Consider the following 72,089-nt stretch of genomic DNA (forward strand, 5'->3'; position numbering starts at 1 on the left):
CAATTATAGCATGGTATGTAAACATTATCATAAACTCAAAGATATTATAATAACCATTTTATTATTGCCTCTTGGGCATATCTCCAACAGTCTCCCACTTGCACTAGAGTCAATAATCTAGTTTACATTTGTAAAGATATAACACCTTGGCCTTCCCGTGCTTTATCATGTATTGCTCACGGGAGAGGTTTTAGTCAACGGATCTGACACACTCAGAAACGTATGTATTTTGTAATTCATTTGCGTCTCAACGCATCACTCATTTCCAAATGAGTCGGCATTAAATATGTTTGGTCTTCTGGTGGAACCTTAATTCCGCGGTCTGAAATATGTCACTAATATTGTCACACACAATATAGTTTCAAAGTTCTGACTCTGTCGGAACTACACCAAGTTCTCAAAGAACCTCTTGACTTTAACATCCTTTGTCATTGTCAAAACAATGATATACTCTGCCTTCTTTTGTAGAATCTGTCATAATATTTAGAACTCTTCTAAATCTAGCATAGACAACTTCTATCTCATTGTGCTACCTTTTAAACAACACTTAGTCTAATTTAGATTGAAATTTTATTTTCATATGTGACAAAACAAATATCGGTGCAACACTTTACAGCGATTTGTTTGTCATTTCTTCATACAAAAATTATATATATATATATTCTTGGTTCTTCTTAAGTACTCAAGAATATTCTTACTGTTTTTCAATGATCATCACATGAATCATTCTGGTATATGCTCCTAACCTTTTAGAGCACAAGATATCTGATTATGTACATATTATTCATGATCTAAAATCACTCACGTGTTTTTACTCATCGAGTGTCAGATACACTCAAGTCTTGTTAAACCTTCACATGAAAAGAACTTTTCTTAATGTTTCTATATTGAACTATTTCAATATCCATTCTATGTACTTTGACTTAAACTTATTTTGTGTTTCAATCTATCTTCATAGATCTTGACACTAGATATGTTTCAGTCCATATCCTTTCATTGAAATTAATTTCTCAATGAAACCTTTTAATCAAGTATATAATAACATCATTTATAACCAACTATATGTCATCTACATAAGTATTATAAATATGTCTAAGCGCTCCCACTTAATTTCTTGCAAATGCAAGTCTCTTCATCGTCTCTGATGAAATCAAAAACTCTTTGATTATTTCATCTGGTGAAGATTCCAACTCCGCGATACTCACTTCATCTAATTGAAGTTTGTATACCTATCTAGTATTCCATGGACCAGCAAAAACTCTTGGTTGTATCTTGTATACACCTTTAATACATACTTCTGATAAGTAATGTATTTTGCCATCCTACTAACATATCTTATAAAAATATGTAGTGATTACTAGAATAATCCACATAGACTATAAGCATTGCTACGGAAGATCTAACCTTATCGTAGTCAACTCTTTGAACTTTGTCATAAACAACTTTTCGACAAGTCAAGCTTCTTCAATGATATTTCATCCAAGTCCATCAATTTTATAGATCCATTTTACTTTCAGAAAGTATTCATCTATCTTGGATTTCATGGCGTATAACCATTTTAACGGAGTCAGGGCCCATCATAACTTCTTTTGTTTGTAGTTGGTTTATCATTGTTCAAAATCAATCCTTTGTCAACAAATCATTTTATTTGATCACAAAGTAAACCATACCTACAAGGTTCAATATGTACTTCGATCTCCATGGCTAAAACACTTTGTAGTCATGGGAGCCATGATCGTCGTGGCCGCTTCCGAAACCAATTCCGATGCTGCACTACTCTGATCATTATGCTCAGGTTCATAAACCTTATCAAAATATATTGTCCTCCCACTCAAATACTTCACTAGAAACAATTTCTCGGAAATAAGAAACATTGACAAACACTTTTGTCTTTGTCTCGTGGGAAGAATTCCCAATTAAATCTCTGGGATAACCAACAAAGACATTCATCCGATTTTGGTTGTAAACTTATTTACATATGCTTATGCATACCAAAATTTTGAGAAAAGACTATTAAGGTTCATACCCATGCCATAACTCGTATGGTGTCATTTCAACGGATCATGATGATGCTCTATTCAGTGTAAAAGCGGTAGTCACTAAAGCATAATCCACAAAAATATAATGGCGTCGTAATATTTTATCTCATCATTAATCCAACAAGGTTTGGATACATCTCTTGGATACTTCATCATCACCATGATACTCCAAGAAATGTGAGTTTGTAGAACAATTTCATAACTCTCTTAGATGTTCGCTAAAACTAGTAATTCAAATATTTCCACTATGATCCAATCATAGATATTTGACTTTTCTATTACAATGATTTCCACTTCATGCTGAAATTTATTTGAATCCATTGAAATGTTTCAAACTTCTTCCTTATTGAATATATCCACATATATACTCAATTCATTGTTGAAAGTTTCATAAAGTAGAAGAATCTCCCGCACACAACTATGCCCAGTGAACCACATACATCATCATGTATTTTTCCACTAAGTTTGTTGCCCGTTCAACTCTTGGCCTATGAACGGTATTTTAATCATTCTCTTTAGAAAAGATTTGCAAGCGCCAAATGATTCAAAAATCAAATGACTCCAAAAATCCATTTGCATGGAGTTTCTTCATGCGTTCCTTTCCAACATGACCTAAATGGCTGTTCCACAAATAAGTGGAATTCAAATCATTTGCCTTACGGCATTTTAGCGTTAGTGTTATGTATGTGTGTTTCACCATTAAAATTTATAATAACTTATCCATCGTACATGGAGTAATGTCATAATTTGAACAACTCATTGTTTTTATTTGACAAGAGCAAAATAACAATTATTAAGTTCTTTATTATAAATTCTAAGGGCTAGATAGAATGCCAACGATGAACATAATAACACTTTATTTTTGTTCCAGACGTGCATTTCTATCATATTCCTTGTCAGTCACTTAGGCCATTGTATTCTTGTATTGCGTTGTTTTGTATGACACTTCATACCAACCAATATGGTACAAATACCCAAGAATTTCATTGTGTGACTAAACGAGGAATACATCCATAACATGTATATCATTTATATACACCTGTGCTAGACTTTCTAGTCTTTTCTTTTCTTTTTGCCAAAATATCTTTTGCAGTTTCTCTTTTAGCTTTCCTCATTATTCAGAAAAACACTTTAACATTATTAACTTCTAGGTTTGTTGGTCAAATACCAATAACCTTGAGGTTCTTGCTTTAAGTTGATCATCATATGACAAGAGTTTCAGATTTCACTATTAGTAACTTTGTAATATGATGAACAATTTCACTCATAATTTTATCCATTATATCATGACGACTTTCCGAGACCATGTCTGTACATGCTAGGCTCGTAAAGTTTTAACCTTAGTATTCGCATATGCAAATCTGACTTGCACCCGTTGTATGCACACGTAGAATCTATCACACCCGATCATCACGTGATGCTTCGAAACGACGAGTCATAGCAACGGTGCATACTAAGGACGATTATTTCATGGATATGCGAATATTGTTAGTGCCCCAATAGTTGGAGGATTGGGACGCCTTGCGTCTTCATCCTTCGTACATTCCCATAAAACTTATTAGTTTATGTAGTCTCACCAAATTATATTCTATCATCTTGCAATAAGGTCTTAGATATCACATATATCTCATACCTTGATTATTTCTGAAAACTAAATTTTCAGCTCCTTACTTTTCAAACAAATTTGAACTTCAAGTTTCACGGAGACAAGATAACTTTAGGTACTAATTGAAACCATAGCTCTTTGAATCAACAATGTGAGGTTTACTAAAAGTTTGCAATAGGACTTAATCAATACTTGATTCTTTAACAATACGGTACCAGTCCGTAAAGTTTATTTTCAGATTTTAACAGTATTTCTATCTCACTAATAAGACTAGCGCTTGGTAGAAAAACGGATGCCAATACTACAAATTAATTCAAAATACTACTTAGACTATGTTTATGATAATTAGTTCATGTTTTAATCTAATTACTAATGAACTCCGACTTAATACAACATCCCTCATAGTTGTTAAGTGGTACACGATCCACATCCAGTACACCAAAACCGATCATCACGTGAGATGATGTAGCTTCAATGGTGAACATCAACATGTTGATCATATCATCCATATGACTCGTGTTCAACCTTTCGGTTTCCGTTGTCCCGAGGCCATGTCTGTACATGCTAGGCTTGTCAAGCAAACCCAAGTATTCCGTGTGTGCAACATGGCTTACACCCGTTGTATGTAATCGTTGAATCTATCACATCCGATCATCACAAGATGCTTCGAAACGACGAACTGTACAACGGTGCATACGAGGGGAGAACACTTTATTATCTTGATATTAATGTGAGGGATCATCTTATAATGCTACCGTCGCGATCTAAGCAAAATAAGATGCATAAAGGATTAACATCACATGCAGTTCATATGTGATATGATATGGCCCTTTTGTCTTTGCGCCTTTGATCTTCATCTCCAAAGCACGGACATGATCTCCATCATCAACGGGCATGATCTCAAACATCGTCGGCGTAGCGTCAAGGTTCATGGCGCCATCTTCATGGTTGTTCACCTCATGTAGCAACTATTACAACTACTTTGAAATACTACTCCACATGAAATTTAAAGACATCCATAAGGCTCCTGCCGGTTGCCACAATACAATAATGATCATCTCATACATATTCATCATCACATTATGGCCATATCACATCACCAAACCCTGCAAAAACAAGTTAGACGTCTCTAATTTGGTTTGCATATTTTACGTGGTTTAGGGTTTTCGAGAGAGATCTAATCTACCTACGAACATGAACCACAACGGTGATACTAGTGTTGTCTCATGTAAAGTTAGTCCGGGCCGCTTCATCCCACTATGCCACAAAGATGCAATGTACTCAAACTAAAGATAACAAGAGCATCAACGCCCACAAAATCATTGTGTTCTACTCGTGCAACCATCTATGCATAGACACGGCTCTGATACCACTGTTGGATAATGTTGCATAGAAAACAAAAAATTTCCTACCGCGAGAACGCAATCCAAGCCAAGATGCAATCTAGAAGACGGGAGCAACGAGGGGATGATCAAGACTAACCCTTGAAGATTTCCAAAGCCTATAAGAGTAGGCTCTTATTGCTGCGGTAGACGATCACTTGCCGCTTGCAAAAGCGCGTAGAAGATCTTGATCACGGTGCCACGATCGGGCAGCACCTCCGTACTCGGTCACACGTTCGGTGTTGATGAAGACGACATCCTTCTCCCCATTCCAGCGGGCAGCGGAAGTAGTAGCTCCTCCTTGAATCCGGCAGCATGACGGCGTGGTGGCGGTGGCGGTGGAGATCTCCGGCGGAGCTTCGCTAAGTGTGCGGGAGAAGAGGAGGAGAGAGGGGGCGGCTAGGGTTTGGGAGAGGGGGTGGCCGGCCACCTAGGGGTGCGGCCAAGCTATGGGCTTGTGGTGGTCAGCCCCCTCTCCTATGCCCTCATTATATAGGTGGAAGCCCCAAGAGTTGTAGTCCAAGTCTTCGAATAAGACCCCAACACCAAAACTTCCCAAAGGTGGGAAACCTACTCAAGGAGGGAGTCCTACCCAAGGTGGGACTCCCACCTTTTCCTTAGGTGGGGTGGCCGGCCACCTCAGGTGGAGCCCACCTGGGACTCCTCCCTTAGGGTTTGGCCGGCCAAGCTTGTGGAGTCCCTCCGGGACTCCACCTTCCATAGTGCCTTTCTTCCGGACTTTTCTAGAACCTTCTAGAACCTGCCATAAATGCACCGGATCATTTCCAAACTTGGAATATGACTTCCTATATATGAATCTTATTCTCCGGACCATTCCGAAACTCCTCGTGATGTCCGGGATCTCATCCGGGACTTCGAACAAAACTTCGAACTCCATTCCATATTCAAGTTCTACCATTTCAAGATCAAACCTTAAGTGTGTCACCCTACGGTTCGCGAACTATGCGGACATGGTTGAGTACTCTCTCCGACCAATAACCAATAGCGGGATCTGGAGATCCATAATGGCTCCCACATATTCAATGATGACTTCAGTGATCGAATGAACCATTCACATAAGATACCAATTCCCTTTGTCACGCGATATTTTACTTGTCCGAGGTTTGATCATCAGTATCACTCTATACCTTGTTCAACCTCGTCTCCTGACAAGTACTCTTTACTCATACCGTGGTATGTGGTCTCTTATGAACTTATTCATATGCTTGCAAGACATTAGACGATATTCCACTGAGAGGGCCCAGAGTATATCTATCCGTCATCGGGATGGACAAATCCCACTGTTGATCCATATGCCTCAACTCATACTTTCCGGATACTTAATCCCACCTTTATAACCATCCATTTACGCAGTGGCGTTTGATGTAACCAAAGTACCTTTCCAGTATAAGTGATTTACATGATCTCATGGTCATAAGGACTAGGTAACTATGTATCGAAAGCTTATAGCAAATAACTTAATGACGTGATCTTATGCTATACTTAATTGGGTGTGTCCATTACATCATTCATACAATGACATAACATTGTTATTAATAACATCCAATGTTCATGATCACGAAACCATGATCATCTATTAATCAACAAGCTAGTTATACAATAGGCTTACTAGGGACTCTTTGTTGTTCACATAACACACATGTATCAATGTTTCAGTTAATACAATTATAGCATGGTATGTAAACATTATCATAAACTCAAAGATATTATAATAACCATTTTATTATTGCCTCTTGGGCATATCTCCAACAGTTCGGCACCCTGTCAGAACATGGAGCGCTGAGAGGATGTGGGAGGGAATGATATCATGTGTCATCATCATAACATGACAGTTGAGGATAAGCAGGATGATAACATTTATGACGGTGAGTGGGAATTCCAGCGTGAGTTGGTTGAGCCACAAATAGGGTAGCTTCTTGGGAATACTTTTTGCATATGCATAATTTATTCTTGGATCGAAGCACCCATGACCGCCTTCAAGCCGATTTGGTTGAGCACATGTAGACTCGCGCGGAAAACCAACCAAGCTAGTATGTTTCCTTATACAATTTAAGTTACCTTATTTGTAAAACTATGTGATGTGTGATTGTGAACTATTCTTGTTTGAATAATATTTACTTTTCTACAATTTAAATTGCGTTGTTATTATTAGGAAGGCAATGGCCAATTGGTCAGGCCTGGTCAAAGCCAGCGCGGACTGAATGGGTCACGCCGCTACATGTGCTGTTCAGGCGCCTTATCGCGCAACATGTCATGTTCGCCTACCGATCCAAACAGATTGAAACAGACTGTTAGGATCGTCCATTTGGGTCCGCCCTTCCACATGCAAATAAAATTCCATAACCTCATGATTGCGATCTAGAACATAACCGCCGCTCATTTCCCACTCTCCCCTCTAGAGAGTGAACAGTAGTTTGAGGGGTTCCTCTATCTTTCCGGGCCGATCCCGACCCCTCTCCGGTGGCGCTGCCGACCGGAGATGGCGAGGTCACTAGTTCTCCCCCGTCAGATCTGGTTCATCCTACGGTTGGGTGGTGCAGCAGCGTGGCTCCGGTGGCGAGGGCGACGGCTGTTGCGCGACATCAACACAGGCATCTCGGCAAATAAGGCGGGTTGGAGCTCGAGCTTCTTGATGTGGTGGCGCAGCATCAGGAATCAGATCATGGTGGCTCTTCGCTCGCGTCCATGGTGGGCGTCCAGCAGAGCAGCCGTGGCGAGCTCGGTCAATAAGCGCTGGCTCCGGCAGCTACAACTTCTTCTTCTCCTTGGTGTCCTCTTGGCCGGCCGTGGCGGCGAGGGGCAGGGCACCGACGGCGACAAGGAGTTCGTGGCGGCCGGTAAGACTTGTGCTGCTACCTCGAGCTATAACACAATGACCACGTGTTGGTCATCGATCTTGTATGGTCAAGATTCAGGAGCTCTTCAGCGGAGGACCGAAGCCGGCGGCTGCCACCGCCCTGCCTCTGCATCTTATGGTCGAAAGGCGACCCTCCTCAACCTCTACTTCCCAGAGACCAAGAAGTCCAAGGGGAAGATCTTCGGCTCCAGCCACGACGCCGGACTAAGTGGTTCGTCCCTAGCGCCGGTGTCCGTTCTGTGGCGGAGCAACTCGACGGCGGCCTTCAGATGCGGTGCAGAGCTGGAAGGACCTGATTGCTTTTCCCATAATCTTTCTAGGTTTTTTCTGTAAAAATTCAGTCATTAGCCAGAATTCCCCCGTTCTGTAGGGGTTTTTCTGTAATATGTATTCACCGCCTCGTTAATACTAGCAACTTCTAGGGTCTTCGGACCCTATCCCTGTTCAAAAAAAAAATGATTGCGATCTGACCTTTCACAAATAAAATCAGATAGGTAGGTGAGATATCTTTTCACGAACAAAATCAGATAGGTAGGTGATGTCTACGCACGCTTCTATTCCTGTAGACAGTGTTGGGCCTCCAAGAGCAGAGGTTTGTAGAACAGCAGCAAGTTTTCCCTTAAGTGGATCACCCAAGGTTTATCGAACTCAGGGAGGAAGAGGTCAAAGATATCCCTCTCAAGCAACCCTGCGATCACAATGCAAGAAGTCTCTTGTGTCCCCAACACACCTAATACACTTGTCAGATGTATAGGTGCACTAGTTCGGCGAAGAAATAGTGAAATACAAGTCGTATGGATGTATATGAGTTGTAATAGCAATCTGAATAAAATATGGCAGCAAGCAAACATGCAACAGAACAGCAAATAAACGGAGATTCGATATTCGGAAACAAGGCCTAGGGATCCTACTTTCACTAGTGGACACTCTCAACAATGATCACATAATAAAACCACTCTACACTCTCTTGTTGGATGACAAACACCATTAATTGTGTAGGGCTACAAGAGCACCTCAATGCCGGAGTTAACAAGCTCCACAACATTCGATGTTCATATTTAAATAACCTTAGAGTGCATGATAGACCAACGCAATTATACCGAGTACTAACATAGCATGCACACTGTCACCGACAAGCTATGAAAGGGGGAATAGATCACATCAATACCATCATAGTAATAGTTAACTTCATAATCTACAAGAGATCACAATCATAGCATATACCAAGTACTACATGATGCACACACTGTCAACATTACATCATGGAGGAGGAATAGACCACTTTAATAACATCACTAGAGTAGCACATAGATGATATTCAACTAGATCACAAAGAGAGAGATGAACCACATAGCTACGGTAGAGCCCTCAGCCCCGGGGGTGAATTACTCCCTCCTCATCATGGAGACAGAGATGGCGGTGAAGATGGCGGTGGAGATGGCGGTGGAGATGACTCCGGGGGCAATTCCCCATCCCGGCAGGGTGCTGGAACAGAGACTTCTGTCCCCCGAATTGGAGTTTCGCGATGGCGGCGGCTCTGGAAGGTTTTCTCGGGTTTCGTCAATCGGTGTCGATGTTTTAGGTGAGGGAGGCGTAAATAGGCGAAGAGGCGGAGTCGGAGGCCACGGGGCCACCTCACACTAGGGGGGCGCCCCCCCCCTGGGCCGCGCCGCCCTCACGTGTGGGGCCCCCAGGGCTCCCCTCTGGTGCCTCTCCGGTGTTCTGGAAGCTTCGTGGAATTATAAGATCGTGGGCATTAATTTCGTCTGATTCCGAGAATATTTCCTTTGTAGGATTTCTGAAACCAAAAACAGCAGAAAATAGCAACTGGCACTTCGGCATCTCGTCAATAGGTTAGTTCCGGAAAACGCATAAAATCATCATAAAGTGTGAACAAAACATGTAGGTATTGTCATAAAACAAGCATGGAACATCAGAAATTATAGATACGTTGGAGACGTATCAGCATCCCCAAGCTTAGTTCCTACTCGTCCCGAGTAGGTAAACGATAACAAAGATAATTTCTGAAGTGACATGCTACCAACATAATCTTGATCATACTATTGTAAAGCATATGAGATGAATGCAGCGATTCAAAGCAATGGTAAAGACAATGATTAAACAACTGAATCATATAGCAAATACTTTTCATGAATAGTACTTTCAAGACAAGCATCAATAAGTCTTGCATAAGAGTTAACTCATAAAGCAATAGATTCTAAATAAAGGCATTGAAGCAACACAAAGGAAGATTAAGTTTCAGCGGTTGTTTTCAACTTTCAACATGCATATCTCATGGATAATTGTCAACATAAAGTAATATGATGAATGCAAATATGCAAGTATGTAAGAATCAATGCACAGTTAACACAAGTGTTTGCTTCTAAGATAGAAGGAAGTAGGTAAACTGACTCAATATAAAAGTAGAAGAATGGCCCTTCGAAGAGGGAAGCATGGATTGCTATATTTGTGCTAGAGCTTTTTATTTTGAAAACAAGAAACAATTTTGTCAACGGTAGTAACAAAGCATATGCATTATGTAAATTATATCCTACAAGTTGCAAGCCTCATGCATAGATTACCAATAGTGCCCGCACCTTGTCCTAATTAGCTTAGATTTACATGGATTATCATCGTAATACATATGTTTTAACCAAGTATCACAAAGGGGTACCTCTATGCCGTCTGTACAAAGGTCTAAGGAGAAAGCTCGCATTGGATTTCTCGCTTTTGATTATTCTCAACTTAGACATCCATACCGGGACAACATAGACAACAGATAATGGACTCCTCTTTAATGCATAAGCATTCAACAACAAATAATATTCTCATAAGAGATTGAGGATTGTTGTCCAAAACTGAAACTTCCACCATGGATCATGGCTTTAGTTAGCGGCCCAATGTTCTTCTCTAACAATATGCATGCTCAAACCATTCAACTCATGATAAATCACCCTTACTTCAGACAAGACGAACATGCATAGCAACTCACATGATATTCAACAAAGATAGTTGATGGCGTCCCCAGGAACATGGTTATCGCACAACAAGCAACTTAATAATAAATAAGATACATAAGTACATATTCAATACCACAATAGTTTTTAGGCTATTTTTCCCATGAGCTATATATTGCAAAGACAAAGAATGGAATTTTAAAGGTAGCACTCAAGCAATTTACTTTGGAATGGCAGAGAAATACCATGTAGTAGGTAGGTATGGTGGACACAAATGGCATAGTTTTTGGCTCAAGGATTTTGGATGCATGAGAAGTATTCCCTCTCAATACAAGGCTTAGGCTAGCAAGGTTGTTTGAAGCAAACACAAGTATGAACCGGTACAGCAAAACTCACATAAGAACATATTGCAAGCATTATAAGACTCTACACTGTCCTCCTTGTTGCTCAAACCCTTACCAGAAAATATCTAGACTCTAGAGAGACCAATCATGCAAACCAAATTTTAGCAAGCTCTATGTATTTCTTCACTAATAGGTGCGAAGTATATGATGCAAGAGCTTAAACATGATATATATGAGCACAACAATTGCCAAGTATAAAGTTATTCAAGACATCATACCAATTACCACATGTAGCATTTTCTGTTTCCAACCATATAACAATGAACGAAGCAGTTTCAACCTTCGCCATGGACATTAAAAGCTAAGAACACATGTGTTCATATGAACCAGCGGAGCGTGTCTCTCTCCCACACAAGTATTTATTCAGAGAATGAAAATAACAAAAACAAAAATAAAAGCACACAGACGCTCCAAGTAAAGTACATAAGATGTGACGGAATAAAAATATAGTTTCACTAGAGGAACCTGATAATTTGTCGATGAAGAAGGGGATGCCTTGGGCATCCCCAAGCTTAGATGCTTGAGTCATCTTGAAATATGCAGGGATGAACCACGGGGGCATCCCCAAGCTTAGAGCTTTCACTCTCCTTGATCATATTGTATCATCCTCCTCTCTTGACCCTTGAAAACTTCCTCCACACCAAACTCAAAACAAACTCATTAGAGGGTTGGTGCATAATCAAAAATTCACATGTTCAGAGGTGACACAGTCATTCTTAACACTTCTGGACATTGCCCAAAGCTACTGGAAGTCAATGGAACAAAGAAATCCATTCAACTCAGCAAAACCGGCAATGCGAAATAAAAGGCAGAATCTATCAAAACAGAATAGTCCGTAAAGACAAATTTTTCTGAGGCACCAGACTTGCTCAGATGAAAATGCTCAAATTGAATGAAAGTTGCGTACATATCTGAGGATCACTCACGTAAATTGGCAGATTTTTCTGAGTTACCTACAGAGAATACTACTCAAATTCGTGACAGCAAGAAATCTGTTTCTGCGCAGTAATCCAAATCTAGTATCAACCTTACTATCAAAGACTTTACTTGGCACAACAATGCAATAAAATAAAGATAAGGAGAGGTTGCTACAGTAGTAACAACTTTCAAGACTCAAATATAAAACAAAGTTGCTGTAGTAAAATAAAAACATGGGTTATCTCCCAAGAAGTGCTTTCTTTATAGCCATTAAGATGGGCTCAGTAATTTTAATGATGCACTCGCAAGAAATAAGAGTTGAAGCAAAAGAGAGCATAAAAAAGCAAATTCAAAACAAATTTAAGCCTAACCCACTTCCTATGAAAAGGAATCTTGTGAATAAAAAAATTCATGAAGAACAAAGTGACAAGCATATGAAGGCAACACAAGCTCAACTTCAAGATTCTCAACATAAAGAGGGGAAACTTAATATTATTAAGATGCATATAACCATGTTTCCCTCTCTCATAATAACTTTCAGTAGCATCATTGATGAAATCAACAATATAACCATCACTTAAAACATTCTTATCATGGTTCATATGCATAAAAGTATCATTAATTTTGGCATAAGAAGAGTTCTTCTCATTAATAGTAATTGGAGCAAGATTATTATCAAGAATTTGAACATGGTAAACAAGTTGCATATTAAGGGAATTGTTTTTGGCAATCCAATCATAACTATGACAAGTTTCATAAGGATAGTTATAACCTATATCATAGCATTCTTTATAATAATCATCAAAGGTCGGAGGCATAGTGTCATCATAAGAAATAGAGTAGTTATCTTTCACAGTAGGTTCATCCGTGACCATACCATCATTGTTACTAGAAGGAGATGTATCAAACATATAATGATCAGTAGCAAAAGGATTTTCAAACACCTCATCCCCAAGCTTAGAGCTTTCTATATCATTATGGGAGGAAGCATGGATAGTACTGATACTATGGCAATTATTATCATCATCATTTTCAGAATTAGTTTCCCAGAGATTTTTAATATCAAAAGTAGTGTGCTCTTCTAAATCATGATCACTAATGTATGTAAAGGGCATAGGAAGATCATTGTATTCAGATTCATTATCATAATAGTCATTAGGAGCAACATACTTACGGTTACCTATCGTTATCTCATTCACGCGGGGATATGCCGTTACCTCTTTCTCTTTATTCTCCTTCTTCTTCTTCTTCGTTCCCTTCTTCTTCTTCTTCTTCTTCTTCTCTTCCTTCTCCTCGTTCCCTTCTTTAGGAGGAAGAGTCTTGAAGGGAGGCTTGTCCACATAACCTGATTTACTTTCAGAAACAATAGAAGAAACTTGGGAGGATTCCTCCTTTTCATTAATAAGTTCAAAACACACAATGGCCCTATCATATTTTGGCAAGGTGTCATCTTCTAAAATATTTTGTATGTAAGTATTTGTATGGCTATTATCAATGCAATAAGAAAAACACCCATGCAGGACATCATCAATATCAAGATCACTCATATGTAACAAAGAGATTCTTCTTGATAGCTCTTCACACCATAAAAATAAAGTAAGTTCATCATGCTGATTAGGAGTAATTTCATCATCATAATACAAATTTGCAGCACTCATGGGGTTCAAATTATCATTGGAGGAGCATTGAAAATTAAAATGACCCACTCTATGGCAAACTTCACAAATAAAAGGATAGAGGGCACAAACTTTTTTACCAAGATCATCTAGAGCCCTAGACCACTTTCTAGTTTTTTCATTAATATGATGGATACAATATTCATCTTCGATTTGATTAATTCCACAAGGTCTATGCATTCCACAAAAATTAACATGCTTATAGGAAATAGCATTCTTAGGAGTTTGAGCATGTTTATTGCAATCATTAACAACAATTTCATCCTTCATGCAAGCCTCTTTAAAAGGTTCATGATACTTATCAAAATTCTTTTTAGGCAATTCAAAATGAGAGGTAAAAGCTTTATAAAGATTTGCAGCAACTTGAGAGTCAAGACCATAGGTAGCACTCATATTTCGAAATTTACCAGTATATATAAAAGTTTCAATGCATTCATAATCATAATTTATACCTGACTCTTTACCTTTGTTGTTCTCCCATCCTTCAGCGTTCTCCTCAATCCGGTCAAGAAGATCCCACCTAGCTTCAACCTCCTTGCTTGTGAAAGATCCCTCCAAACAGGCATCTAGATAGTCCTTGTGATGTCCTGAAAGCCTTGCATAAAAATTATTAATAATAACATTACGGGGGAGCTCATGAATGGGACATTTGAGCATTAGTGACTTCAATCTCCCCCATGCTTGAGAAATACTCTCTCCATCACGCGGATAAAAGTTATAAATGTAATTCCTATCAATATGCACTTCATGAGGAGGATAAAACTTAGAATAAAAGAGAGATACAATTTCCTCCCAACCAAGAGAATGACTATTCTTTAGCAATTTATACCAATGCGCCACTTTACCAGACAGCGAAATAGAGAATAGTTTCTTCCTCACTTCATCCATAGAGATACCTGCACACTTGAATAACCAGCATAATTCATGCAAAAACAGTAAATGATCTCGAAGATGGATAGTTCCATCCCCTTCATAGCGGTTATCTATAACACGTTCAATAATTTTCATGGGTATCTCGAAAGCAATACTTGCAGTAGGTGGATTTAAAATATCACAAGCACCATTAGAGTTATCGCATATGGGGGATAAAGTATTATCACAGCAAATTTTCTCCCCTAAAGATGGGAAGCTAAAAAGATCATAAAAACTAGCTTCCCCAAGCTTAGACTTCTCCATAGCATTAGCAGTGATTACGTTCATACTAATAACATTGCTACTAGCATGCAAATAAGGTTCCATAGGTTTTTTAATTTCCGTATCACATAATTCATGTCTTAACTTAGGAAATAAATGAAAAAGCTCACAGTTGTTTTCCATTATGCCTTACTAGTGTAAAACAAGAAACAGAAAGATGCAATTGCAGGATCTAAAGGAAATAGCTTCGAGCACTTACAACGACACCAGAAAATAACTTAGTTACCTGGGACCGGAGTGTGAGTGCCTTTTTACCTTTCCTCCCCGGCAACGGCGCCAGAAAATAGCTTGATGTCTACGCACGCTTCTATTCCTGTAGACAGTGTTGGGCCTCCAAGAGCAGAGGTTTGTAGAACAGCAGCAAGTTTTCCCTTAAGTGGATCACCCAAGGTTTATCGAACTTAGGGAGGAAGAGGTCAAAGATATCCCTCTGAAGCAACCCTGCGATCACAATGCAAGAAGTCTCTTGTGTCCCCAACACACCTAATACACTTGTCAGATGTATAGGTGCACTAGTTCGGCGAAGAGATAGTGAAATACAAGTCGTATGGATGTATATGAGTTGTAATAGCAATCTGAATAAAATATGGCAGCAAGCAAACATGCAACAGAACAGCAAATAAACGGAGATTCGATATTCGGAAACAAGGCCTAGGGATCCTACTTTCACTAGTGGACACTCTCAACAATGATCACATAATAAAACCACTCTACACTCTCTTGTTGGATGACAAACACCATTAATTGTGTAGGGCTACAAGAGCACCTCAATGCCGGAGTTAACAAGCTCCACAACAATCGATGTTCATATTTAAATAACCTTAGAGTGCATGATAGACCAACGCAATTATACCGAGTACTAACATAGCATGCACACTGTCACCGACAAGCTATGAAAGGGGGAATAGATCACATCAATACCATCATAGTAATAGTTAACTTCATAATCTACAAGAGATCACAATCATAGCATATACCAAGTACTACATGATGCACACACTGTCAACGTTACATCATGGAGGAGGAATAGACCACTTTAATAACATCACTAGAGTAGCACGTAGATGATATTTAACTAGATCACAAAGAGAGAGATGAACCACATAGCTACGGTAGAGCCCTCAGCCCCGGGGGTGAATTACTCCCTCCTCATCATGGAGACAGAGATGGCGGTGAAGATGGCGGTGGAGATGGCAGTGGAGATGACTCCGGGGGCAATTCCCCATCCCGGCAGGGTGCCGGAACAGAGACTTCTGTCCCCCGAATTGGAGTTTCGCGATGGCGGCGGCTCTGGAAGGTTTTTCTCGGGTTTCGTCAATCGGTGTCGATGTTTTAGGTCAGGGAGGCCTAAATAGGCGAAGAGGCGGAGTCGGAGGGGCCACGGGGCCACCTCACACTAGGGGGCGCGCCCCCTGGGCCGCGCCGCCCACACGTGTGGGGCCCCCAGGGCTCCCCTCTGGTGCCTCTCCGGTGTTCTGGAAGCTTCGTGGAATTATAAGATCGTGGGCATTAATTTCGTCCGATTCCGAGAATATTTCCTTTGTAGGATTTCTGAAACCAAAAACAGCAGAAAACAGCAACTGGCACTTCGGCATCTCGTCAGTAGGTTAGTTCCGAAAAACGCATAAAATCATCATAAAGTGTGAACAAAACATGTAGGTATTGTCATAAAACAAGTATGAAACATCAGAAATTATAGATACGTTGGAGACGTAGCAGTAGGTGAGATACCTTTTCACGAACAAAATCAGATAGGTAGGTAAGGTACTTCCTAATTAATGGAGGACAGTTTCGCTCGGGATGAGTAAAAAGTCTCAAGATGGTATCCAGTTTCGTTGAATGAAATATCAGCTTTGCGGAGACAAAGAGTACAATAGATAAACAACAAATACTCGTTGAGTATATAACAACTAGGATAAGTAATACTTCTGAGCGATAATACCAAATGGAACCCAGGACTAGGAGAGGATGAAAATGCATCCAATCAGAGAGCATCACGTGATTATATATGTTCTGTATTTGTAACGTATCACATTGTTATTCTAGTAAGTAATCAATGTATTCACTGGTGGCATTAACTTCTAGATTAAGCCCCAAATTTTGATATGTCCTTATTTAGTCAATGGAGAGAGTACGAGCCTGACAGCCTACCAGATTTTAATCAATGCAGCAGGTCAGCTATAGTGTCCTTTCTGTACGCTTGTGGTTTGCCTGAGGCTAATGTTAGGCTAGCTATAGTGCTTATATTAGCTTGTACGTAGTATCATGCATTCTAGCTCCACCAAAAATGCTGATGTGACACATAATTATGGTGGAGGAGAGAGGAGATTAAAGTATCATAGGTAGATACCTTATCATATCACATATCACGAGAAAAGTTAGTGCCAAATAAATCTTGTATACAAATTTGGGATTCTACAAATTAATAAATATAGTAAAACTATGATACTAGTCTATGATACTATGCTTTATAGATATAGTATCGTACAAAAGTATATGAAACTACCCACTATGGCCAGCCTTAGGCACTAGTACTTACAATAAGAAGTATCATATAGTAGTATCATGAATATGATACTAGTGTATGATACTATCTTCATAATGCATAGCATCATGTAGTACTAGTATCATATGTTATACATGTATTTAATGATTTGTAGAATCTCATTGCAAAAATGTGTATAAGATTTGTTAGCACTAATCTATAATATCTAAATTGGAGCAACCCACTATTGGTATTTCTCTCAACATGCAAGGTGTCCACCTCATCAAGTATCTTAGAGCAAGCATAGTATGCCACATCTATTCAACTCTACCACCTCGGCACAGAATGATCTCATGAACAGTAACTCAGCTGCTCCCCTTCATCTTCTTTGGAGCGTTCAGATTTTATTGGAGTGCTTGACGTCGTGGACACAAACCGTGAGGCCCTTCCATGTCAACAAATGAATGCCACAAAGTTTCTATAAATTGCAGACGTTTTGTTTTGTTGAATGCGGCAATATTCATACTCGTATTAACTAAGGGCATGTACAATGGTGATATATTAGCAGTGCCACGTAGGATAAACGCTGAGGTCGAGGAAAGAGAAAGATGAAAAAAGACTTTGTCTTCTCTTAGCCAAGAGATGATCTCTTAGATGATCTCTTAGCACAATCTCTCTCGCCATAAATTTAGGATGTCTCGTTACAAAAGATAAGACTAAAAAACAACCCATTGTATATAATGTTTTATTATTATATTTAGCTTACGTGGCAGGACTAAGATAAGACAGTCTTATCAGCCATTGCACATGCCCTAAGACGTTTTGTTTTGTTGTTCCATACCGTGGATACTTTCTCTTCATCTCCCCGGTATTTAGTTTCGTACTGCCTTTTATTCCGCTACTTTCCTCTTCCCTCCTCCTCTTTCCGTTTCAAGATCAAGCCATGGCCCCTGCCTACTTCTTTTCCAACCGTCACCACACGAAATAAAGGTTGTTTGCCACTGCACGCGAGGCCATTCCTCTGCCCCATTTTCTTGGCCGTCGGCGTTGGGCGTGCACAGGGCGTGTGTGCAGATTGATTGGTGGTCCTATCTTCCTGGTGGAGTGAGACGGTCGACCAAGCGTCGCCTGGGTTTGAGCGTCCCACGACCGATACGATGTGGTGCACCGTGCAGGTCCTGCATCCAGCCATGGCTCCATGGGTCATGGCGTCAGATGTGTCCTCAGGATGTAAGTAGAAGCAGCACGGGACATGCCGCAACAGTATGTCCTGGCTGAGGCATTGGACGTGTCTCATGTGCCGCCATAAACTTAATAGTTTGCCCCACTACCGCTGCATGGGCCGGTCGCCGCCCAGTCTTCCTGCCACGATTGGAGTTCATCGGGTTTATGAATGGAGCGCGAAATACAAGTCAATTATAGCATGTGTGTAAGGCTCATACCCTTTTGCCAATACTGATGTTCAGTTTTACTTCATCGACAATTTTAATATTCCCACTTATTTCAATCAATTTTCTGAAGAACATATCACGTTCAATCACTTATATCACTTGGTTATCACGAATAGGCGTCCAGTCGTAGGTTCGTAGCACAGAGCCACAGCCAAAACGAGCAGGAAATCGTTCCTCTTAGCTACACCTCATCTTCTATTGTTTTCTACATTTTTCTCCTGCAGGCTAATATATATTCCTATATCAAGGTTAATCATTTCTGAATGAAGCTTGGAACATATTTGCAGGAAGGGCGAACATTAAAGGTGTCGACATTGACCTTCAGTACAAGAAAGATATGCTCGTTTTTCCTTTTTTTTTTGTAATAAACAATGAGCAGCTATTTGTCTTCGCCCCAGTTTTTGATTTTCCATTTTCAATCAGCATAACTTCCACGTATTATATTTTTGCCCCAGATTACTTATGTTGTACAACTATACTTAGTAAAAAAAACTCAGCCGCTTAATTCACATTTTACTATCTTTATGATTCTACTACATATGAATGGTCATTTTTCTTCTTATTTATTGTATATCTAAGTATTTTATTCATGTATTTTTATATGTTAAAAATTTCCGCAGCAACGCGCGGGGTATCATCTAGTTTATCTAGCTTTACGTGCTATGATACGGTATCTAACCATGATACCACTATCATCTCTTTCATCATTAATTGATGTGACACATCAGTTTTTGCATGCATATGATGCATAATACAAGCTATGATACTTCGTAGTCTTAAACACACACGATGTGAGCCTCTGGGCGTAGACGGGTCCCAAAAGTCCGCGTCTTACTTCTGAGTGGCTAATTCCCGTCGTTTTGCCTCCGCGTTTTCCCATGATCCTGGAACCGCTCCCAGTCAGCGATCATCTCCAACCGGCGTCTCCTGCCAAGCTTTGTCTCCTGTTTCTTTGCAACTCTCTCTCTCTCTCTCTCTCTCTCTCTCTCTCTCTCTCAAATTACCTTTGTTTTTTCGAACAAATCACCTTGAAAGCCCCTTCTCGGTCCTGCTCCTGCACAGGTTCGTAAAGTTTTTTGTGAACATCGTCAAGTCTTCCTGCTCAAAAAACATCTCCGGCGTGCTGAATTTTCTCCGTTTATGTGGTTGTTGCGCCCAACGAGATCTCGAAGATTCCACCTTCCATTGAATTTGCAGGGGCTACAAAATGGGAACGAAATTGCAGATCGTTGCAGTGCTGGGGCCTGGGTGTGGCCTGCGCTGTCGCTGCCACTGCCGCCGACAGGGGGCTGTCGTTCACCGGCACCGTGCCGCTGCAGGAGGAAGCGAGCTACCTGCTGCGCGAGGTGGCCAAGTCTGTGCGGCAGAGTGGCGGAACCACTTACCACCACGTGTGGCCGGTAATAACAGAAAGCTTTCTTCTGTGTTAATTTCGAGATGTGTTTGCCAAGTTTGTAAGTTCAATCAACCACCAAATTAACTTGCTTAGCGTTAGCTAGTTAAAATTGAGTTGACTTTCATGGTTGCCACCCATTGTACACTTCTTTCTGGACGCAAGATTCGGTGTCAATTTTGGTGCCATGTAATTTGGCAAGTTTCATCGTGTCTTTGTATGTAGCCCATGAAATTTGGATGGCAAATTGTGTTGGGGTCATTCATCGGATTTTTTGGAGCAGCGCTCGGTAGCATTGGGGGACTAGGTGGGGGTGGGATCTTCGTGCCGATGCTCATCTTGATCATTGGCTTTGATCCCAAGTCTTCCGCGGCCATGTCAAAATGTAAGGATTCAGTTCATTCTCGTTACCAAACTTTTCTCTTCTGAACTATGTAATGTAAAAATAGGCAGTCTTGAAGTACAACATGCAATTCAAATGTATTCCCTTGATTGAACATGGATTTTCTCTGAACATGTACCATAATACAAAAGGTTAGAATAGAAGAAGAGAAAGAAAAAAAGCACCACAAAAGAATGTATAGTTTCAAGATTTGCTAGGTACATAATAGTTCTCAGAAAAATTGAGATAGTGTACTCTGCCACAGGTATGATCATGGGGACTGCTGTGTCAACTGTGTACTGTAACCTCAAGGTGAAACACCCAACTTTTGACATGCCAGTCATAGACTATGATCTGGCACTTCTCATACAGCCCATGCTCATGTTGGGGGTCAGCATTGGGGTTATTTGCAACGTGGTATTCCCTTACTGGCTTGTCACGGTCCTCTTGATCATTCTCTGCATAGGTGCTCAGACTTTATCCTCAAACTCCGGCAACCATTTATCCTAGCTTTGCCTGCAGCTGACTTCAGAATGCTTTTCCGAATCAAATTCCAGTTACTTCAACTAAAGCTTTTCTGAAGGGTGTTGAAACATGGAAGAAAGAAACAATAATCAAAAGGGTAATTTTTTTTCGAGGTACCTTTATTCTTTGTATCTTTATACGAGACACGACATTAGGGATTCAGATAAGCCTTTCAATTTCAGGAGGAAGCAAAACAATCAGAGCAAACCCGTAAGTGACTAATGAACTCAACTGTTCATCATTTATAAATGGGGAAAACTGTTGCTTACATTTTTTTTTGACAACTCAACGGTGGGAGGCAAAAGCCCCCACCTGAAGTCCTTTTCTCAACTGTTGCTTACATTGTCTGGAGGATCTGATGCCGCATCCATCTGCAGGTGAAGAAGAACAAGAGTACATGACAATGTCTGCAGGACCTGATGCCGCATCCCAGACGGAAACCCTCCCAGTGCAAGATCATTATCGAAACAATGAAACGCCGTCAGCTGAAGCGGTGAAATAATAACAGAACATTATATTTCCAGGCCTTAAAATAAATCATCTGAAGTACTCATAAGAATGGAGCTCGTTTTATGCTGCAGGTATCCATTTGGAAGAACGTTTACTGGAAGGAGGTTGGCCTTCTTGCCTTTGTATGGGTAGCATTCCTTGCGCTTCAGGTCACAAAGGTGCGAGACACAACTGCGTTTTGAAACTGTAAATGAACTCCAGAATAATTATCTAGTAGTTTTTGTTTGCAATTGCCAGTAGTTATATTAATATGGCCAATTTCCATTCACCTTGCCATTATTTCAAAAAACGAATCAACCTGTTTACAAAATCAAGGTCGCACTTGTCTATTCAGTTTCCGCATGTCCTATGTTATCCATTATTTTAGTATTGGATAAGTTAACTCATGTTCCATAGGAAAATACTGCAAAGGGAAAACTACTACAGGCAACTCATTTTCCAAAGAAAGATATTGTGTATGAAATTACATCCCAATAAATAGTAAATATTGACATTTAGCATATTTCTTATGAATTATTTCATGTTTGCAGAACTACATGGCAACTTGCTCTATGTGGTACTGGGTTTTGAACTTACTTCAGGTACCTTTTGGGCTTTCTTCATGTCCATATTCATCCATAGTGCATACAAAATTGATCTTTGTTTGAGAATTTAAGATGGTTGCAAGACTTAAGGAAATATAGATTCCATTGACTATCTGGATTAACTACATGTTATTTCTATAGTTTAACTACTCCCCAAGACTCCAAGATTTTAAATATTGTTCTTCTTTTTCTTCAGTTTCTTCCTATTAAGATTTTGGTGGCAACAAAAAAAATGTCGCCATATATTATCATCCAAATCGATATAGCACTTATTGGTATCATAGTAACACAGTTTGCTTACGTGTTGAATATATGCGAAGATCCCGGTGTCAGTCGGGGTGGCCATGTATGAAGCGGTAGGTTTGGTACAGGGGAAGAGGGTGATATCATCGAATACGAATGAGCAAACCAGCCTGAAAGCTCGTCAGCTACTGGTATACTGCTTCCTGGGTGTCACTGCTGGTGCTGTAGCCGGTATGCTTGGAGTCGGCGGGGGCGCCATCATGGGGCCTCTCTTCTTGGAGCTTGGTGTCCCTCCACAAGTAAAATCTTTTTTTTTTTTCATGTCAAGAACCTCATGTTTCCATCATGGTTTTATCGTTGTTCAGTTCAGCAATCATTTGATGGTATTCTAATTTACTTGTCATACATTCATTGGATTTTTTTGCCTGTTTGCATTACTTTGAACTACCGCAGGTCTCAAGTGCTACAGCCACCTTTGCAATGATGTTCTCATCTTCCATGTCCGTCGTTGAATACTTCCTCCTGAACCGGTTCCCTGTACCATATGGTGCCGTCTCTTTTTTGCTCTGGTCCTCCCAAGTTTATCTTGGTACTTACTATGTATTCTCTGAAATTTGGGCAGCTCTCTTCTTCACTACACTGGCATTTTTTGCTGCAATTGTCGGCCAACGCGTTGCAAGGAAGCTGATCGGTCTGTTAGGACGGGCGTCACTTATCATCTTCATATTGTCCTTCACGATCTTCATCAGCGCGCTTTCTCTAGGTACCGGTTTCCCTCCCCTCGGTCAACCATCTGCTCATATGGTTTCAAACCCAACACAAAAAGCTCTGAAATCTGCAGGCGGAGTCGGCATCTCCAACGCGATTCACAAAATCGTGCAGCACGAGTACATGGGATTCGACAACATCTGCAAATATGATGCGTAGGACGTTGTACCCTGAAGGCATGTAAGAGCAGTGTGATGCCTTGCAGATGTCAAAGTTGAACCGGAAGGCTACGAGATCAGAGTTTCAGCCAGTAGCAGCGAAAGTAATCGATGATTAGATGTCATGCACTTGCACGTGGATATTCAATTAATATATTTCTTGAGAGGTTTATGCTACTTCCGAATTCTCATAAATTTATATATTGCTTTTCTCTGGACTATTCATGTTACTTTGTGCCTATTTTGTATGGAAATAGTCAAGGGTTGCAAGCGGCGCGCCCGTGAAGACCCTCGCAAAGAGCAAGATTAGAGCAAATCAGGTTACAGACAAAGTCGGTTTTAAAGGAGAGCTAGTGCAATTTTCTGTCCCACAACCCGCCCCGCTATATAATCCACTCGCAAAGTATATTTGCTACACACATGAATAGCTAGTATGTGTCCATCGCCGTTCTATTCGGACCTAGATTCACGCTACTGTGGTTGGATGTTTGACCATTACCCGCGCCCAATTCACGTGGGCCTGAATTGTCATAGGGCAAATCATGAAGGTCCCAAGTAAGGGCAAAAGATCGATTGCAAACTAAATAGCTGAAACTCAAAACTGATCTCGGGTGCATGCACCCGGTATGTACAAAACATATTTTAAAAAGTTAAAAAAATTAGGAATTTTTTTTTGCATATAGAGGGACATGTTTGTGCATGTAAAGTTCTTCTGGTCACAAGTGGGGCAAAAAATAATCGCAGAAACACCCTGTCCACTAAATAGGGGAAAATCATAAAGGTCCCAAGCGGGGCAAAAAAAAATCCCGCCCATGGGCAGCGGGTTTCTTCTGGTCCATTTATACACTTTAACAGAAATAACATAGGAACTAAGAGCAACAATGATTTCAAACATCACATAGCAAATATCAATCAGATATTACAGGTGCCCAAACCTATCATCCTTTCCTTGGTACAGTTATTGCCAAGTACTTGTGTAATCATATAGTGCCTATTCAAACATAAATATATACATTGTCCAAAGATATCCGCAAGCAAGCCGCTCCCATGTGTCAAAACATCACTCCCAAGCTGACACTACTACAAAAACACCAATATAAGCGAAAATAACTTGCCTTATGAAGCCACACACACTCAAAGATAACTACATCTTATCAGCATGGACCTGCTGCATTCCGACTGCGGTAGTTATTTCTTATCAGCGTGGACCTGCCACCTTCCGACTGAGGTAGTTATTTTTCTTCAGATGCAAGCAACATAAACAGGAGAATTAAACGCACTTCTTTATGATCTCAATTTACAGAAATCAGAGCTTCTTTGGAAGATTATATGTTTTCTTGAGGAATTTTGAGGCAGCCTCATCATTCCGGTAGCACAAAACTCTCAGGATAGTGTTGGGGTTGTTTGCACTCCACTGGGTGGGCACGGGAGGTATCGGAAACCTAGATTTGGTTGGAGATCCAGAGCATTCGGAAATTGTTTGCTTGAAACGCTGAATGAGGGATTCCGTGTCTGTTCGGAGGAGTGGCAGAATGTTCTTCGCCTCCAATGAAGCCTTGTCAACCAGTTCATAGGGCAAGCCATCACCATTTGCTAGATACAATCCTCTGAGGGCTCTGAAATCATTCTCTATGGTTTGAGAGTCTTGGAGGGTGAAAGCGCGTGTTGGTCCACCAGCAAGAAGCACCAACAAGAATCCATCAAAGGAAGCTTTCATCAACACAGTCATAAGACGGTCCCGTACCCCATTATACATTATGCCAGATATCACCCCAAGGATAGAGTGAAGCTCTCTCAACAAAGGCTCCACCCTGTTTGATGCAGTACCACCAACATACAGCGTGTCCAAAAGAACATGGCTCAAATAACTGAACACCACATTATATGCCGTTGTGTCACACAACTGACGGATGCCGTCTTGGCAACTTGCCTGGGATAGCTCAAAGTTGATGTTCATTCCATCAGTGATACCATCCTGAGCTAACTCACTGTTTCGCAAGTATTTTCTCGCCTTCTTCTTCAGGTTCTCCACCTCAGTTCGGATATAGTGGAGCGTATTTATTTGTACACAGAGTTTAGGAAGATCTAATGCACACGCACCGTTTCCATTGGATGATCCAACTTGTGAGCCACGCTTCGTAATAACATGGGGCTTTTCCTTTTTCTTGAACAATTTGGGTCCAACATCGCATCTCGTTAAATGAGGTAGTTGTGGAATAGGAGTACTCCGGGTCTCTGTGAACCAAAATTAAATGAATTCAGCATGGCTAAGTTTTGTACGAAAAGTAAAATATCTTAATGTTCATACGTACCACAGTAAGATTTTGCTTTTGAGACATAATGCTGTATAATCCTATCGAGCCCAGCTGCTAGATCAGGAAACAGAGTAGAGTGCGTTGGTATGGGCAACTGAAAAAATGCTTCTAAAACTTCATTAATTATCTTTAACATCTCCACAGAAGAAGGAGCAAAACTCTGTCTGTTAGCTTGTGGATCCCAAGTCTGCATACAGATTGACAAAGTTAGTGGAATGCTCGATTAGTTGCTCTACATTGATATCAGAAAACACAACATAGCACAAAATACTGTGATAGAGTGCTTGGCCTTCAATGATATCCACTTTAAGCATATGGTTGAGAATGGCTGAATGCATAAATAGTTAATACTCAAGTCAGATATTAGCAGTTCACCAAGGAGCACCTTCGATTGTCCATACAACAATAGTAGTTTCTAAGGTGCACCAGCCAGCTAAAGAAATAGAGTAACCTTATTTTGCGCGTGTAGAAATAGAGTAATCTGATGTCAGGCTAACCACAAATTAAGTTATAGAAGCCTACAAAGATTATTATTATTGATGAAAGGATACATCACTTAAAATCCGTGGAGAACATTATGAAAATCTAAAATAACTCAACTCGCAAGATTACTGTTATAGATATGGTATGCGAAATGAGTAGGATCACCTCCTGCTGCAAACTTTGGTCAATCCATCCTTTAAGTCTGTCCACTCGTTCTTTCACCCAAGCTTTTACCAGATTAGCAATTGCATTTTCAGCTTCATACGGCGGCATCTGTCTAATCAATGACTTGCCTCCGTCATCACTATTCACAGAATCTTCAACAACAATATTAACCAGATTCTTCTCTAACTTATCAGCGGCGTTAAGCACTTCAGCAGTGTCTGGTGTGAGCTTTGTAATCCCAACTATAAATTGCTTCAGCTCATTACCAAAGCAAGAATGAAGGGTTGCAACTGCAACACCTAAAGCAAACGGATGCCATTCTGTCAGTATTTGACTATACATATTTCTATCCTTGGTAGCAAGGTCATTAATATCCTTTGCGAGGATCGAAAGAACTGGCACATGATTCCTTGATGATCGCTTTGAGACTGCCTCCTCCATTCTCTGAACAAACCAAGAGAACGTCAGAATTAATATACATCACTGACATTGTCAAATGTTATTATTAAGATCTAGCACTTACAACATTTCCTAAAACAAGAAATAACCAAAATCACTTGTAATGACAGTGATCAGCAATGTTTAATGTCCACTTTTGCAGTACAGTTAAAACATTATCTGACACTCTTGGTGAGATAAAAAAAAAGATAACAGTAAAAAGGGCCCAAGCAGAACGAGTTCACAATATAAACTTACTTGAGCAAAAGCAGCACAGACTGATGACCGTATATAGGCTTCTATCCTGCCGCGCACTACATCAGTCTCTTCTTTCCTTCTAATGTGGTATTCTTGAGATATATCTTCAACCAGAATCTTTGCAGCTGAGACTCCTATTGAGACAATGCCTTGCATGGAATCAATATTGCTACTATTGAAATATTCATGGTAAGCTAGCAATCTTTTGTCTGTCCAGCCCATTATCGAACTTAAAGTGGAGCTCAATATTTCACAGTAATCTGGATCTTGTGTGGTTTTTGCATCTTTTGCAACTTCACTTAACTGATTCTCTGCAGCAGAAAGTAACTCGATATCTACTTGGTCTGACATGGCAAAATGGTTGAACAACGCCCAGGTAAAGTAGAGGTTGTGAAGCATCTGATTAATCCCAAGAATGACCCAAGTCTTCATCAACAACCCCATCACTTCATCAATCTCAGCAACCAAAGTACCATTCTCACTATCAAAGCAAGCTTCTACCAACATTTGATAGATATGGAGATTAAGTGGAAAGCCATCTGCCCAGTGGCATTCATCAGAACCTCCACCGAGGGACCTAGCAGCAAGGGTCTTGACAGCACTGCATAGTTCCTGCACCGATTCGGAGTCCTTCCCAGTTTCAAGTGACCCATCATAGGCTTTATGTATTATCCGCCGCAGTCTCTGTGCATAAATGTCTGATTTGCTTAACGGGACAAGCGGGTGAACCAACAAACCAGCCTCAAGAAGCTTCAAGTTCCTAAGCTGCCAGGCCACATACTCATGTGGATGAGGGAAATCTGATACTTTAAACTGCTGCAGGAACTCTAGCGGCAAAATCATTGATTCTGCACGTCTGCCTAGCTGTTCGAAGAAGAAAAAAGTGCAATTGATCTTGACGTTAAAACTCTTTTTGTACATGATTATTTTTTTCTAATGTAGTGCATGAATAAGTTCAGAGCATAACTGATGCCTCATGGTGACTCAACTATACAAGTTATGCTAGTATTAGAGCTTGACAAGTTCAGAACAAACAAAAAAAAAGATGGCGCACCAAACAATTCAGCACATTATTTCCCACTTTACTCATAAAAGGCTGGTGGTCACCACATTTCAGTTGCGATATTAACCATATAGAATAACTCAAGGAAACTAAATAGTACCATATATGGTGTCCCAACTCTCAAGGGATCACCAAACTGAGACACGTCACTGGCCACCCAATGTTTGCCGACACTAGTCTACGAATCACACACCAGTAAGGCAGTAAGTGGAATGTGGAACCCAGACCGAGATCTCGTACAAGTGTGCAGCCCACCGACAGTGCAGCAACCACCGAAAAAATAATCGAAAACAAATAAAGTGAAGCTACATTTCAAAAAAAGAAGCGAGATGAGAATGGGACCTGTCCGGCGGCGATGCGGAGAAGCCCACGGCGAATTCTCGCGTCGTCCTGCTCCGTGACCCGCAACTTAACGCGCACCAGCTCAACCACCGTCGCTGGTCTCCGCGACGCCTGCCTCGTGATTTTGGACGCCGTCGAGGACCTGGGCCCCAGCGCCTTGTTCACCTTGGTGGCCGCCGTCGACGTTAGCGAGCGCTGCAGGGAGGACGAGGAGGAGGAGGTCGAGGTGGATGTGGAGGAGGTGGAACGGGTGGCGGCGGAAGCAGACTGAGGGATGTAAGTGAGGGGCTTGCCGCCGGTTGCGCGGGAGGCGGCGGCGAGGACCTCGTAGGCGGTGGTGCGGAGGTCGGAGGCGGAAAGCGGCACGCCGAGGTCGGAGAACGGGGCCGCGAGTGGCATGGCGGAGGAGGAGGCTGTGGTGGCAGCGTCGGCGGTTTGGAGGTCGCTGGAAAGGTAGGAGGTTGCGGAGGCGGAGTTGCAGCGGGAGTCGGGGAGGCCCATGCTTCTGGCTTTGTCTTTTGTTTTTTTTCCCGTTTATATCAGAGGCTCAGAGCTGTGTTAATCGGGGTAGGTTGTTTGCGTGAAGCGCCTCGTCTGCCAACAGACCAGCATCATAAAGGTACGTGATAGGTGACGGGGCACCATTTTTTCCAAATAAAAGAAAATTAATTACTCCAATTTCTCGGGTTTCCTTGGAAGAAGGTAAGGATCCTAGTTCTTGAAGATGCTATCTAGCGGGTGATCATGAACACGAGCACTTTTCGATGAGTCCATATGCAAATGGATTTGTTGGTTGGATCATCTCCGGTTGAGGATATCAACCCCTGATATGTTCGAAGGTCATTATGTATTCAAAAACATGAGGTGGGTACCATGAGGAACAAGCTTAACGAGATAATCAAAACGAGGAAGGAAGAGGAAGGAGATGACCGGGAAGGTTCTTCAAGCTAGGCCCAGTCATACCGGACACTTTGTCTGGTTGATGCCCACGCGAAAATGGAGGCCTTATCCCAGTCAGACTGGCCATGGCACGGTGAGACCGGCTGGGCTTGCTGTTTGTTGTTTCTTTTTCTTCTTCCTTTTTCTTTTTCTCTTTTTTTAGGCAAACCCCAAGCACACTTCGAGATTAAAAATAGGAGAACCAAAGGTGAAACAATGTGGTATATGGTGGAGAAAGAAGGAAGTCAAAGATGGAAAAATGTGGAGAACAAGATAGAAGCCAAAGGCAAAATATTTGAATGTGCCAATGTGGTGAACAAGTTAGAAGCCAAAGGCGAAATATTTTGGTGGCGAAGATAAATATTGTGGAGGAAAGAAGTCAAACGAATAGGATTAGAAAGGAGATGATTTGAGCAAGAGAACCAAATAATTACTCTGACCCCCTCTTAATAGTGCGGGGTCCTATACTCAAGAAAACCTGAAAAGAGGAGACTACCTTGTCGCGCTTTTCCGAGCTCCGTCTTCGAGCGCTCTTTCGAACTCCGTCTTCGAGCACTCTTTTGAACTCCGTCTCAAACTCTTTCTCTCTTTTCACATCGTGACCCGACACCATAAGAGGGCGAGAGAATTAACCGCATTCCGCTTTTACCTTGATAACATTGCTCATGCTTCATTCAAGTCGGAACACCTCAGTTGATTGCATGACCTAGGTCTTTGTCACCAATAGTTCAACTTTTGAGACTTGGAGGATTGTGACACCGACTTCGAGCCAAAACTCCTCTCTTGATATCAACTATCTTGAATCCAACATATGGTCTTCATGCAAACCTATGGAGTATTCCTTCAACCAAAGACTTAATGAAAATATTAGTTCATAGGAATTGTCATCAATTACCAAAAACAAACATAGGGGCAAAGTACCCTTACAGTTTCGTAAGTCATAGACATAGAGTTTTCAAAGCCATAATATGTGGGATTTGACTGAACCAACTTGAAATATTTCTACTCAAGTTTAAGTGTTAATCTAGAGAAAATTTCTAAATCACGGGATCGAAAAAGAGTGGCCAGCTTGGAGCTTGACCAAATGTTGCGAAGCAATGCTAATGGCATGTATATATCATTTGAGATGGTTTGTCTTTGATATGAGTTTTATGTGCGTTCATGATTTCACACGTCTTGATAGAGGCCGATGCCAAATATTGACCAAGTAGGCGTACCCACATGATGTCTAAACATGCCCGGTGAGTGCTAAAAAACGTACTACATCTGTTCATTTTTGGATGTCAAAACTCTGTCTAAATTTGAATGTATCTAGACACCTTTTAGTGCATAGATACATTCGAATTTAGACGAATCTTCCGACATCTATTAATAGACGGAGTATTTAATCTCTGTCTAAACTAGGTATCTTTCACCATTTCACTTGGTATGAGCTGATCCACATCGATCGGAGAAAGAATGAAGATGCGGTCAAACTTTCATGCAATGGATCCCGCAAAGAAGCTCCACCGCCCAGTGTGTGGTGCATTCCGCCCGGTGGTGCCCCCGCCTCCAGAGGCAGATCGAAAAACCAGCTAGATTCAAATCGGGTCAACTTGGGTGGCTTTTGGTCGCGTGTGGCTGTCCCCCGGCCGGTGGCATGCGTCGAGTGAAGCAAGGCGGTGTGGCCGACGGCGAGGATGACGTGGGCCGGTGGCCATGGAGTTGTGCTTGATGTGGTGGCTGGGGTGGCCGGCCTCGCGTGAGCAGCATGTCTTCTTCGACGACCGGCGAGGGTGGGACCCCTTTGGATGTCAGGGCGGCGGCCCTGGCTGGTGGGAGCCGTGGCGTTGGTAGAGGCCGCGGCTCGAGTGTTGCCCGGTTGCTGCGGTCGCGAGGGCGGCGTGATGACCGGGGAGGGATTTGCAGTGGGTGTGGTAGGCAGTTGCTGACGACGCTCGGGTTCGGATACAAACTTCGTGTCAGGGTGAAAACCTTCCCGGCATGTCCGAGGCCGGCACTGGCGACGCCCATGGGCATCACTTTCTTCTTGAAGACGCCGTCGCGGCTTCCTCCATATCCAGTCTGTTGCTCGAGTGAAAACCCTAGTTCCGCTCGGATCGGGCGGTGGCGGAACCTTTAGGTGTCGCTTCCTTGCTGAAGGCGCCGTCTTGGAGCCCATAGTTTGTTCCTTGTCGGTGGTGGTGTTGACGTTGCCGGTGAAGCTTCCTGTAGGCGATGTATGCGGTGGTGGTGTACGCGTCTTGACTTAGTGCAACATTTGTTGGTGTGCCGGCTCGGGCTTTAGGGAGAGCTCTGGCCAGCCGGTGTCGGCGTCTCTTATTTGTCCAAAGACAGGGGTTCCCTCCGATGACGGAGACTGAAGGTGGACGACAATGCTACGGCGTCCAGCGTGTTCCTCATCTTCAAAGGTGTAGTTCTTCTTAGATGCTTCTTGCTTTCTGTTTGGTTCTTCCGCTTGACCCAGTTTATTTTCGGTGCCTAGTTCACTCCGTGCTTTTAATTTTCTTTGAGTGTGTTGAGTGTTGTGTTGTAATCTTGATGAGCAATCTTGTATCCTTCGCCAATGGAACGTTATTAATTTAACGCAGAGCCTTGAACTACTGTTTAAAAGATAGCAGAACCAGCAGCACCGGACTTGATGCTAGTTACAGGGTGCATGCGATTTCTGAATGGACAGAGTCATACATGGCATACCTCCTTCCGCAAAAATTACCGGTAGATGCAGTACAATCACACCAGATAGTGCTTTCACATCCCAATTTTTCTAAAAAAATAATATGAAATAAAAAATAACTAAAGCTTGTTTGCTTGTCTTGATTGATAATTCACAAGGAATTGAAACTTTTGAGTGTTGTTAAAACTTATTTCCAAATTTCAAAGAGAGACAAACTATACGAGATGAAATTTCATCCTCATAATTTATTTCTAAATGCCTATCTCTAAAGAGACGAGCCAAGCGATTACCTCAGAGACGAGAAACTTGAGAGAGAGATAGAGAGAGATGAATACAAGTTTTACATCACGCACAACACCAACGACTTTTCTAAGCGTAGGGGGAGGGAGCGAAGAAGATAATGGCCACACACAAGATATAGGAAAAAAAATACTGAGTATTAAGTATGGAATCCATATCAAGTAGCAACAATATATGTCCAAAGTAAGCTACTCTTTTTTTACTAATGTGAACCTAAATCTAACACTAAACTTTGCAACAATTCCTTCCTAATATATACAATCGAATTGTATTTTTTGGGATCGAGTTGGAGGTTCCAACAAACAACTTGAAATAGTTAATGTTGGTGGTGTTCTTTTGTTCATGCATTATGAATTTCTTGTCGGTACAAAACAACTATATAATATGCCATTGATCTCACAAAAATTGTAACTAATAAATTGTATAAGCTATATCCTAGTTAATTAGGGGGCACAGGTTAGACAACGCATCAGCCATGTACTGAGACCGGGGAGACGGACGTGTTCAGCGATTTGCAGATCGGCCGAGGGCCAGCGTCCGACAATCAGATCTTCGACAGTTCGACGGCATTTGAAAGACTGAGTGAGTCTTGATTTGTGGTGGCGAGTGCGGCGTCAGTGGCGACGTTCAAGCGAAGAATCCCTTGGAGGCTAGGCAGTGGCAGAGGCGGAGCCGGAGAAATAAAACGATCAGATCGTCGAAGAATATGATGAGTCGGCCAGGAAGTCGAGTATGTATGGCGTAGATCAATTGGCTTGCCTATGCGCGAGAAATGTGTTTGTCCCATGCCGGGCATCCCATACATGTTGTTGCCGTTAGATTCACTATTTCTATGTTTTAACATCGGTGTTGGGATATCAGTAAGTTCCAAAAGTTTGAACGAATTGGCACGTGACGTAACCTAATGATTCCGTGCACTGGAGGTCCCATGTGCACGGAACAAATAAAGATTGTGTTTTGGCCCTTTTTAGCTAGCTTAGCCTATTTAGGTCCACCGAGCTCTAGAAACAAGGTATGCTCCCCTCGTGACGCCTCCTCCAGGTGACCGAGGAGGCAAAATCTAGGCCCACGCCATCGCTTTCCCCCTCCGTGCTTCTCCTCCTCATCTCCCTTCATGAATGACATATCAACTACTCGTATACTATAACATGCAGTGGTATGCTAGGTCACCACACACCTCCATACTCGATCACACATAAGATTGAAAATGACTACGTCCTCTCCTTGTTACAGCGAGAGAGCAGAAGCAGTGGATCCTCCGGGAATCCCAACAGCACGATGGTGTGGTGGTGGTGGAGAATTACATGGATAGGCTTCGCCAAGCGGCTATTGTGGGAGGTGGCTCGATAACAAGGGAGAGGTGGCTAAGTGGTTAAAGGGCATCCCACCCTTGTACCCCCTATCTTTTATAGGGTAGGGGACTACAACCAAGGGAAAAAATCCCCCCTCCCCTCAAATCATCTCTCCTCGATTATAAGGATCTCGATTTGATCTCAATTTGATCTTATTATAAAGTGGCATCCACATGGTCAATGAGGCATGTGGGCCCCCTTATGGAACCTTCTATAATGTTCCCAATATGATACATGAAAAATCCTGAACTTTTGTGAAACCCTAAAATAACATACCATATATGTTTTCTTTATCTCTGGACCATTCTGAAGCTCCTCGTGATGTCCTGGATCCAATCTGAGACTCCAAACAATATTTTATCTCCAACGTACTCTCTGATATTCCGCATATACCCTAAGCGTCAAGGAACCTTAAGTGTGTCACCCTACGGTTCGTGAATGATGCAGACATGGTCGAGACACCCCTCCGATCAATAGTCAACAATGGGACCTGTAATAACTCCTACATGTTCATCGATGACCTTATAATTGAATGACCCATAAACATCGTGGCCAATTCCCTTTGTCACGCGATACTTTACTTATCAGAGATCTAATCGTTGGTATCTTTTATACCTAGTTCGATCTCGTTACCGATAAGTACTATGTACTCATTCTGTGATATGACATCCTTGTGACCTAGTAATATGCTTGCAAGCTTCTTGGATGTGACCTCGCTGAGAGGGCCCATAGTATATTTCTCTTTCATTTGGACGAACAAATCCCGCTCTTGATCCATAAGGCTCTACTATCACTTTCAGAATACCAAATGCCACCTTTATAATCACCCTATTACGGCATGGCGTTTGATGTCATCAAGAAGCTTGATTAACATGATCTCATGGTCTAAGAATTAGGTTACTTCGTCTTTGTGAGCTACAACAAAGTGAACCTTTTGGGAAAATTGCTTTCTTCTAGACTGACCTTTGGGGAGATTCTTGCCTTCAACACAAGTTCCCACATCTTCTCTCTTTTGCTAAAATAACTGATATTTCTGTAAGCAAAGTACTTCAGATGCATTTTCTCCAAGACCTATTTCATATTCCCCTATCTCAACAAGCCTTTGTTGAGTTTGAGCAATTGGAGATTGTTTTGTGATAATTGATACGTCTCAAACGTATCTATAATTTCTTATGTACCATGCTAGTTTTATGACAATACTCACATGTTTTATATACACTTTATGTCATTATTACGCATTTTCTGGCACTAACCTATTAACGAGATGCCGAAGCACCAGTTCCTGTTTTCTGCTGTTTTTGGTTTCAGAAATCCTACACAGGAAATATTCTCGGAATTGGACGAAACGAAAGCCTAGGGTCTTATTTTTCCACGGAGCTTCCATAAGACCGAAGAGGATACGAAGTGGGGCCACGAGGCGCCCAAACCATAGGGCGGCGCGGCCAAGGAGGGGCCCACGCCGGCCTATGGTGTGGGGCCCTCGTCAGCCCTCCGACTCTGCCCTTCTGCCTACTTAAACTCTCCGTCGCGAAAACCCTATTACCGAGAGCCACGATACGGAAAAACTTCCAGATACGCCGCCGCCGCCGCCAATCCCATCTCGGGGGATTTGGGAGATCGCCTCCGGCACCCTGCCGGAGAGGGGAATCATCTCCCGGAGGACTCTACATCACCATGATCGCCTCCGGACTGATGTGTGAGTAGTTCATCCTTGGACTATGGGTCCATAGCAGTAGCTAGATGGTTGTCTTCTCCTCATTGTGCTATCATGTTAGATCTTGTGAGCTGCCTATCATGATCAAGATCATCTATTTGTAATGCTACATGTTGTGTTTGTTGGGATCCGATGAATATGGAATACTATGTCAAGTTGATTATCAATCTATCATATATGTGTTGTTTATGATCTTGCATGCTCTCCGTCGCTAGTAGAGGCTCTGGCCAAGTTGATACTTGTGACTCCAAGAGGGAGTATTTATGCTCGATAGTGGGTTCATGCCTCCATTGAATCTGGGACAGTGATAGAAAGTTCTAAGGTTGTGGATGTGCTGTTGCCACTAGGGATAAAACATCAATGCTTTGTCTAAGGATATTTGTGTTGATTACATTACGCACCATACTTAATGCAATTGTCTGTTGTTTGCAACTTAATACTGGAAGGGGTGCGGATGCTAACCCGAAGGTGGACTTTTTAGGCATAGATGCATGCTGGATAGCGGTCTATGTTATTTGTCGTAACGCCCTAAGTAAATCTCATATTAGTCATCATGATATGTATGTGCATTGTTATGCCCTCTCTATTTGTCAATTGCCCAACTGTAATTTGTTCACCCAACATGCTATTTCTTATTGGAGAGACACCACTAGTGAACTGTGGACCCCGGTCCATTCTTTTACATCTGAATACAATCTACTGCAATCATTGTTCTCTGCTGCTCATTGCAAACAAACATCATTTTCCACACCATACATTTAATCCTTTGTTTACAGCAAGCCGGTGAGATTGACAACCTCACTGTTAAGTTGGGGCAAAGTATTTTGATTGTGTTGTGCAGGTTCCACGTTGGCGCCGGAATCCCTAGTGTTGCGCCGCACTACACTCCATCACCAACGACCTTCACGTGGCCTTTGACTCCTACTGGTTCGATAACCTTGGTTTCTTACTGAGGGAAAACTTGCTGCTGTACGCATCACACCTTCCTCTTAGGGTTCCCAACGGACGTGTGCTTCACGCGTTATCAATAATGCACAGACTGTGATCCAGCAACAACACTGTGACACTTGGAGCTACATTTGGGGGAAAAAAATTATCTACAACTAATGCTTACAAATTTATGATGGGGGTTCAACATGCACCAAAGTTCTTTACTTGGATCTGGGAATCTTCCTGTCAGCCAAAGCACAAATTCTTTTTCTGGTTGCTCCAACATGACAGGCTAAATACAAGGAATCTCTTAAGGAGGAAGAATTGCAATTTACAATCTTATAACTGTTCCACAATGCAATGCAACCAAGAAGAAACTTTAGTACACCTTTTCTGGACTCGTCCCTTTGCCCAGCAATGCTGGAATTTCATATGCCCTCAAAGATCTAGTCAGCAATCAGTATTTGAGGCCTTCTATGACATCAAAGAAAAGCTAAACCTGCCTTTTGCAGTAGAGATAATCATGCTTGCTGCTTGGGCTATTTGGCTCATCAGAAACAGGAAAATCTTTGAAGATCAACCTCCAACTTTAAATTCTTTGAAATCTGTCTATAAACAAGAGCTTCAAATGCTATCTTACATAATGAAGAAGAAATGAGATGCTCCTTTCAAACCCCGGCTTCATCTTATTTTCTAAGTTCTAGTTTAGCTTAGTTCTATGTTTTGTTCTTCTTCCTTCTTCTTTTTCTTTTTCTTTTTCCTTTTCTTTTTGCTCCATGTTCATCTTGTACAATGATACGTCTCCAACGTATCTATAATTTCTGATGTTCCATGCTTGTTTTATGACAATACCTACATGTTTTGTTCACACTTTATATCGTTTTTATGCGTTTTCCGGAACTAACCTATTGACGAGATGCCGAAGTGCCAGTTGCTGTTTTCTGCTGTTTTTGGTTTCAAAAATCCTAGTAAGGAAATATTCTCGGAATTGGACGAAATCAACGCCCAGCATCTTAGAATTCCACAAAGCTTCCAGAACACCCGAGAGGGACCAGAGGAGGGCCACAGGGGGCCCACACAGGTGGCTGGCGCGGCCCAGGCCTTGGCCGCCCCCCCTATTGTGTCACCGCCTCGTCAGCCTTCCGACTCCGCCTCTTCGCCTATTTAAAGGTCCCTGACCTAAATCTTCGATACGAAAAAACCACAGTACGAGAAACCTTCCAGAGCCGCCGCCATCGCGAAGCCAAGATCTAGGGGACAGGAGTCTCTGTTCCGGCACGCCGCCGGGACGGGGAAGTGCCCCCGGAAGGCATCTCCATCGACACCACCGCCATCTTCATCACCACTGCTGTCTCCCATGAGGAGGGAGTAGTTCTCCCTCGAGGCTAAGGGCTGTACCGGTAGCTATGTGGTTAATCTCTCTCCTATGTACTTCAATACAATGATCTCATGAGCTGCCTTACATGATTGAGATTCATATGAGTTTTGTATCACTATTAATCTATGTGCTACTCTAGTGATGTTATTAAAGTACTCTATTCCTCCTCCATGATGTAATGGTGACAGTGTGTGCGTCATGTAGTACTTGGCATAGTTTATGATTGTGATCTCTTGTAGATTATGAAGTTAACTATTACTATGATGGTATCGATGTGATCTATTCCTCCTTTCATAGTATGATGGTGACAGTGTGCATGCTATGTTAGTACTTGGTATAATTGCAATGATCTATCATGCACTCTAAGGTTATTTAAATATGAATATCGAATATTGTGGAGCTTGTTAACTCCGGCATTGAGGTGCTCCTGTAGCCCTACACAATTAGTGGTGTCCATCATCCAACAAGAGAGTGTAGAGTGGTTTTATTATGTGATCAATGTTGAGAGTGTCCACTAGTGAAAGTATAATCCCTAGGCCTTGTTCCCAAATACTGCAATCATCGCTTGTTTACTGTTCTACTGCATATGTACTGCCTGCAATATTCCCACCATCAACCACACGCCAGTTGTAACATCAAGTATTTTCTGGTGTCGTTACTACTGCTCATATTCATTCATACCACTTGTATTTCACTATCTCTTCGCCGAACTAGTGCACCTATACATCTGACAAGTGTATTGGGTGTGTTGGGGACACAAGAGACTTCTTGCATTGTGATTGCAGGGTTGCTTGAGAGGGATATCTTTGACCTCTTCCTCCATGAGTTCGACAAACCTTGGGTGATCCACTTAAGGGAAAACTTTGCTGCTGTTCTACAAACCTCTGCTCTTGGAGGCCCAACACTGTCTACAGGAAAAGGAGTGTGAGTAGACATCAAGCTATTTTCTGGCGCCGTTGCCGGGGAGGAAAGGTAAAAGGCACTCACACTCCGGATCTCGGCTACTAAGCTATTTTCCGGCGCCGTTGTAAGTGCTCGAAGCTATTTCCATTAGATCCTGCAATTGCATCTTTTTGTTTCTTGTTTTACACTAGTTTGGCATAATGGAAAGCAACAGTGAGCTTTTAAAACTATTTCCTGAGTTAAGACATGGATGGTTTGATGCAAAAATTAAAAAACCCATGGAACATATTAGTATGAACGCTTTGAACACCATTGTTGCTAATGATATGGAAAATTCTAAGCTTGGGGAAGCTGGTTTTGATGAGCATGATATTTTTAGTCCCCCAAGCATTGAGGAGAAAATTTTCTTTGATGATACTTTGCCTCCCATTTATGATGATTATAATGATAGTGGTCTTTTGGTGCCGCCTGTTATGGAGGATAAATTTGATTATGATTACAATATGCCTCCTATATTTGATGATGAGAATAATAATGATAGCTACTTTGTTGAATTTGCTCCCACTACAACTACTAAAATTGATTATGCTTATGTGGAGAGTAATAATTTTATGCATATAGCTCATGATAAGAATGTTTAATTTGATAGTTATATTGTTGAATTTGCTCATGATGCTACTGGATATTATTATGAGAGAGGAAAATATGGTTGTAGAAATTTTCATGTTACTAAAACACCTCTCTATGTGCTGAAATTTTTGAAGCTACACTTGTTCTATCTTCCTATGCTTGTTACTTTGCTCTTCATGAACTTGTTTATTTACAAGATTCCTTTTCATAGGAAGCATGTTAGACTTAAATGTGTTTTGAATTTGCTTTTCGATGCTCTCTTTTGCTTCAACTACTATTTCTTGCGAGTGCATCATTAAAACTGCTGAGCCCATCTTAATGGCTATAAAGAAAGCACTTCTTGGGAGATAACACATGTGTTTATTTTACTACTGCACTTTTGTTTTATATTTGAGTCTTGGAAGTTGTTACTACTGTAGCAACCTCTCCTTATCTTAGTTTTGTTGCATTGTTGTGCCAAGTAAAGTCTTTGATAGTAAGGTTGATACTAGATTTGGATTACTGCACAGAAACAGATTTCTGTCTGTCACGAATTTGGGCAGTGTTCTCTGTAGGTAACTCAGAAAAATCTGCCAATTTACGTGCGTGATCCTCAGATATGTACGCAACTTTCATTCAATTTGAGCATTTTCATCTGAGTAAGTCTGGTGCCTCTTAGAAATTCGTCTTTACGGACTGTTCTATTTTGACAGATTCTGCCTTTTATTTCGCATTGCCTCTTTTGCTATATTGAATGGGTTTCTTTGTTCCATTAACTTCCAGAAGCTTTGAGCAATGTCCAGAAGTGTTAAGAATTATTGTGTCACCTCTGAACATGTGAATTTTGATTATGCACTAACCCTCTAATGAGTTTGTTTTGAGTTTGGTGTGGAGGAAGTTTTCAAGGGTCAAGAGAGGAGGATGATATATGATCAAGAAGAGTGAAAAGTCTAAGCTTGGGGATGCCCCCGTGGTTCATCCCTGCATATTTCAAGAAGACTCAAGCATCTAAGCTTGGGGATGCCCAAGGCATCCCCTTCTTCATCAACAATTTATCAGGTTTCTTCTCTTGAAACTATATTTTTATTCGGTCACATCCTATGTACTTTACTTGGAGCGTCTGTTTGTTTTTATTTTTTTTGTTTGAATAAATTCATGCTTGTGTGGGAGAGAGACACGCTCCGCTGGTTCATATGAACACATGTGTTCTTAGCTTTATTCTTAATGTTCATGGCGAAGGTTGAAACTGCTTCGTTAATTGTTATATGGTTGGAAACAGAAAATGCTACATGTGGTAATTGGTATAATGTCTTGAATAATTTGATACTTGGCAATTGTTGTGCTCATGTTTAAGCTCTTGCATCATATACTTTGCACCTATTAGTGAAGAAATAATGTAGAGCTTGTTGACATTTGGTTTGCATGATTGGTCTCTCTAAGGTCTAGATATTTTCTGGTAAAAGTGTTTGAGCAACAAGGAAGACAGTGTAGAGTCTTATAATGCTTGCAATATGTTCTTATGTAAGTTTTGCTGTACCGGTTCATACTTGTGTTTGCTTCAAATAACCTTGCTAGCCTAAGCCTTGTATTGAGAGGGATTACTTCTCATGCATCCAAATCCTTGAGCCAAAAACTATGCCATTTGTGTCCACCATACCTACCTACTACATGGTATTTTCTGCCATTCCAAGTAAATTGCTTGAGTGCTACCTTTAAATTTCTATCCTTTGTCTTTGCAATATATAGCTCATGGGACAAATAGCCTAAAAACTATTATGGTATTGAATATGTACTTATGTATCTTATTTCTTATTAAGTTGCTTGTTGAGCGATAACCATGTTCCTGGGGACGCCATCAACACTTTGTTGAATATCATGTGAGTTCCTATGCATGTTCGTCTTGTCTGAAGTAAGGGCGATCTACCATGAGTTGAATGGTTTGAGCATGCATATTGTTAGAGAAGAACATTGGGCCGCTAACTAAAGCCATGATCCATGGTGGAAGTTTCAGTTTTGGACAACAATCCTCAATCTCTTATGAGAATATTATTTGTTGTTAAATGCTTAAGCATTAAAGAGGAGTCCATTATCTATTGTCTATGTTGTCCCGGTATGGATGTCTAAGTTGAGAATAATCAAAAGCGAGAAATCCAATGCGAGCTTTCTCCTTAGACCTTTGTACAGGCGGCATAGCGGTACCCCTTTGTGATACTTGGTTAAAACATATGTATTGCGGTGATAATCCAGGTAATCCAAGCTAATTAGGACAAGGTGCGGGCACTATTGGTATACTATGCACGAGGCTTGCAACTTGTAGGATATAATTTACATAATACATATGCCTTATTACTACCGTTGACAAAATTGTTTCTTGTTTTCAAAATAAAAGCTCTAGCACAAATATAGCAATCAATGCTTCCCTCTGCGAAGGGCCTTTCTTTTACTTTTATGTTGAGTCAGTTCACCTATTTCCTCCCATCTTAAGAAACAAACACTTGTGTGAACTATGCATTGATTCCTACATACTTGCATATTGCACTTATTATATTACTTTATGTTGACAATATCCATGAGATATACATGTTACAAGTTGAAAGCAACCGCTGAAACTTAATCTTCCTTTGTGTTGCTTCAATGCCTTTACTTTCAATTTATTGCTTTACGAGTTAACTCTTATGCAAGACTTATTGATGCTTGTCTCGAAAGTAATATTCATGAAAAGTCTTTGCTATATGATTCAGTTGTTTAATCATTGTCTTTACCATTGCTTTGAATCGCTGCATTCATCTCATATGCTTTACAATAGTATGATTAAGATCATGTTGGTAGCATGTCACATCAGAAATTATCTTTGTTATCGTTTACCTACTCGAGGACAAGTAGGAACTAAGCTTGGGGATGCTGATACGTCTCCAACGTACCTATAATTACTTATGTTCCATGCTACTTTTATGATGATACTCACATGTTTTATACACACTTTATGCCATATTTATGCGTTTTCCGGCACTAACCTATTGACAAGATGCCGAAGAGCCAGTTGTTGTTTTCTGCTGTTTTTGGTTTCAGAAATCCTAGTAAGGAAATATTCTCGGAATTGGACGAAATCAACGCCCAGCATCTTAGAATTCCACAAAGCTTACAGAACACCCGAGAGGGACCAGAGGAGGGCCACAGGGGGCCCACATAGGTGGCTGGCGCGGCCCAGGCCTTGGCCGCGCCCCCCTATTGTGTCACCGCCTCGTCAGCCTTCCGACTCCGCCTCTTCGCCTATTTAAAGGTCCCTGACCTAAATCTTCGATACGAAAAAACCACGGTACGAGAAACCTTCCAGAGCCGCCGCCATCGCGAAGCCAAGATCTGGGGGACATGAGTCTCTGTTCCGGCATGCCACCGGGACGGGGAAGTGCCCCCGGAAGGCATCTCCATCAACACCACCGCCATCTTCATCACCGCTGCTGTCTCCCATGAGGAGGGAGTAGTTCTCCCTCGAGGCTAAGGGCTGTACCGGTAGCTATGTGGCTAATCTCTCTCCTATGTACTTCAATACAATGATCTCATGAGCTGCCTTACATGATTGAGATTCATATGAGTTTTGTATCACTATTAATCTATGTGCTACTCTAGTGATGTTATTAAAGTACTCTATTCCTCCTCCATGATGTAATGGTGACAGTGTGTGCATCATGTAGTACTTGGCATAGTTTATGATTGTGATCTCTTGTAGATTATGAAGTTAACTATTACTATGACGGTATCGATGTGATCTATTCCTCCTTTCATAGTATGATGGTGACAGTGTGCATGCTATGTTAGTACTTGGTATAATTGCAATGATCTATCATGCACTCTAAGGTTATTTAAATATGAATATCGAATATTGTGGAGCTTGTTAACTCCGGCATTGAGGTGCTCTTGTAGCCCTACACAATTAGTGGTGTTCATCATCCAACAAGAGAGTGTAGAGTGGTTTGATTATGTGATCAATGGGGTTTGATTATGTGATCAATGTTGAGAGTGTCCACTAGTGAAAGTATAATCCCTAGGCCTTGTTCCCAAATACTGCAATCATCACTTGTTTACTGTTCTACTGCATCTGTACTGCCTGCAATATTCCCACCATCAACCACACGCTAGTTGTAACATCAAGTATTTTTTGGCGCCGTTACTACTGCTCATATTCATTCATACCACTTGTATTTCACTATCTCTTCGCCGAACTAGTGCACCTATACATCTGATAAGTGTATTGGGTGTGTTGGGGACACAAGAGACTTCTTGCATTGTCATTGCAGGGTTGCTTGAGAGGGATATCTTTGACCTCTTCCTCCCTGAGTTCGATAAACCTTGGGTGATCCACTTAAGGGAAAACTTGCTGCTGTTCTACAAACCTCTGCTCTTGGAGGCCCAACACTGTCTACAGGAAAAGGAGTGTGAGTACACATCATACAATTGTAAAGTATTTTATTTATTTTAACAAAAATTGCAGTGGGGTTTTGCCCCACTGTTTAACCTTAAAAAAAACAAAGTGAACCTAATGACACTATCTTATTGCTATGCTTACTTTGGGTGTGTGTCCATCATATTGATACGTCTCAAACGTATCTATAATTTCTTATGTTCCATGCTACTTTTATGATGATACTCACATGTTTTATACACACTTTATGCCATATTTATGCATTTTCCGGCACTAACCTATTGACAAGATGCCGAAGAGCCAGTTGCTGTTTTCTGCTGTTTATGGTTTCAGAAATCCTACAAAGGAAATATTCTCGGAATTGGACGAAATCAACGCCCAGGGTCTTATTTTTCCACGAAGCTTCCAGAAGACCGAAAGGATAACGAAGTGGGGCGACGAGGCGCCGCCACACTAGGGCCGCGCAGCCAGGGTGGGCCTCGCGCTGCCCTAGCGTGTGGGCCCCTCGCGCCGCCTCCAACCCTACCCTTCCGCCTACTTATAGCCTTCGTCGCGAAAACCCCAGTACCAAGAGCCACGATACGGAAAACCTTCCAGAGATGCCGCCGCCGCCAATCCCATCTCGGGGGATTCAGGAGATCGCCTCCGGCACCCTGCCGGAGAGGGGAATCATCTCCCGGAGGACTCTTCATCACCATGATCGCCTCCGGATTGATGTGTGAGTAGTTCACCCCTGGACTATGGGTCCATAGCAGTAGCTAGATGGTTGTCTTCTCCTCATTGTGCCATCATGTTCGATCTTGTGAGCTTCCTAATGATCAAGATCATCTATTTGTAATGCTACATGTTGTGTTTGTTGGGATCCGATGAATATGGAATACTATGTTATGTTGATTATCAATCTATCATATATGTGTTGTTTATGATCTTGCATGCTCTCCGTTGCTAGTAGAGGCTCTAGCCAAGTTGATACTTTTAACTCCAAGAGGGAGTATTTATGCTCGATAGTGGGTTCATGCCTCCATTTAATCTGGGACAGTGGCAGAAAGTTCTAAGGTTGTGGATGTGCTGTTGCCACTAGGGATAAAACATCAATGCTTTGTCTAAGGACATTTGTGTTGATTACATTACGCACCACACTTAATGCAATTGTCTGTTGTTCGCAACTTAATACTGGAAGGGGTGTGGATGCTAACCTGAAGGTGGACTTTTTAGGCATAGATGCATGCTGGATAGCGGTCTATGTACTTTGTCGTAATGCCCAATTGAATTTCACACTACTCATCATGATATGTATGTGCATTGTTATGCCCTCTTTATTTGTCAATTGCCCAACTGTAATTTGTTCACCCAACATGCTATTTCTTATTGGAGAGACACCACTAGTGAACTGTGGACCCCGGTCCATTCTTTTACATCTGAATACAATCTACTGCAAACATTGTTCTTTACTGTTCTTCGCATACAAACATCATTTTCCACACCATACATTTAATCCTTTGTTTACAGCAAGCCGGTGAGATTGACAACCTCACTGTTATGTTGGGGCAAAGTACTTTGATTGTGTTGTGCAGGTTCCACGTTGGCGCCGGAATCCCTGGTGTTGCGCTGCACTACACTCCGCCACCAACAACCTTCACATGCTCCTTGACTCCTACTGATTCGTTAACCTTGGTTTCTTACTGAGGAAAACTTGCTGCTGTACGGATCACACCTTCCTCTTGGGGTTCCCAACGGACGTGTGCTTTACGCGTATCAAGCTCTTTTTCTGGCGCCGTTGCCGGGGAGATCAAGACACGCTGTAAGGGGAGTCTTGCACTTCCAATCTCTTTACTTTGTTTTTGTCTTGCTTTACTTTATTTTATTTACTGCTTTATTTGCTTTCTTATATCAAAAATACAAAAAAATTAGTTACTTGTTTTACTTTATTTACTGTCTTGTTTGCGTTCTCTATATTAAAAACACAAAAAAAATTAGTTACTTGCATTTACTTTATTTAGTTTGCTTTATTTACTATTGCTAAAATGGGTACCCCTGAGAATACTAAGTTGTGTGACTTCACAAGCACAAATAATAATGATTTCTTATGCACACATATTGCTCCACCTGCTAGTACAACAGAATTTTTTGAAATTAAACCTGCTTTACTGAATCTTGTTATGAGAGAGCAATTTTCTGGTGTTAGTTCTGATGATGCTGCTGCCCATCTTAATAATTTTGTTGAACTTTGTGAAATACAAAAGTATAAGGATGTAGATGGTGACATTATAAAATTAAAATTGTTTCCTTTCTCATTAAGAGGAAGAGCTAAAGATTGGTTGCTATCTTTGCCTAAGAATAGTATTGATTCATGGACTAAATGTAAGGATGCTTTCATTGGTAGATATTATCCTCCTGCTAAAATTATATCTTTGAGAAGTAGCATAATGAATTTTAAGCAATTGGATAATGAGCATGTTGCTCAAGCATGGGAAAGAATGAAATCTTTGGTTAAAAATTGCCCTACCCATGGACTGACTACTTGGATGATCATCCAAACCTTTTATGCAAGATTGAATTTTTCTTCGCGGAACCTATTGGATTTAGCTGCTGGAGGTACTTTTATGTCCATCACTCTAGGCTCCGTGACAAAGCTTCTTGATGATATGATGATTAATTACTCTGAATGGCACACTGAAAGGGCTCCGCAAGGTAAGAAGGTAAATTCTGTTGAAGAAACCTCCTCCTTGAGTGATAAGATTGATGCTATTATGTCTATGCTTGTGAATGGTAGATCTAATGTTGATCCTAATAATGTTCCTTTAGCTTCATTGGTTGCTCAAGAAGAGCATGTTGATGTGAACTTCATTAAAAATAATAATTTCAACAACAATGCTTATAGGAATAATTCTAGTAACAACTATAGGCCATATCCTTCTAACAATAGCAATGGTTATGGTAATTCTTATGGTAATCCTTACAACAATAATAGAAGTGTACCCTCTGGTCTTGAAGCCATGCTTAAAGAATTTATTAGTACACAAACTGCTTTTAACAAATCTGTTGAAGAAAAGCTTGGTAAAATTGATATTCTTGCTTCTAAAGTTGATAGTCTTGCTGCTGATGTTGATCTTTTAAAATTAAAAGTTATGCCTAATGAAAATAAAGATATTAAGTCATTTGCTACAGCAAACGCCATCCAAGTTCGAATTAATGAGAATATTATATTGATGGCCGAATTGCGTGCTAGGTGGGAAAGAGAAGAAAATGCTAAAAAGAACGATGTAGCTAAAGTTTGGACTATTACCACCACTAGTAATGCTAATACTTCACATGTTGCTACACCCCCTACTATCAATGGTAAAATAATTGGTGTTGGCAATGTTTCTACTCCTAATGCAAAGCATGCAAAACTGCCTGAAACTGCTAAAACTGTTGAAACTGCTTGTGATAAAACTGCTGAAATTTTTCAAAATATTGGGGACAATGATCCCATTGCTTTAGATCATAATGGTTTAGATTTTGATGATTGTCACATCTCTTAAGTTATAAAGTTCTTACAAAAACTTGCTAGAAGTTCCAATGCTAGTGCTATAAATTTGGCCTTTACAAAACATATTACAAATGCTCTCATTAAAGCTAGAGAAGAGAAACTAAAACTTGAAACTTCTATTCCTAGGAAGTTAGAACATGGTTGGGAGCCCATCATTAAGATGAAGGTCATTTATTTTGATTGTAATGCTTTATGTGATCTTGGTGCAAGTATTTCTGTTATGCCTAAGAAAATCTATGATATGCTTGACTTGCCACCATTGAAAAATTGTGATATGGATGTTAATCTTGCTGATAATTCTACAAATAAACCTTTGGGGAGGATTGATAATGTTCGCATTACGGTTAATAATAACCTTGTCCCCGTTGATTTTGTTGTCTTGGATATTGAATGCAATGCATCTTGTCCCATTATTTTGGGAAGACCTTTTCTTCGAACTGTTGGTGCTATTATTGATATGAAGGAAGGTAATATTAAATATCAATTTCCTCTCAAGAAAGGTATGGAACACTTCCCTAGAAAGAGAATGAAGTTACCTTTGATTCTATTATTAGAACAAATTATGATGTTGATACTTCATCTCTTGATAATACTTGATTCACACTTTCTGCGCCTAGCTGAAAGGCGTTAAAGAAAAGCGCTTATGGGAGACAACGCATTATTTTACTACAGTACTTTTGTTTTACATTTGAGTCTAGGAAGTTGTTACTACTGTAGAAACCTCTCCTTATCTTTATTTTATTGCATTGTTGTGCCAAGTATAGTCTTTGATAGTAAAGATAATACTAGATTTGGATTACTGCGCAGAAACAGATTTCTTGCTGTCACGAATTTGAGTAGTATTCTCTGTAGGTAACGTAGAAAAATCTGCCAATTTACGTGAGTGATCCTCAGATATGTACGCAACTTTCATTCAATTTTAGCATTTTCATCTGAGCAAGTTAAGTGCCCTAGAAAAATTCGTCTTTACAGACTGTTCTGTTTTGACAGATTCTGCCTTTTATTTCGCATTGCCTGTTTTGCTATGTTTGATGTTTTTCTTTGTTCCATTAACTTTCAGTAGCTTTGTGCAATGTCCAGAAGTGTTAAGAATGATTATTTCACCTCTGAATATGTGAATTTTTGATTATCCACTAACCCTCTAATGAGTTTGTTTTGAGTTTGGTGTGGAGGAAGTTTTCAAGGATCAAGAGAGGAGGAAGATACAATATGATCAAGGAGAGTGAAAACTCTAAGCTTGGGGATGCCCCCGTGGTTCATCCCTGCATATTTCAAGAAGACTCAAGCATCTAAGCATGGGGATGCCTTGGGCATCCCCTTCTTCATCGACAAATTATCAGGTCACCTCTAGTGAAACTATATTTTTATTCCGTCACATCTTATGTGCTTTACTTGGAGCGTCTTTATGTTCTTGTTTTTGTTTTTTTGAATAAAATCGGATCCTAGCATTCTTTGTGTGGGAGAGAGACACGCTCCGCTGTTGCATATGAACACATGTGTTCTTAGCTTTATTCTTAATGTTCATGGCGAAGGTTGAAACTGCTTCGTTAATTGTTATATGGTTGGAAACAGAAAATGCTACATGTGGTAATTGGTATAATGTCTTGAATAATTTGATACTTGGCAATTGTTGTGCTCAAATAGATCATGTTTAAGCTCTTGCATCATGTACTTTGCACCTATTAATGAAGAAATGTTGTAGAGCTTGTTGACATTTGGTTTGCATGATTGGTCTCTCTAAAGTCTAGACATTTTCTGGTGAGGGTTTGAACAACAAGGAAGACAGTGTAGAGTCTTATAATGCTTGCAATATGTTCTTATGTAAGTTTTGCTGTACCGGTTCATACTTGTGTTTGCTTCAAAGAACCTTGCTAGCCTAAGCCTTGTATTGAGAGGGATTACTTCTCGTGCATCCAAATCCTTGAGCCAAAAACTATGCCATTTGTGTCCACCATACCTACCTACTACATGGTATTTCTCTGCCATTCCAAAGTAAATTGCTTGAGTGCTACCTTTAAAATTTCATTCCTTTGTCTTTGCAATATATAGCTCATGGGAAAAATAGCTTAAAAAACTATTGTGGTATTGAATATGTACTTATGTATCTTATTTCTTAATAAGTTGCTTGTTGAGCGGTAACCATGTTCCTGGGGACTCCATCAACTATTTCACCTTTGTTGAATATCATGTGAGTTGCTATGCATGTTCGTCTTGTCTGAAGTAAGGGTGATTTATCATGATCAAATGGTTTGAGTATGCATATTGTTAGAGAAGAACATTGGGCCGCTAACTAAAGCCATGATCCATGGTGGAAGTTTCAGTTTGGACAACAATCCTCAATCTCTTATGAGAATATTATCTGTTGTTGAATGCTTATGCATTAAAGAGGAGTCCATTATCTATTGTCTATGTTGTCCCGGTATGGATGTCTAAGTTGAGAATAATTAAAAGCGAGAAATCCAATGCGAGCTTTCTCCTTAGACCTTTGTACAGGCGGCATAGAGGTACCCCTTTGTGACACTTGGTTAAAACATATGTTGTGCAATGATAACCCATGTAAATCAAAGCTAATTAGGACAAGGTGCGGGCACTATTGGTAATCTATGCATGAGGCTTGCAACTTATAGGATATCTTATACATAACACATATGCTTTATTACTACCATTGACAAAATTGTTTCTATGTTTTCAAAATAAAAGCTCTAGCACAAATATAGCAATCCATGCTTCCCTTTGCGAAGGGCCTTTCTTCTACTTTTATGTTGAGTCAGTTTACCTACTTCCTTCCATCTTAGAAGCAAAAACTTGTGTCAACTGTGCATTGATTCTTACATACTTGCTTATTTGCATTCATCATATTACTTTGTGTTGACAATTATCCATGAGATAAACATGTTGAAGTTGAAAGCAACCGCTGAAACTTATATCTTCCTTTGTGTTGCTTCAAAACTTTCTACTAAGAATCTATTGCTTTATGAGTTAACTCCTATGCAAGTCTTATTGATGCTTGTCTTGAAAGTACTATTCATGAAAAGTCTTTGCTATATGATTCAGTTGTTTATTCATTGTCTTTACCATTGCTTCGAATCGCTGCATTCATCTCATATGCTTTACAATAGTATTGATCAAGATTATGATAGCATGTCACTTCAGAAATTATCTTTGTTATCATTTACCTACTCGAGGGCGAGTAGGAACTAAGCTTGGGGATGCTTGATATGTCTCAAACGTATCTATAATTTCTTATATTCCATGCTACTTTTATGATGATACTCACATGTTTTATACACACTTTATGTCATATTTATGCATTTTCCGGCACTAACCTATTGACAAGATGCCGAAGAGCCAGTTGCTGTTTTCTGCTGTTTTTGGTTTCAGAAATCCTGCAAAGGAAATATTCTCGGAATTGGACGAAATCAACGCCCATGGTCTTATTTTTTCCACGAAGCTTCCAGAAGACCGAAAGGATTACGAAGTGGGGCGACGAGGCGCCGCCACACTAGGGCCGCGCGGCCATGGTGGGCCCCGCGCTGCCCTAGCGTGTGGGCCCCTCGCGCCGCCTCCAACCTTACCCTTCCGCCTACTTATAGCCTTCGTCGCGAAAACCCCAGTACCGAGAGCCACGATACGGAAAACCTTCCAGAGACGCCGCCGCCGCCAATCCCATCTCGGGAGATTCAGGAGATCGCCTCCGGCACCCTGCCGAAGAGGGGAATCATCTCCCGGAGGACTCTTCATCACCATGATCGCCTCCGGATTGATGTGTGAGTAGTTCACCCCTGGACTATGGGTCCATAGCAGTAGCTAGATGGTTGTCTTCTCCTCATTGTGCCATCATGTTCGATCTTGTGAGCTGCCTAACATGATAAGATCATCTATTTGTAATGCTACATGTTGTGTTTGTTGGGATCCGATGAATATGGAATACTATGTCAAGTTGATTATCAATCTATCATATATGTGTTGTTTATGATCTTGCATGCTCTTCGTCGCTAGTAGAGGCTCTGGCCAAGTTGATACTTGTGACTCCAAGAGGGAGTATTTATGCTCGATAGTGGGTTCATTCCTCCATTGAATCTGGGACAGTGGCAGAAAGTTCTAAGGTTGTGGATGTGTTGTTGCCACTAGGGATAAAACATCAATGCTTTCTCTAAGGGTATTTGTGTTGATTACATTACGCACCATGCTTAATGCAATTGTCTGTTGTTTGCAACTTAATACTGGAAGGGGTGCGGATGCTAACCCGAAGGTGGACTTTTTAGGCATAGATGCATGCTGGATAGCTGTCTATGTTATTTGTCATAATGCCCTAAGTAAATCTCATATTAGTCATCATGATATGTATGTGCATTGTTATGCCCTCTCTATTTGTCAATTCCCCAACTGTAATTTGTTCACCCAACATGTTATTTCTTATTGGAGAGACACCACTAGTGAACTGTGGACCCCAGTCCATTCTTTTACATCTGAATACAATCTACTGCAAACATTGTTCTTTACTGTTCTTCGTATACAAACATCATTTTCCACACCATACATTTAATCCTTTGTTTACAGCAAGCCGGTGAGATTGACAACCTCACTGTTACGTTGGGGCAAAGTACTTTGATTGTGTTGTGCAGGTTCCACTTTGGCGCCGGAATCCCTGGTGTTGCGCCGCACTACACTCCGCCACCAACAACCTTCACGTGCTCCTTGACTCCTACTGGTTCGATAACCTTGGTTTCTTACTGAGGGAAAACTTGCTGTTGTACGCATCACACCTTCCTCTTGGGGTTCCCAACGGATGTGTGCTTTACGCGTATCACATATCATTATCCTAATGAAATGATCCCGTTATAAACCAACATACAATGTCGCGATCAAGAAACCTTAATCACCATTTAATCAACAGACAGTTAAACGAGAGGCTTACTGTAACATCCCAAATTTTAAAACAAAGAGAAAATGAATTTCCCTTTTTCCAAAAATGAGGACCAACAAAAACTTTTATTGAATAAGGTGATATGCATAGTGCTTGCTTGATAATTGTGTTTTTGCCAAAATTCTTATGTAAACTACTTTGAAATGTTCCTAAACCCTAAACCTCACCCCTCTTTTCATCCTCCAAGAGAAAAACAAAATAAAAAGAAAATTTTAAATTAAGAAGAGAGGCCTATGCAAGCCTATGGATATTTTTGCAAATAATGAACTTTGCCATGTCTACTTTGTGTAGATGATTTTAAAGACCTCCACAAACCTTACCTAGTGCTTACGAACCAAACCCTAGGTGAAACCAAAAATAAAATAACAAAGTACATAGAGGCATATGTGGCACCTAGCCATAATGGCAATTTTTTCCCTATGCCCTCATACCTTCCCCAAATGGTTTGAAACCTTTATCAAACTCAATCTAACACTAATTAAACCCTAAACCATGCCTAAGTGAAGCAAAGAAAAAGAAAAGAAGAAATTAAGAAAAATGCAATTCATCACATGCATGTGCTTATGGTCATTTTGCAAAACTTTGACCTAGGCCAATTTGGCTTGTGCCATTGCTTGTAGAATGTTACTAAACACTTAATAACACTTTTTGAATCAAGAAAACCCAAATCAAATCAAGAGAAAATCAAAAACCAAGTCACATATGATAATGGTCATATGTGACACTTTTAACATCTTACTCACTTTGAGCCCTGGTATTAAGAGTTTCCTAAAATAAACTTTGTCAACTCTTTGCATCTCATCCAAGACCTCTTCAAGATGAACAAGTTTGGTGTTGACTACCTTGACCAATTCCTTTTCTATTTCTTAATCTCATCAAGCAAAGTAGAGACATCAAATCAGATTCTGGATTGTGCACTTTTTGAAATCTTGCAAAGCAACTCAATTTTGCACACCACCACCACCATTGTGTGCCTTTGAGGATGTGTTTCAAATCCACCAAAAAGATTTGCAAAATTTGAGATTTCTTTTCATGCGGCCATTGTGTCAAACACCTTATGGGTAGAATCAAACCAAATCAATTATCACTATTTTGAATAGTGTTTGGCCCAATTTTTGAACACAACTTGCTCTCACCTTGTCCCCTGGTTCCCTCCAACCAAAAAGCTACTGCTTCCTAACCCTAGAAAGGGCTAGACATGGCAATGCCATGCCATGCCGGCCATGTTTTGCACATTCCACGCCACCCTAGCCTCCCCACCTTTCTAGCCATGCCCACCTTGTCCCCTGGCTTCCCCATGCTTCACTGAACCTGCCTGGACTGGCCCTGGTCGAAGAGGAACACCGCAGCGACCGGAACGCACCGTGCCCCGACGCGCCCAGGCACGCCAGAGTGCGCATGGACGCCGCCCACGGGCACGGCAGGACACGCGCCCGCCCCGCTGATCACGACCTCCCCTGGACCCCCTCTTCCGCCTGGAGCTTCGTCACTGCACCAGGAACCCGCCAGACAAGCTCCCTTGCCCGCGCACGCTGTCACCGTCGACATCATCGCCATCCGTCCGCCACAGTACTGCACACCTCCATCACACTCCTCGCCACAGGCCATCATTTGCTGCGCCAGCACGCTCCCTAGCCTCGCCTTGACGTTGCCTACCCAACCCTGCCCTCACCTTTCCCCTTAGAGCACCAGAGCAGCCGCGCCATGGTCGACCCGACGAGCACCCCCACAGACCTCCTCGCATCTATAAATAGGGCCTCCCCCTTCACTTTCTGAGCACACCCTCTCACTCACTGATGACCCACAAGTATAGGGGATCGCAGCAGTCTTCGCGGGTAGTATAACCCAATTTATTGATTCGACACAAGGGGAGACAAAGAACACTTGGAAGCCTTAACAGCGGAGTTGTCAATTCAGCTGCACCTGGAAATAGACTTGCTCGCAAGAGTTTATTAGTAGTAACAGTTTTATAGCAGTAGCAGTAGTGAAATAACAGCAGCAAAGTAACAGAGACAGCAGTAGTGATTATAGTAAACAGCAGGATTAAAATACTGTAGGCACGGGGACGGATAACGGGCGTTGCATGGATGAGAGAAACTCATGTAACAATCATAGCAGGGCATTTGCAGATAATAATAAAACGGTGTCCAAGTACGAATCAATCAATAGGCATGTGTTCCAATTATAGTCGTACGTGCTCGCTATGAGAAACTTGCACAACATCTTTTGTCCTACCAGCCGGTGGCAGCCGGGCCTCAAGGGAATCTACTGGATATTAAGGTACTCCTTTTAATAGAGCACCGGAGCAAAGCATTAACACTCCGTGAACACATGTGATCCTCACATCACTACCATCCCCTCCGGTTGTCCCGATTTCTGTCACTTCGGGGCCATTGGTTCCGGACAGCGACATGTGTATACAACTTGCAGGTAAGATCATAAAACAATGAATATCATGATGAAATAATAACATGTTCAGATCTGAGATCATGGCACTCGGGCCCTAGTGACAAGCATTAAGCATAACAAGTTGCAACAATATCATCAAAGTACCAATTACGGACACTAGGCACTATGCCCTAACAATCTAATGCTATTACATGACCAATCTCATCCAATCCCTACCATCCCCTTCGGCCTACAGCGGGGGAATTACTCACACATGGATGGGGGAAACATGGCTGGTTGATGGAGAGGCGTCGGTGGTGATGATGGCGATGATCTCCTCCAATTCCCCGTCCCAGCGGAGTGCCAGAACAGAGACTTCTGGCTCCCGAGACGGAGTTTCGCGATGTGGCGGCATTCTGGAGGCTTTCTGGCGACTTCGACTTCTCCCCGTGCGTTTTTAGGTCGAAGGCAATAAGTAGTCCGAAGGAGGGCGTCGGAGGCCAACCGAGGCCGCCACACCATAGGGCCGCGCGGGCCCCTCCTGGGCCGCGCCGGCCTATGGTGTGGGGCCCTTGGGCCTCCACCTGGCTTGTCCTTCTGGCTCCGCCAATATTCTGTGAAAATAGGGCCTTCTGCATAAATTCCGAGGATTTTCCTGAAAGTTGGATTTCTGCACAAAAACGAGACACCAGAGCAGTTCTGCTGAAAACAGCGTTAGTCCATGTTAGTTGCATCCAAAATACACAAATTAGAGGCAAAACAATAGCAAAAGTGTTCGGGAAAGTAGATACGTTTTGGACGTATCAACTCCCCCCAAGCTTAGCTTATTGCTTGTCCTCAAGCAATTCAGTTAACAACTGAGCGATAAAAGAACTTTCACGAACACATTTGCTCATATGATGTATATATTCTCATGCTATGGCTAAAACTTAGGCAGTTCATAATAAGATGCATGCAAATAAGATCATCTAACAGCTATGTCAATCATGGAGAGGTACCAACAATTAATAATAAGCATCATGAATCACGTATATAAGCAGGATTGCAATGTTCATAAGAGAGTATGATAAAGTGGTATCTCACTTGCCCGCATTTGATCGGCAAAACATAAATACCCAGGCACCTCTGAAGTTCATAGAAAGACTAGAAGTAGTGATTGTCAAAGATAAAAGCATCAAAGTTATACCACAATCAATCATATTTTGAGACAAGCATATTATAGTAAGAATGACAGTTGTGCTCTCAAGATAGTGCTCAAAGAAAGAATGGAGACACAACATAAAAGTAAAAGATTGACCCTTCGCAGAGGGAAGTAGGGATTAACATGCGCTAGAGCTTTTCATTTTTAAAACAGGAGTAAAATTATTTTGAGAGGTGTTTGTTGTTGTCAACGAATGGTAATGGGTACACCAACTACCTCGCCAACCGGACTTCCAAGAGCGGCTCCCATGAATTATTTTTATGTTTATGTGGCACTCCTTCCAACCTTTCTTTCACAAACCATGGCTAACCGAATCCTCGGGTGCCTGCCAACAATCTCATACCATGAAGGAGTGCCTTTTTATTTTAGTTTTATTATGATGACACTCCCCCCAACCTTTGCTTACACAAGCCATGGCTAACCGAATCCTTCGGGTGCCGTCCAACAATCACATACCATGGAGGAGTGTCTATTTAGGTTAATTAATTTGGGACTGGGAATCCCATTGCCAGCTCTTTTTGCAAAATTATTGGATAAGCGGATGTGCCACTAGTCCATAATGAAAGCCCGTCAAGAGTAAATGACAAGGTTGAAAGTTAAACACCACATACTTCCTCATGAGCTATGAAACATTAACACAAATTTAGAAGCATTTTGAAGGTTTTAAAGGTAGCGCATGAGAATTTACTTGGAATGGTTTGAAATGCCATGCATAGGTATTTATGGTGGACACTTTGGAACAATTTGGTTTTCAGGTGTTTGGAAGCACGAGCAGCGTTCCCGCTCAGTACAAGTGAAGGCTAGCAAAAGACTGGGGAGCGACAAATCAAGAGAGCAGTAACCGTCATAATCATGCTTGCGGCAAAATAAATTAACAGAGGCATAAAAGTGATACAAGAACTCTGAAGCAATGTAAATCATCGAGGCTTAGTTGACTTTTGTTCAGTCTTATGCATGCGTGAGCATGTGCCAAGTCGATATAAATGAATTATTCAGAGGAGGATACCACAATGCCATACCTGCTTATGAATAAAACAATGCAAGCAAACATCCATGACATGCTACTCATATTAATAAATTGGAGCTAAACATGAGAGATCATGAACTACTAGACTTTCTCAAATGACATATACCTCACATGAACCAACTAAGCATGCTCACATGGATGAGTATATGTACAAAAATGAAAGCAAATAGAGTTCATACCAGCCTCTCACCACAATCCAATTGTCGTAGATCGTCATTATTGCCTTTCACTTGTGTAGCTTGGATAATATGAAATGAAAACCACGCTCCAGCCACCGAAGACCATTGAACTCACGATGAACTTTACAAACGAAAGAAGAACAGCAAATATTTTTGGTGTTTTCGAATTAGAAACAAGAACAAAAAGAAACAAGCAAACAAAGCAAAATCTTTTTGGGTTTTCTTATAGCAAACCAACGATAGCAAATAAAGCGAAACAAATGCAAGAAACCATAACAAACAAATGATGAAGAGAAACAACAGAAATATTTTTGGTCTTTTTGTGTTTTGGGAAAGAAACAAAGCAAAAACAAGAAATAGCAAACTAGAAGACTCACATAAACACAAAGCAGCAGAAATTCGTCAAACTTGACAGCAGTACAGTACTCGATTTTTAAGAAATTCTTCCTATGCTCAAATCGAAAAGTGTTCAACTAATGAAAGTTAGATAACAACCTGGGGAACATGCAAAAAAATTGGATTCGCAAAATACTGTTCTGCCTATTTTTGGGAATTTTTTCGGTAACAGTCCAGAATCTGTTTTCAGGCAGCACATCCCCAAATATCATCTCCCTCTCATTAGAAAACCACTCAAACAAACTAAACAAGTATGTACAAGTATCCAGCAACCATAATATGCAAAGAATGAGTGATGCCGGTATACCTCCCCCCAAGCTTAGGCTTTTGGCCTAAGTGGAGTTCAATCCCATCGAGGCCATGAGGTAGCATCTTCGTAGTACGACGAAGATGGATCATATTCCGGGTATGTGCTAGAGGAAGCACCCGGATACGTGACGGTGTAGTCGTAGGAGGGCTCGGCGTCCTCGGAGTCATGCTGCTGGTGGAAGTCTTGTATCTTAATCTTTTCCTCCACCTCCTCCTTAGTGCGCGACCATGGTTGCCTGTCAATACTGAACAAACCTGGCTGGGGAAGAGGAATTTCCTTCTCATCCCCGTCAGCAAACAACATTCTATAGACCATATTATCTAAAGTGGAATCAACAGTAACAAAATGATGGCTTTTCATAGCAGCAATATCAAGTCTCCTAGGGGTTAATGGCACATCATTAGAATCAAGAGGAAGTCTTAAATGTGTTAAAATGCGCAATGCAATAGTTCCTCCAAAAATAGGCCCCCTGTTAGACAGGCGGCGAGCAATAAGAGAACCAAGATGATATGATGTCTGTCCAGTAAGTGCAGCATTCAAGAAAGCAAGATGGTAGCTAGAAATATTGCTAGTGTTCTCCCTACCAAGAATGCTAGTAGCAATGTAATAGGCAAAGTACTTAATGGCGGGGAGTTGGATGTTTCTTATCTTGCCACACTGAATGGTGCGACAATCATCATCAGTGATCCCTCGATAGAGCTCCAATAAATCCCAGGGGTTGTCATCAATCCTCCTTGCTGTACCTACAGGTGCAATATCCAATGCATGGCAAAATTCTTCCAATTCCATAGTAATAGGATTACCATAGATCTTGAATGCAACCGTCGGCCCATATTGCTTGTTGTGGAACTTGAAGCTCTCGACGAAGATTTTGGTGAGCATGTAGTATTGCTCCCTTTCATCTCCCACGTAGGCGGCTAAGCCCGCCCTGTTGACGAGGGTGAAGAAATCATCCAATATCCCTGCATTTCTCAGAAAATCATAGCATGGAAAAGACGAAGCATTAGGAGCCCCATTGTCCTCTTCGGGCGCGAAGCTAGGCGCGATGATATCCTCATTGTACGATCGCCTAAGTCAGGTGGCGGTCCTAGAAGGCCTCCCGGTGCTGGTTGTTCCCCTCTTGAACAATTCTCCAAAGTTGAACTTCTTCATCTTCCTTTTCTGAAATTTTTCAACAAGTGATATAAAACTTGATTTGGTGACATATAATCAAGGGGAACTACTATAGGAACTTGCTAGAGTACTAATCATGCATCAAAACTAGTTTATACAACTTAGAACAAGCATGCAAGCTCACTAAACATGTTACCTACTGCAGCAAAATATTCAAGATATACTCAACCAAACAAAATTCTACTTGGATAATCAGAGGAGTCACATACCAGAGAGCAAATGTGCCAAATTTCAGACAGAAATCTGGGCTGAGCAAAGAGATAGAAAAATCCTGAGCTCTTGAGCAAAAATGCGAGTGAGAGGAAACTGGTGTTGATTTTTTCGGGAGAGAGAAGAGTCTGGGAGGAAGAGATGCTAAAGTGGGGCAAAGGGGGGCCCACATGCCAGGGTGGCGCGCCCCCCTTCCAGGCCGCGCCGGCCTGTGGGGTGCCACCCTGGGGTGCCCCACAGGTCATCCTCTGGTGCTCCCAGGTGCATTTTCGAAAAATAGGACCAACGGTATAATTTTTGTGAATTTTTGAAAACTTTGAAAAATGCACATTTCTGGGTATTAAGTTAATTATTACTGGCCAGGAATTTTTTTGAAATCTCTAATTAACTAAGGAACTTTGCAAATCAAAAGTGCTACAGCAAGTAAGACAAGTGGAAGAAGAAAGAGATGTTGTTTACCGCTGATGACCCACAAGTATAGGGGATCGCAACAGTCTTCGAGGGAAGTAAAACCCAATTTATTGATTCGACACAAGGGGAGACAAAGAACACTTGGAAGCCTTAACAGCGGAGTTGTCAATTCAACTGCACCTGGAAACAGACTTGGAAGCCTTAACAGCGGAGTAGTTTAAGAACTCTGAAGCAATATAAATCATCGAGGCTTAATTGACTTTTTGTTCAGTCATATGCATGCGTGAGCATGTGCCAAGTCGATATAAATGAATTATTCAGAGGAGGATACCACAATGCCATACTTACTTATGAATAAAACAATGCAAGCAAACATCCATGACATGCTACTCATATTAATAGATTGAAGCTAAACATGAGAGATCATAAACTACTAGACTTTCTCAAGTAACATATACCTCACATGAACCAACTAAGCATGCTCACATGGATGAGTATATGTACAAAAATGAAAATAAATAGAGTTCATACCAGCCTCTCACCACAATCCAATTGTCGTAGATCGTCATTATTGCCTTTTCACTTGTGTAGCTTGGATAATATGAAATGAAAACCACGCTCCAGCCACCGAAGACCATTGAACTCATAATGAACTTTACAAACCAAAGAAGAACAGCAAATATTTTTGGTGTTTTCGAATTAGAAACAAGAACAAAAGGAAACAAGCAAACAAAGCAAAATCTTTTTGGGTTTTCTTGTAGCAAACTAGCAATAGCAAATAAAGCGAAACAAATGCAAGAAACCAAAGCAAACAAATGGTGAAGAGAAACAACAGAAATATTTTTGGTCTTTTTGTGTTTTGGGAAAGAAACAAAGCAAAAACAAGAAATAGCAAACTAAAAGAAACACATAACAGCAGGATGACAGAAATCTGCCAAAACCTGACAGCAGTACAGAAATCGATTTTTACAAAAATCTTACGTTGCTCAGCTCGAAAAGTGTTCAACTAATGAAAGTTAGATAACAACCTGGGGAACCTGCACAAAAATTGGCAGATCAAAATAACGCTCTGGCTGTGCGCACGAATTTTTCTAGTAACAGTCCAGAATCTGTTTTTAGGCAGCACTTCCCCAAATATCATCTTCCTCTCATTAGAAAACCACTCAAACGAACAAAACAAATATGTACAAGTATCCAGCAACCATAATATGCAAAGAATGAGTGATGCCGGTATACCTCCCCCCAAGCTTAGGCTGTTGGCCTAAATGGAGTTCAACCCCAACGAGGATCGTTGTTCCTCGCCGGTGGGTAATTCATGGAGTAGTCATAGTAAAGTTCCTGCGCAGAAGAAAAGCGTGGAGGCTCCACATGTCCACCATGTTGATGCGAGGAACTTGCTGCATCGGATGATGAGTCGAGGTGCTCCTCGACCTCCGTGTCGTCTCTTGCATGTTGACCTCCTCTCTCTATGTGTGCATCCAGTGCACCTTCTGTGACCGACCAATCTCCCCTGGAATCAAGGTTAGACAAAACAGGCGCAGGCAATTTTACTAGTTTCTCAGTTTTCTTAGGTATTCTCCAAACTTTCTTATAAAATGTCATCTTGTAAAACAGGTTACCCAAGTTGAAGGAATCAGAAACAAATTCATGTTTAATCATAGAGGCTATGTCAAGTTTTTCTATGGGGAATGGAATATCAAAATGATGAGGTTCTACATTATGAAAAGCTAGTAAACGAGAGGCGATGAGACCTCCACAAATTCCACCTTTCTCACGGTAAGTAGCAAGTCTATAAGCTATCAATGCCCCCAAATTATAAGTCCTACTACTTTGCAGTGCCGCAGCTAGAAAAGCCAAATCCGGGATAGAAAGTTTACCACCAATCTTTTTAGCAAGAACGCATTTGGTAATAAAATAGGCAAAGTAGCGGATAGCCGGGAGCTGAATGCTAGTGATTTTACCACTATCCTCTGAGAAACTCCTTCCATAGCAAATCATCTTGAAGAGGTCCAAGAGTTCTTGCGGTGATCCCCTTATCTTCTCGCATGACCCCCATTGCGGTACTCTAATTGCTGCACAAAAATCACTGAATGGCAAGTTGACAGCTTTATTGTAAATTTTATACTGGACCGTGGGGTTAGATCGCGACCAATTGAACTTAAAGTCCTGCACAAAAGACATAGTTAATTTTGCATATTGTCTTGGCTCTCCTTCAACAAAGTCACTCAGCCCTGCACGAGAAATTAAGCTTTGAACATCTTAAAATATTCCCGCGCTCCTCATGAAATCCGCGCACGGGTAATAAGAGGGGTATACTCCCTCTTCACGATTGACTCTCATAACTTGTTGGACTTCCAATTCTTGTTGGTTCAAGTGATATCTATTCCACTCCATTTTCTGAAATTTCAACAAACAATATAAAAATTTGATTTGGTGACATATAATCAAGGGGAACTACCATAGGAACTTGCTAGAGCACTAATCATGCATCAAAACTAGTTTCTACCACTTAGAACAAGCATGCAAGCTCACTAAACATGTTACCTACAGCAGAAAAATATTCAAGATATACTCAACCAAACAAAATTCTACTTGGATGGGTGGAGGAGTCACATACCAAGGAGCAAATGTGCCAAATTTCAGCAGGAAATCTGGGCTGAGCAAAGAGATCGAAAAATCTGGAGCTCTGGAGCAAAAACGCGAGTGAGAGGAACCTGGTACGAGTTTTTTTCGGGAGAGAGAAGGTACTGGGAGAAAGAGATGGCAAAGTGGGGCAAGGAGGGGCCCACACCACAGGGTGGCGCGCCCCCCTCCTTGGCCGCGCCGGCCTGTGGTGTGGCACCCTCTGGTGCCCCACAGGTCATCCTCTGGTGCTCCCAGGTGCCTCGTCGAAAAATAGGACCAACGGTATAATTTTTGTGAATTTTTGAAAACTTTGAAAAATGCACATTTCTGGGTATTTAATTTATTATTACTGGCCAGGAAAAATTTTGAAATCTCTAATTAACTAAGGAACTTTGCAAATCAAAAGTGCTACAGCAACTAGAGCAAGTGGAGGAAGAAAGAGATGTTGTTTACCTCCTCTATGCATATAAAAAGTATTCGTTAACAAGGTTGATCAAGTCTTGCCACCAAATAAATTTTACATAGCATAAGAAGAAATAAACCTCAAATCAATCATGTTACCTTGAATTGTATCGATATGGATCCAATCACGAGAGTTTGATATTCTTCCTTAGGCTCATATATAGGACAATCAATAGTTCCCACTTTGATAGTTCTCACATTAAAAATAGTATTGACTCCACATACTTTATCAATCTTCTTGGGGAAATAAACGGTATGCTCCCTATCATCGACATTGAAAGTAACCTTTCCTTTATTGCAATCAATAACAGCCCCTGCGGTGTTAAGAAAAGGTCTCCCAAGAATAATGGACATATTATCATCTTCAGGCATTTCCAACACAACAAAATCAGTTAATATCAAGCAGTTAGTAGTAACTTGAACAGGAACATCCTCACATATACCAACAGGAATAGCAGTAGATTTATCAGCCATTTGCAAAGATATATCAGTAGGTATCAACTTATCTAAGTAAAGTCTCTTATAAAGAGAAAAAGGCATAACACTAACACCGGCTCCCAAGTCACATAGAGCAGTTTTAACATAATTATTCTTAATAGAACAAGGAATAGTAGGTATACCTGGGTCGCCCAACTTCTTTGGAACTTTGCCATTGAAAGAGTAATTAGCAAGCATAGTGGAAATTTCCTCATTGGGGATTTTCCTTTTGTTAGTAACAATATCTTTCATATACTTTGAATAAGGTGGCAATTTAATAGCATCAGTCAAAGGGATTTGCAAGAATAAAGGTTTCATCCAATCACAAAATTTATTATAGTGTTCTTCTTCCTTTGATTTTAATTTCTTAGCAGGAAAAGGCATTTGCTTTTACACCCAAGGTTCTCTTTCATTACCATGTTTCTCAGCAATAAAATCTTCTTTAGTGTACTTCTTATTTTTAGCATGCTTTTCAGGTTCTTCTTCAACCTCTTCTTTATCAGGAGTATCATTCTTATCATTATCTTTATCATGTTCATTACCACTTTCAGTTTCAGCATCAGAAATAGAAATACTATTAGGATCATTAGCAGGTTCAGAGAATTCTACAACATTTTTATGTTTCTTCTTCTTTTTCTTCCTAGAATGAGCACTAGGTTCCATGTGTTGAGAATCTTGTTCAATTCTTTTGGGATGCCCTTCAGGATATAGAGGATCCTGGGTAGAGACACCACCTCTAGTTGTTACTTCATAAGCATGTTTCTCTTTAGAATTATTCCCTAATAAGTCATTTTGCACTTTAGTGAGTTGATCAATTTGAGTTTGAATCATATGAAAATGTTTAACAAGCATCTTAACATCATTGGAGGTTCTCTCTACAATATCATGCAATTCACTAATAGCTCGAGAATTTTCCATTAAATGATTCTCTACTCTCATATTAAAATTTTCTTGCTTAACAATATAATTATCAAACTCATCTAAGCATTGTGCAGGAGGTTTCGAATACGGAATATCTTCCCTAGTAAAGCGTTGAAGGGAGTTTACCTCAATCATGGATGAAGGGGGAATTATCTCACATATATCTTCTATGGGAGGTAGATTCTTCACATCTTCAGATTTAATACCTTTCTCCTTGAGAGACTTCTTGGCTTCCCTCATATCTTCATCATTTAATTTAATCATACCCCTCTTCTTCAATATTGGCGTTGGAGTTGGTTCAGGAGTAGTCCAATCATCATGATTCCGGCCTATTTTAGCCAATAATTCTTCAGCGTCGTCTGGAGTTCTTTTCCTGAAAACACAACCAGCACAACTATCCAGGTATGCCCTAGACTCAATGGTTAGTCCCCTATAAAATATATCAAGTAAATCATGCTTTTCCAAATCATGATCAGGCCGAGCTCTAATAAGAGAGCAAAATCTCGCCCAAGCCTCAGGCAATTTCTCTCCATCTTCCTGGTCAAAATTATAAATTCTCTGCAAAGCAATATGTTGAGCACTAGCAGGAAAGTATTTACGGAAGAAAATATCAAGCAATTCTTTTGGACTTTTAATAGAATTAGGTGGCAAACTATTATACCAAGTTTTAGCGTCATCCTTTAATGAGAATGGAAAGATTTTAGCAACAAAGTAAGTACGCATCTTGACATCATCAGAAAACAAGCTACTTAGAGTAGATAACTCAGTCATGTGTTCAACAGCACTCTCTTTTTCAGTACCACAAAAGGGTGTTTTCTCAACAATAGCTATATGAGATAGATCAAGAGAAAAATCATAATCTTTATCCTTAATGTTTTTAGGAGATGTGGCAAACTTAGGATCAGGAGACAGTTTATATCTAACAGCATGTTCTGCAAGCAACTTTTTAATTTTTCTTGCATCAGTAGTAGCATTGCATTTTTCAATAAAATCATCATTAAGCTCCACATAATCTTCATCAGGATCATCACTAAAATAATCAAGTTCAGGTGAACTAACAGGTGTAGTAGCATTAGGAGTTTCAGTATTTTCAATTTGTCTAGACCTAGCAATTGTAGCATCTAGAAAGGATCCCAATGAACCACTATCATCAAGCACAGCAGAAATATTATCAATATTATGAGAGTTTTCAGATTCAGCAGAAGTACCCGCATGTGAAGCATGTGGCGGTGAAACAAGTTTATCAATCACAGATGGTGAATCAAGTGTAGCGGAGGTACTCAGAATTGTACCTTTTCTTGTAGTGGATGGTAATATGGCGATCTTAGTATCGCGAGGTTTACCCATGATGGAGAATTTGCAGCGAACAATATTAATCCAAGTGAACTTCCAAATAAAGCTATGCTCCCCGGCAACGGCGCCAGAAAATAGTCTTGATGACCCACAAGTATAGGGGATCGCAACAGTCTTCGAGGGAAGTAAAACCCAATTTATTGATTCGACACAAGGGGAGACAAAGAACACTTGGAAGCCTTAATAGCGGAGTTGTCAATTCAACTGCACCTAGAAACAGACTTGCTCGCAAGAGTTTATCAGTAGTAACAGTTTTATAGCAGTAGCAGTAGTGAAATAACAGCAGCAGAGTAACAAAGACAGCAGTAGTGATTTTAGTAAACAGCAGGATTAAAATACTGTAGGCACGGGGACGGATGAACGGGCGTTGCATGGATGAGAGAAACTCATGTAACAATCATAGCAGGGCATTTGCAGATAATAATAAAACGGTGTCCAAGTACAAAGCAATCAATAGGCATGTGTTCCAATTATAGTCGTACGTGCTTGCAATGAGAAACTTGCACAACATCTTTTGTCCTACCAGCCGGTGGCAGCCGGGCCTCAAGGGAAACTACTGGATATTAAGGTACTCCTTTTAATAGAGTACCGGAGCAAAGCGTTAACACTCCATGAACACATGTGATCCTCACATCACTACCATCCCCTCCGGTTGTCCCGATTTCTGTCACTTCGGGGCCATCGGTTCCGGACAGCGACATGTGTATACAACTTGCAGGTAAGATCATAAAACAATGAATATCATGATGAAACAATAACATGTTCAGATCTGAGATCATGGCACTCGGGCCCTAGTGACAAGCATTAAGCATAACAAGTTGCAACAATATCATCAAAGTACCAATTACGGATACTAGGCACTATGCCCTAACAATCTTATGCTATTACATGACCAATCTCATCCAATCCCTACCATCCCCTTCGGCCTACAGCGGGGGAATTACTCACACATGGATGGGGGAATCATGGCTGGTTGATGTAGAGGCGTTGGCGGTGATGGCGGCGATGATCTCCTCCAATTCCCCGTCCCGGCGGAGTGCCAGAATGGAGACTTCTGGCTCCCGCGACGGAGTTTCACGATGTGGCGGCGTTCTGGAGGGTTTCTGGCGACTTCGACTTCTCCCCGTGCGTTTTTAGGTCGAGGCCGATAAATAGTCCGAAGGAGGGCGTCGGAGGCCGGCCGAGGGGGCCACACCACATGGCCGCACCGCCCTATGGTGTGGGGCCCTTGGGCCTCCACCTGGTTTGTCCTTCTGGCTCCGTCAGTTCTCTGGGAAAATAGAGCCTTCTGCATAAATTTCGAGGATTTTCCCGAAAGTTGGATTTCTGGACAAAAACGAGACACCAGAGCAGTTCTGCTGAAAACAGCGTTAGTCCGTGTTAGTTGCATCCAAAATACACAAATTAGAGGCAAAACAATAGCAAAAGTGTTCGGGAAAGTGGATACGTTTTGGACGTATCAACCGCCTCTATGCATATAAAAAGTATTCGTTAACAAGGTTGATCAAGTCTTGCCACCGAATAATTTTTACATAGCATATGAAGAAATAAACCTCAAATCAATCATGTTACCTTGAATTGTATTGATATGGATCCAATCATAAGATTTTGATAACCTTCTTTAGGCTCATATATAGGACAATCAATAGTTCCAATTTTGATAGTTCTCACATTAGAAATAGTATTGACTCCACATACTTTATCAATCCTCTTGGGGAAATAGACGGTATGCTCCTTATCATCAACATTGAAAGTAACCTTTCCTTTATTGCAATCAATAACAGCCCCTGCGGTGTTAAGAAAAAGGTCTCCCAAGGATAATAGACATATTATCATCTTCAGGCATTTCCAACACAACAAAATCAGTTAATATCAAGCAGTTATTAGTAACTTGAACAGGAACATCCTCACATATACCAACAGGAATAGCAGTAGATTTATCAGCCATTTGCAAAGATATATCAGTAGGTATCAACTTATCTAAATAAAGTCTCTTATAAAGAGAAAAAGGCATAACACTAACACCGGCTCCCAAGTCACATAGAGCAGTTTTAACATAATTATTCTTAATAGAACAAGGAATAGTAGGTATACCTGGGTCGCCCAACTTCTTTGGAACTTTGCCATTAAAAGAGTAATTAGCAAGCATAGTGGAAATTTCCTCATTGGGGATTTTCCTTTTGTTAGTAACAATATCTTTCATATACTTTGAATAAGGAGGCAATTTAATAGCATCAGTCAAAGGGATTTGCAAGAATAAAGGTTTCATCCAATCACAAAATTTATTATAATGTTCTTCTTCCTTTGATTTTAGTTTCTTAGCAGGAAAAGGCATTTGCTTTTGCACCCAAGGTTCTCTTTCATTACCATGTTTCTTAGCAATAAAATCTTCTTTAGTATACTTTTTATTTTTATCATGCTTGTCAGGTTCATCTTCAACTTCTTCTTTATCAGAAGCATCATTCTTATCATTATCATTATCATTATCATTATCATGTTCATTACCACTTTCAGTTTCAGCATCGAAAATAGAAATACTATTAGGATCATTAGCAGGTTCAGAGGATTCTACAACATTTTTATGTTTCTTCTTCTTTTTCTTCTTAGAAGGAGCACTAGGTTCAATGCGTTGAGAATCTTGTTCAATTCTTTTGGGATGCCCTTCAGGATATAGAGGATCCTGGGTAGAGACACCACCTCTAGTTGTTACTTCATAAGCATGCTTCTCTTTAGAATTATTATTTAGCAAATCATTTTGCACTTTAGTGAGTTGATCAATTTGAGTTTGAATCATTTGAAAATGTTTAACAAGCATCTTAACATCATTGGAGGTTCTCTCCACAATATCATGCAAATTGCTAATAGCTTGAGAATTTTCCATTAGATGATTCTCTACTCTCATATTAAAATTTTCTTGCTTAACAATATAATTATCAAACTCATCTAAACATTGAGCAGGAGGTTTTGAATACAGAATATCTTCCCTAGTAAAGCGTTGAAGGGAGTTTACCTCAATCATGGGTGAAGGGGGAATTATCTCACATATATCCTCTATGGGAGGTAGATTCTTCACATCTTTGGATTTAATACCTTTTTCCTTGAGAGACTTCTTAGCTTCCCTCATATCTTCATCATTCAATTCAATTAAACCCCTCTTCTTCAATATTGGCGTTGGAGTTGGTTCAGGTGTATTCCAATCATCATGATTCCGGCTTATTTTAGCCAATAATTCTTCACTTAAATGCAGGTTCTTTTCCTGAAAACACAACCAGCACAACTATCCAAATATGCTCTAGATTCAATGGTTAGTCCACTATAAAATATATCAAGTAGATCATTCTTTTCTAAATCATGTCCAGGTCGAGCTCTGATAAGAGAACAAAATCTTGCCCATGCCGCAGGCAATTTCTCTTCATCTCCCTGGTCAAACCTATAAATTCTCTGTAAAGCAATATGTTGAGCACTAGCAGGAAAATATTTTCGAAAGAAAACATCACACAAATCAGTTGGACTTTTAATAGAACCAGGAGGCAAATTATTATACCAAGTTTTAGCATCATCCTTTGGAGAAAGGAAATTTTTTAATGACAAAGTAAGTACGCATCTTGTCATCATCAGAAAACAAGCTACTCATAGAAGAAAGTTCATTCATATGTTCTACAGCACTTTCTTTTTCAGTACCACAAAAGGGTGCTTTCTCTACAATAGCTATATGAGATAGATCAAGAGAAAAATCATAATCTTTATCCTTAATGCATATAGGAGATGTGGCAAATTTAGGATCAGGAGATAGCTTATGTCTAACAGTATATTGTGTGAGAAACTTTTTAATTTTACTTGCATCAGCAGTAGCATTGCATCTATTAATAAAATCATCATTAAGCTCCACATAATCTTCATCAGGATCATCACTAGAATAATCAAGTTCAGGTGAACTAACAGGTGTAGTGGCATTTTCATTAGGAGTTTCAGCATTTTCAATTTGTCTAGACCTAGCAATTGTAGCATCTAGAAAGGATCCCAATGAACCACTATCATCAAGCACAGCAGAAACATTATCAATATTATGAGAGTTTTCAGATTCAGCAGAAGTACCACCAAGCGAAGCTTGTGGCGGTGAAACAAGTTGACTTATCACAGATGGTGAATCAAGAGCAGCAGAGGTACTCAGAGTTGTACCTTTTCTTGTAGTGGATGGTAATATGGCGACTTTAGGATCGCGAGCTTTACCCATGATGAAGAATTTGCAGTGAACAATATCAATCCAAGTGAACTTCCAAATAAAGCTATGCTCCCCGGCAACAGCGCCAGAAAACAGTCTTGATGACCCACAAGTATAGGGGATCGCAGCAGTCTTCGCGGGTAGTATAACCCAATTTATTGATTCGACACAAGGGGAGACAAAGAACACTTGGAAGCCTTAACAGCGGAGTTGTCAATTCAGCTGCACCTGGAAATAGACTTGCTCGCAAGAGTTTATTAGTAGTAACAGTTTTATAGCAGTAGCAGTAGTGAAATAACAGCAGCAAAGTAACAGAGACAGCAGTAGTGATTATAGTAAACAGCAGGATTAAAATACTGTAGGCACGGGGACGGATAACGGGCGTTGCATGGATGAGAGAAACTCATGTAACAATCATAGCAGGGCATTTGCAGATAATAATAAAACGGTGTCCAAGTACAAAGCAATCAATAGGCATGTGTTCCAATTATAGTCGTACGTGCTCGCTATGAGAAACTTGCACAACATCTTTTGTCCTACCAGCCGGTGGCAGCCGGGCCTCAAGGGAATCTACTGGATATTAAGGTACTCCTTTTAATAGAGCACTGGAGCAAAGCATTAACACTCCGTGAACACATGTGATCCTCACATCACTACCATCCCCTCCGGTTGTCCCGATTTCTGTCACTTCGGGGCCATTGGTTCCGGACAGCGACATGTGTATACAACTTGCAGGTAAGATCATAAAACAATGAATATCATGATGAAATAATAACATGTTCAGATCTGAGATCATGGCACTCGGGCCCTAGTGACAAGCATTAAGCATAACAAGTTGCAACAATATCATCAAAGTACCAATTACGGACACTAGGCACTATGCCCTAACAATCTTATGCTATTACATGACCAATCTCATCCAATCCCTACCATCCCCTTTGGCCTACAGCGGGGGAATTACTCACACATGGATGGGGGAAACATGGCTGGTTGATGGAGAGGCGTCGGTGGTGATGATGGCGATGATCTCCTCCAATTCCCCGTCCCGGCGGAGTGCCAGAACGGAGACTTCTGGCTCCTGAGACGGAGTTTCGCGATGTGGCGGCATTCTGGAGGCTTTCTGGCGACTTCGACTTCTCCCTGTGCGTTTTTAGGTCGAAGGCAATAAGTAGTCCGAAGGAGGGCGTCGGAGGCCAACCGAGGCCGCCACACCATAGGGCCGCGCGGGCCCCTCCTGGGCCGCGCCGGCCTATGGTGTGGGGCCCTCGGGCCTCCACCTGGCTTGTCCTTCTGGCTCCGCCAATATTCTGTGAAAATAGGGCCTTCTGCATAAATTCCGAGGATTTTCCTGAAAGTTGGATTTCTGCACAAAAACGAGACACCAGAGCAGTTTTGCTGAAAACAGCGTTAGTCCGTGTTAGTTGCATCCAAAATACACAAATTAGAGGCAAAACAATAGCAAAAGTGTTCGGAAAAGTAGATACGTTTTGGACGTATCACTCACCTCCCTCCTCTGAGCCTCTTCCACTCCTCTCCCAGCCACATTGACCACCAGAGCAAGCCAATTCATCGCCGGAGCCCGCGGAACTGTAGCAGACGCCACCATCGATTGCGACCACCTCCGGCGCTCCCACGACCACCGCTGAACTCGCCGTCGTCGACAACCTCCAGCACCGCCGACGCCCAGCCTCGCCGACCGCCGGTGAGCTCGCCCATGCCAAACCCTCGCCGCGCCAGTAAGCCCTCTTGCTGTCGACGACGATGAACGTGGATCGTTGGATCCCGTTCTAATCGTGCGGTCCACGATAGAATATACCGCTTCGGGTTTTATGAGGCACTGACAGGCGTGCGTGATACGTCTCCAACGTATCTATAATTTCTGATGTTCCATGCTTGTTTTATGATAATACCTACATGTTTTGCTCACACTTTATAATGATTTCATGCATTTTCCGGAACTAACCTATTAACAACATGCCGAAGTGCCAGTTCCTGTTTTCTGTTGTTTTTGGTTCCAGAAAGGCTGTTCGGGCAATATTCTCGGAATTCGACGAAACAAAGACCCAATATCTTATTTTTCCCGGAGGACTCCAGAACACCGAAGGAGAGTCGGAGGCGGGCAGCAGGGGGCCCACACCATAAGACGGCGCGGGCCTAGGCCTGGCCACGCCGGCCTATGGTGAGGGGGCCCCAGGCGCCCTCCTGCGCCGCCTCTTCGCCTATAAGACCCCTTTCGACCTAAAAACGCGATACGAATTAACGAAACTCCAGAAAGACTCCAGGGGCGCCGCCGCCATCGCGAAACTCTAATTCGGGGGACAGAATCTCTGTTCCGGCACCCTGCCGGGACGGGGAAGTGCCCCCGGAAGCCATCTCCATCGACGCCACCACCTCCATCATGCTCCGTGAGTAGTTCCCCCATGGACTACGGGTTCT

The 72,089-nt window shown here is 41.2% G+C and overlaps 2 protein-coding genes across 2 annotated transcripts; one reads left to right on the forward strand and one right to left on the reverse strand.

Moving 5' to 3' along the window:
- Positions 1–19,755: 19,755 nt before the first annotated feature.
- LOC127301068 (sulfite exporter TauE/SafE family protein 3) lies at positions 19,756–23,774 on the forward strand. Its single transcript, XM_051331283.2, has 13 exons — positions 19,756–20,052; positions 20,188–20,390; positions 20,609–20,768; positions 21,031–21,231; positions 21,323–21,387; positions 21,473–21,500; positions 21,668–21,783; positions 21,872–21,958; positions 22,331–22,381; positions 22,705–22,926; positions 23,081–23,174; positions 23,250–23,390; positions 23,469–23,774. The coding sequence occupies exons 1-13, from the start codon at positions 19,869–19,871 to the stop codon at positions 23,552–23,554; spliced, it is 1,638 nt and encodes a 545-aa protein (XP_051187243.1). The 5' UTR covers positions 19,756–19,868; the 3' UTR covers positions 23,555–23,774.
- Positions 23,775–24,423: 649 nt separating this feature from the next.
- LOC127301069 (protein unc-13 homolog) lies at positions 24,424–29,142 on the reverse strand. Its single transcript, XM_051331284.2, has 5 exons — positions 28,618–29,142; positions 27,213–28,076; positions 26,517–26,960; positions 25,866–26,055; positions 24,424–25,788 (listed from the first exon to the last, which is right to left on the reverse strand). The coding sequence occupies exons 1-5, from the start codon at positions 29,116–29,118 to the stop codon at positions 24,860–24,862; spliced, it is 2,928 nt and encodes a 975-aa protein (XP_051187244.1). The 5' UTR covers positions 29,119–29,142; the 3' UTR covers positions 24,424–24,859.
- Positions 29,143–72,089: the final 42,947 nt, after the last annotated feature.

The sequence above is a fragment of the Lolium perenne genome, chromosome 7 (assembly GCF_019359855.2).
Source record: "Lolium perenne isolate Kyuss_39 chromosome 7, Kyuss_2.0, whole genome shotgun sequence".
NCBI lineage: Eukaryota > Viridiplantae > Streptophyta > Magnoliopsida > Poales > Poaceae > Lolium > Lolium perenne.

Bases quoted from the DNA above. Each gene is read 5' to 3' on its own strand.
- LOC127301068 (XM_051331283.2), top strand. From the start codon at position 19,869: ATGATCCTGGAACCGCTCCCAGTCAGCGATCATCTCCAACCGGCGTCT. The intron at 22,382-22,704 runs GTACCTTTTGGG...ATATATGCGAAG, and splicing joins GGGTTTTGAACTTACTTCAG to ATCCCGGTGTCAGTCGGGGT. The intron at 22,927-23,080 runs GTAAAATCTTTT...GAACTACCGCAG, and splicing joins AGCTTGGTGTCCCTCCACAA to GTCTCAAGTGCTACAGCCAC.
- LOC127301069 (XM_051331284.2), bottom strand. From the start codon at position 29,118: ATGGGCCTCCCCGACTCCCGCTGCAACTCCGCCTCCGCAACCTCCTAC. The intron at 26,056-26,516 runs GTGATCCTACTC...ATCTGTATGCAG, and splicing joins ACCAAAGTTTGCAGCAGGAG to ACTTGGGATCCACAAGCTAA. The intron at 25,789-25,865 runs GTACGTATGAAC...TTTGGTTCACAG, and splicing joins AAAAGCAAAATCTTACTGTG to AGACCCGGAGTACTCCTATT.